This window comes from Lathyrus oleraceus, chromosome 3 (assembly GCF_024323335.1).
Source record: "Lathyrus oleraceus cultivar Zhongwan6 chromosome 3, CAAS_Psat_ZW6_1.0, whole genome shotgun sequence".
Lineage (NCBI taxonomy): Eukaryota > Viridiplantae > Streptophyta > Magnoliopsida > Fabales > Fabaceae > Lathyrus > Lathyrus oleraceus.
In genome coordinates this window covers 256,916,893-256,988,981 of record NC_066581.1, presented here as the reverse complement: position 1 = coordinate 256,988,981, position 72,089 = coordinate 256,916,893, and the positions used below count along the sequence as shown (strand labels likewise).

At 39.1% G+C, this 72,089-nt stretch overlaps 1 protein-coding gene across 1 annotated transcript; it reads left to right on the top strand.

Annotated features, from left to right (window-relative positions):
• The first annotated feature begins 35,827 nt into the window (after window positions 1-35,827).
• LOC127130720 (zinc finger BED domain-containing protein RICESLEEPER 2) lies at window positions 35,828-47,607 on the top strand. The gene is made up of 8 exons (XM_051059688.1): window positions 35,828-35,928; window positions 36,092-36,104; window positions 36,226-36,262; window positions 36,425-36,480; window positions 36,572-37,937; window positions 46,360-46,605; window positions 46,660-47,049; window positions 47,133-47,607. The coding sequence occupies exons 1-8, from the start codon at window positions 35,828-35,830 to the stop codon at window positions 47,186-47,188; spliced, it is 2,265 nt and encodes a 754-aa protein (XP_050915645.1). The 3' UTR covers window positions 47,189-47,607.
• The last annotated feature ends 24,482 nt before the right edge of the window (window positions 47,608-72,089 follow it).

The window sequence follows — 72,089 nt, the reverse complement described above, 5'->3', positions numbered from 1 at the left end:
TCACTAAGGAAATGCGCACTCAACTCAACTAAGGAGAAATAAACTCCAACGCAGGAGGAGCAGAAATCTACCATTTACTACCTGTTACTGGGTGAGGAGATAATAAAGATCTGACAGAGAGAACATCAGTCACCGATTAGGATGAACATATCAAGGATGACTCGCTGGGAAACAACATAAGGAGATTCATCACCGGTTATTGGGTAAGAATAACCTTGCTGGGGAAAACTGCAGAAAATAGGATTTACAACTACCAGTTACTGGGCAGAAGACCAAGGGTGAGAATATCCGTCACCGGTTAGGATGAACATATCAAGGATAAACTCAACAGGGAAGAAAACCTGTCATCGTTTAAGATGAACATATCAAGGATAAACTTGCCTGGGGTTGTCAAGGAGGATACCCGTCATCGGTTAAGATGAACATATCAAGGATAAACCAACTGAACAAAAAGTAGGAATTACATCTATCGAATGCTGGGTAGAAGACCAATCAAAGAGAAAATTTGTCACCAGTTAGGATGAACATATCAAGGATAGACTCAGGGAGGAGAGAAAATAGGAATTACATCTATCAGTTACTGGATAGAATACCAAGAGAGAGAATTCGTCACTGGTTAAAGTGAACATATCAAGGATCAACTCTGCGGGGGGACAAAAAACAGGATTTACAACCACCGATTAATGGGTAGAAGACCACAAAGAGAAGGAAACCCGTCATCGGTTAGGATGAACATATCAAGGATTAACTCTCTGGGAAACAAGAATAAGGATTACAACTACCTTTTTACTGGGTAGAATACCAAAAAAGAGAATAGCCCTCATCGGTTAGGATGAACATATCAAGGATAGACTCAAGCAAGGGAGGGAAAGATATCCGTCACCGGTTAGGGTGATCATATCAAGGATATACTTCCTGGGGAATCAGATCCAATGGGGACCTTACTGTTGGGACACTTTTGCCGGATATTGGGCAAGAAATAACAAACTGCAAACTAAGAAGAATATTACCAGTTACTGGGTAATATACTTTTAGGGAACTCAAAGTATCTATCTAGGTAGGAGCTAGAAAGAAACAGTCAATCAAGACTCAACCCAATGAGGACATAACTCAAGAGGAGTGGTTCCATCCAGATAAACAACCAGGGAGGAAACTGAAGTAATAATCATCCACGAGGAAACAAACTCAGTAGGGAAGAGGAGAAAGGTTAAAGTATTTCTTCCTAAGGGGCTGACGCTCTATAATTGAGGGAGGACAGACACCGGAATTTGTATGGGGATAAAGTACCGTCATACAGGGAATGGGAATCTCAAACTAACAATTTAATCAGATATGCGAATATGCAAATATGAAATTATATGAATGTATATGTCTATGATGATTATGCTAACAAGGACGATCACAAAGGATACAAAGGTGTCACAAAGAAATTGAATCATCGGTACAATCTCTGGTCAATCCATAAAATATGGAGACAACTGATGGAGAACAGAGAGATCAACAATCCAAAAAGGCTCAACCCTAACTGGGGGAGGAAGAGATCTGCTGAGGAAAGAGAATTATCACCGGACCTGTGGGGAATTTTAGGTCAACACCATAAAAATGGGAGACAACCCTACAGGGAAAACAAACTCCTCAGGAACCAGTGCGATCTACTAGGGAGATCAACCATTTTTTGCTGAAGGAAACCAAACTCCACTGGGGAAGGCAGAAACTCTGTCGAGGGAGACAAGTCGCAGGGTACCTGAATCAACCAATCTCAGTTCAGAAAAAGGAACGAAGCTCTACTGGGGAATCCAAAACTCCGCCGCGAAACTGAATCAACACAATTGTCTAGGGATACCCGAAGGGTTAATTGCTTGGGGGACCTCTGATGTTTCGCACTCAAGGACTTGTTATCCATCGGAATGCTATTGATATTTCTTTAAATTGCCTTGGAAAATTCTTGCTTTTTATATGTTTTAAGAAAAAGAGCTTTAAAAATTTTAAACTTTCGAAAAATGATCATAATAAAATTTAAACTATTGGCTGAAATAAATAAGAGTAGAAACAATTGGATAAAAGCTCAACTTTATTTGATAGAATGGTAGTCTGTAAATGACAAGACCCCATAGATTTTTACAAAGTTAAAAATGGTAATTTACATGGAAAAGGGTTACATTGAATACAAATGATCCTTAATCCTTCTACCAACTCTTGATATCCACTGTGCTCTCGACCGCTGTCGGGGTGATGAATTGATGTCAACCCTTGTGCTCCATCAAATTTTCAAAACACTTAAGATCAGTAGAATGCAGTTACTTGCCATAATCCCTAATTTTTGCATAAGTTTCCCCAGGGTGGGGTACTCAACTTATCGGGAAACTCTTTCTGTTTTTATGTCTCTAATTTTTGCCTGGATCGCCCTTTCGGGTTTTCAATCCACCGAGACGCTCCTTTTTTGCCTAAGCCGCCCTTTCGGGTTTTCAACTTAGCGAGCTATTATTTTTCTTTTTAGGCGAAGTATTTCTTGACTGCATCTGCGTTCACAGGACGAGTGAACTTTTCACCATCCATAGTTGTAAGTATTAAGGCACCGCTTGAAAAGGCTCTCTTAACAACATACGAGCCTTCATAATTAGGAGTCCACTTTCCTCTAGAATCTGGTTTGGACGATAAAATCTTCTTAAGAACAAGGTCACCTTCTCTGAATACACGAGGTCTGACCTTCTTATCAAAAGCTTTCTTCATCCTTTGCTGATACAACTGGCCATGACACATGGTAGTTAATCTCATCTCTTCAATCAAAGTCAACTGGTCAAACCTAGCCTGACACCATTCAGCCTCAGTCAACTTGGCTTCCATGAGCACTCGTAATGAAGGAATCTCAACCTCTACGGGGAGCACTGCTTCCATACCATACACAAGAGAGAAAGGGGTTGCCCCTGTTGAAGTGCGGACAGATGTTCGATACTCATGCAAAGCAAACGGGAGCATCTCATGCCAATCCTTGTATGTGACAACCATCTTCTGGATAATCTTCTTAATGTTCTTGTTCGCAGCTTCCACAACCCCATTCATCTTGGGTCTATAGGGAGAAGAATTATGATGTGCAATCTTGAAGTCTTTGCAAAGAGCTTCCACCATATTATTATTCAAGTTCGATCCATTATCAGTAATGATCTTACTTTGCACACCATAACGGCATATAATATGATTCTTGATAAACCTTACAACAACTTGCTTGGTTACATTTGCATACGATGCCGCTTCAACCCATTTTGTGAAGTAGTCAATTGCCACCAAAATGAAATGATGTCCATTCGAAGCTTTGGGCTCAATCATCCCAATCATATCAATTCCCCACATGGAGAAAGGCCATGGGGAAGAGATAACATTCAATAGTGTCGGAGGAACATGAATCTTATCAGCATAAATTTGACACTTTTGGCACTTCTTCACAAACTTGCAACAGTCAGATTCCATTATCAGCCAATAGTAACCTGCTCGCAACATCTTCGTCATTGCATGCCCATTGGAATGAGTACCAAAGGAACCTTCGTGCACTTCGGTCATCAACAAGACTGCTTCGTGTCTATCCATGCATCTAAGCAAAACCATGTCGAAGTTTCTCTTGTACAGTATATCACCATTCAAGTAGAAATTGTCGGCTAATCTTCTCAAAGTCTTCTTATCTTTCAAAGATGCCCCAGACGGGTAAATCTGACTTTGGAGGAAACATTTGATGTCATAATACCATGTCTTCTCATCTTTAATCTCTTCAACAGCAAACACATGAGTTGGCCTATCAAGACGCATCATAGACAAATTGGGAACTTCATTCCAATACTTTACCATAATCATTGATGCCAATGTTGCAAGAGCATCTGCCATCCGGTTTTCATCTTGAGGGATATGATGAAACTCAACCTTTGTAAAGAAAGTTGAAATCCTCCTCGCATAATCTCTATATGGTATTAAACCGGGTTGATTTGTCTCCCAATCACCTTTGATTTGATTCACAACCAAAGCTGAATCACCGAAGACATCCAAATACTTGATTCTGAGATTCATGGCCTCTTCAAGCCCCATAATGCAAGCCTCATGTTCTGCCATGTTGTTTGTACATTTGAAATTCAACCTAGCTATAAATGGTAGATGCGTGTCTTGAGGAGTAATAATCACTGCCCCAATGCCATTTCCATACTGATTAACAGCTCCATCAAATACCATGCCCCAACGGGAACCAGGTTCTGGCCATTCTTCAAGCAATGGTTCCTCACAATATTTCATTTTTAAGTACAAAATCTCTTCATCAGGAAAATCATACTGCACTGACTAATAATCTTCAATCGGTTGGTGAGCCAAATGGTCAGCCAAGATACTACCCTTGATTGCTTTCTAAGATCGGTATTCGATATCATACTCTGATAACAACATCTGCCAACGGGCAATCCTTCCAATTAAAGCAGGCTTCTCAAATATACACTTGATTGGATCCATTTTGGATATCAACCAAGTGGTATGATTCAACATATATTGGCGCAGACGCTTAGCAGCCCAAGCCAATGCGCAATAAGTTTTTTCAAGCATAGAATACCGAGTCTCAAAGTCGGTGAACTTCTTACTGAGGTAGTAGATTGCAAATTGTTTCTTTCTAGTCTCATCTTGTTGAACAAGAACACAACCCATACTATCTTCGAGCACAATCAAATACATGATCAATGGTCTTCTTTCAACAGGTGGAGACAAAATCAGAGGTTCAAGCAAATATTCCTTGATACTGTCAAAAGCTTTCTGGCAATCTTCGGTCCAATCACAAGACTAATCTTTCCGAAGAAGCTTGAATATAGGCGCACATGTGGCAGTCATGTGGGAAATGAATATGGAAATATAATCCAAGCGGCCGAGAAAACCTCTGACTTGCTTCTCAGTTTTGGGAGCAGGCATCTCTTGTATTGCTTTGACCTTGGCAGGATCAACTTCAATACCCTTCTCGCTGACAATAAAGCCCAACAACTTACCAGAACGAACACCAAAAGTACACTTATTCGGATTCAAGAGGAGTTTATATTTCCTCAAATGCTGGAATAGTTTCAACAAATGCTCAACACGTTCCTCTTCATCAATTGATTTAGCAATCATGTCATCGACATAAACTTCGATCTCTTTGTTCATCATATCATGAAAAAGAGTAGTCATTGCTCTCTGGTAAGTTGCACCAGTATTCTTTAGACCGAAAGGCATCACTCTATAACAGAATGTTCCCCAAGGTGTAATGAATATGGTCTTCTCCATATCTTCGGGTGCCATCTTGATCTGATTATACTCGGAAAATCCATCCATAAACGGAAAGACTTTGAATTTAGTAGTATTGTCTACCAACATATCAATGTGTGGCAGAGGGAAATCATCTTTCAGACTGGCTTTATTCAAATCTCTATAGTCAACACACATGCGGACTTTTCCATCTTTCTTCGACACAGACACAATATTGGCCACCCATTACGGATACTCAGCGGTTACAAGGAAACCTACATCAATCTGCTTCTGCACTTCCTCTTTGATCTTTACAGCCATATCAGGATGCATTCTTCTCAACTTCTGCTTGACTGGTGGGCATTATGGCTTCAACGATAATCTATGCTCCATAATCTCATAATCCAACCCAGGCATGTCTTGATAAGACCAAGCAAACACATCTGAATACTCTCGAAGAAGATCAATCAACCCCTTCTTGACTTTTGGACACAATCGAGACCCAATCTTGACTTTCTTCACATCATTCTCGGAACCCAAATTGACTAACTCGACCTACTCTTCGAACGGCTGAATGGTCTTTTCATCTTGCTCAAAAAGACGAGATAATTCATCACTCTCCTCCTCGGTCTCAAACACAGGGAATTCAAAATTTGAAGAAGGAGAATCATTGTATTCAATGGGGTTAGGAACCAACCTGCATAATGATTTGATATTTCGATTTTAGAGAAGTGAATTTGTGACCAAATATTATACAGATGGATAATTATATTGTTTATTTATGTTTTTTGAGATTACCATTTTCAGAATAAAGCAAAAAGTAAAAAACAAACATCATAGATGTGGATGAATATAATTAATTTTTTTAATGATCAATTTGAAAATGCCCAAACAATATTCACTTCTCCCTTAGGCATTGGAGAAGGATTTAAAAACATATAAAAGTAATTACTTAGATCGATGCAAAATAACAGGAATATCAACAGCAGTCCAATTGTTTCAAGCCTTTCCATGCGTCACAAAATTGGTGCAGTCTTCCTCTTCGTTATCCTCTAGCACAACAGCTAAGTGTTGTTCATTGCCATGAATGAACCCTCCGCTACGGAAACTAAGTTGCACATCTTCAGACCTTGCAGTTGATGAACCTTTCTGGAACCCCAAACCGGTTCTGCCTCTATTGTCGGAGACCTCTACCATGCGTCCCCACTGATCGACATTGCCTTCTTCCACAATCTTTTGAGCATCCTTCAACGAGGACATAGGTGCCCCAACCCTCTTTTCAGCAGCAGTTCATGATATTTGTACCTTCAAATTCACTTTCCAAAATTGGCAATTGATGATGCATGGGTTCATGGGCATGTACAGGCCCATGAGATCATTGCTTAAGGTCCACAAATGAGTTTGAGAGGGTCTGAAATCAACTTGGATTGCAAGGCAAGTGTGTGTGAAGATTTGAAGTTTGATCTTTGCCAAATGATGATACCATGTTCATGCCATGCTCAGCCCTAGCAATTCTTGTCCAAAATGGATGAACTTGGACTTTTTGGAAAGGTTAGATCAAGAGGAACAACTTTCATGTTCAAAACTTTTCCATTTGGAGATTGTATCATGATGAATTAGGAGGTGGAAGTTTGGAAATTTCAACATGTTGAAATTTTTTCTAAGTGTCAAGCCATATATCTCAATATTCCACCTTTCTTAACTTTTTATGTGAGCTTCAAATGAGAAATGTGTCTTCATCAAATTTGTATATATTTCAAATAACTTCAAAATGGTCACAAATTTCATGTCATTTGGATTTGAAATGATAGAGTTATGCACTTTTGAAGTTTGGAAAAATCACTTGTTCAATGGTATAGGTCAAAAGTGACCTATAATGTAGCCTCATATCACATGCTCATAAAAGTTGAATTATCTCTCACTCTAAACATCAAATTTGAAGTAGACATCTTGAATTTGATTGTGTAACTTGGAAATATTTCATCTCATAAAAATTGAGAAAGTTATGGTCTTGGGAAGTTGACTTTCAAATTAGGGTTTATACAAAATGACCTATAATGTTTCAACATAGAAAATGATATTACAAGCAAAAATTGCTCTAGGTCTCAACTTGAAAGTTGTTTGTAATGTCATTTAGAGTAAGGTTTCTCTTGGAATCATTTTCATATGGTGAAAATTGTAGGAGATAGGGTGTAGGGAGACCCAGTTTTGATCAGATGAATTCATCTGGCCAACCACCATCAAGCAACTTGCCAATCTTCAATTCTCTTGACTTTCTAGGCTCATGGTATATCATATATGCATAAGATGATGAAATTTTAAGGGCTCCTTGAGAAATTTGATCAATTGGTGAGATAGCTTGTTGGAGAAGTTACTCAAGATACTTAGTCAAACTAGGGTTTCCAAGGCAAATCACCCTCAAACTCTTGAAGAAAACTTGATCAATATAATATGTAGTAATCAATGGAACTTATATATGATGCTCATAACCATTCTTGTATCAATTCATGGTTATTTTCTTTGTCATGAGGGTCTCAAACCCTAGACGTGAACTTGATAAATTAATGGAGATCATGCCCTACCTACAAAAGAGTTAGGCAAATGCAAAGACATATTTTTGGTATTTTGGTTAGTAAAGTGATAATATACAAGTATGATACAATCAGAAAGTACTTGGTGATCTCTCCCAAAACAAATCCAATGAAGGAGGGGTAAGAAGGATGCCAAGGTATGATCCCAATGCTAATGCTTATGATGAAATTGCATGAGGGATCTTAGGGTCAAAATTGGGGTCTTACAGAAAGAATTAAGTTAGGAGACAAACATATAGTATTAGAACTAGCAGTCACAAATATTGTTGGAATTGGGGGCATGACCCGGAGCGGGAGAGTGTTTTCTCCTGAAACAAAATCAAAAGGAAAGACACCTATAAGTTCAAAAGAAGTTGAATCTTCCAATAAGACTATACCTCAAGGAAAAGCCATGGAATTCTTAAGGTTGATCAGAAAGAGAAACTACAAGGTGGTAGACCAATTGAGCCAGACAACATCCAAATATCCATACTATCTATATTATTAAGCTCTAAAGCCCATAGATAATCCTTGTTGAAAATATTAAATGAAGCCCATGTCACACAGGAGATAATGGTAAATTAATTTGATGATGTGGTGGCTAATATCACCACTAGCAGTTGTTTGGGATTTAGTAATGATGAATTACCATCAGAGGGACATGCTCATAACAAAGCTTTACACATATCTGTCAAATGCCAAGATAGTCTCCTATTAAGGGTATTGGTGGACACAAGTGATCGATCACCATTTCCATTGAATTCCCACCTTTGATCCGACATATTTTCATCACTTTGGTAAAATTTGTGGTTGTTTTTAGTTGTTTTATAGTCATTTAACATGTTTTGTTAGTTTATTATCGCATTGCATTTTGTTACATGTTTGTGTCAAAAAGTCTCTTTTATGCTTCGATTTGGTAGTGTTATTGTTGCAGGTTGTTGCATAGGTTCAAAAGGACTAATAGCTGATTGTTGGATGCTCAGAAAGGCAAAAATATGAAGATACAGAAGGTCAACACGGGCCCCCGTGTACATCAACACGACCCGTGTTGTTTGCCAGGAAAATAGCACTCAAAGAGGTAAAATAGAGGGTTAACACGGGCACCCGTGTGAATCCACACGGCCCGTGTTGATGCCCATGTACCTTGCTCTAAAAGCACACCTTTTGAAGATCAACACGGGCACCCGTGTGAATCAACACGGCCCGTGTTGATGGGCGCGGTTGGGAAACTCTACTTCATGTTGTGTGGATCTGCCCTATTCATTAAAGGTATTTCAGACTTTTTGCTGGGAGAAAATCCATCTGAGGCTATTAGAATACTTGGGAGAGAAAGAGAAAGACACTTTTTTGACGTACGAAAGAAAAGATTGCACTGGAGAAGATAGCTACTACGGAGGATTTGAAGACGGCGAGATTCAAGGGCATCAACCATTGAAGATCAAAATCTCCTAATTCTTTGTAATGTTTAATTTCCATACTATGATTTCTTTGAATATTATGAGAGGCTAAACCCCCAATGCTAGGGGGGTGGTCCTGATTTGATCTTATGTTATGAATTCTAACTATGGATTTCTTTATTACTATGTTACGAATTTCATTTCAATTGTGTGATGTGCTTATGCTTTTGTATCGGAAAAATACAATTAGATCTATGACTATCAATAACAGGATTGTGATTGTTAGGGTTTTCACACAATTGGGTTTATAATTGCATCACCTAGGACTAGGAACTTTTGTAAATCACCATAAACCTTGATATTGTTTATGATTAAAACCAATGATTAATTGAATGGACATTTGAGTAAGAATTGGTGTTTTAATAGTTTCTTCATTAAGGACTTAAGGAAGAACACTCTGAGGTTAGGTAATTGAATGTTTCATGTGTATTGAGGAAATCTTGACTTGAATTCATAACTTGTTAAATCAACCACTCACCCTAGCATGTTTCATCTTAATCAGTTATTTTTACTATCTTTTTTTGTTCATTGTTATAAATTCCCAAAACCAACCAAACCATTATCTTTTTGTTCAAATAGAATCAGAAGTAAAATAAGTATTTCCTATGCAATCCCTGAGATCGATACTTGGGAATAAAACTCCTTATTACTACATCGGTAAAAATAGTACACTTGCTATTTTTCCGATCAAGTTTTTGGCGCTGTTGCCGGGGATTACCAAAATACCTATTTTGATTTTTATTCTATTGAAATTTTGTTGCTCGTCAACCAAAATTTTATCTGTGACGATCTTGTGATTCAATTCTAATATTTGTCTAACTTGTTTATGCGATGTAAGGCCTCAGCGGATTTTTCTTTTGACGTAGATCCAGAAAGAACTCTTCGCGCTAGACTGAGACAAGCTAAGCGAGAAAAACTGGAAACAGAAGAAAAAGCGGAGGAGGAAGTTGTTTCAGTGCACTCAGAGAATTCAGATTCAGACGCAGAAACAGTTCCTGAAGTCATGGCTACATAACCACCACCACCAGAGAGACTTCTCGATGACTATGGTGGAAACAACACTCCGGGTGGTCGTAGGACAATTGTAAACCAACCGGTAAATGTAGAACAATTTCAGCTACATCCCAACATAATTAATCAACTCGAAAGGCAGTCCTTTTCTGGAAGAGTGAATGAAGATGCCAACAAGCATCTCTAAAGGTTTTTAACTATGAGCACAACGCTGAAAATGCCTGGACATAACGAAGAAGCAATAAGGCTTCGTATGTTCCCATTCACTTTAGCAGATGAAGCCGAAGAGTGGTTATATTCCTTACCTGCTAGCAGTATCACTACATGGGAAGAGATGGAAACAGCATTCTTGCATGAATATTTCCCTGCATCATTGTCGCTGAGAAAAAGATACGAGATCCTAAATTTCAAGCAGAAGGAGGGTGAGTCACTAGGAGATGCCTATAAAAGATTCAAGAGAATTCTAGTGGCTTGTCCTACTCACAACATGGATGAAACTGAGCAGATACAAATGTTTGTTAATGGTCTTCGAATTCAAACGAGACAAATCCTTGACTTAGCAGCTGGTGGCTTAGCTAACTTTGCAACAGCCACCAGTATGAAGAAGATAATTGAAGCAATTGCCTCAAATGAGCATCTGGAGTTGTATGATAGGGTGTCAAGCAAATCTGCAGTAATTGATTTGAAGCTTGAAACAAACAAACAGGTTAAAATTGAAGAAGCAGTTGCTGCCGAGGTGGAGAAATGGTTGAAGGCACTAAACATAGGTGCTCAGAAAGTGGCTTAAGTAGAACAGGCACCAAACGATGTGTGTGGCATTTGTAATGGACCATATAATACTGTTCATTGCTTTGCAACACCACAACATATAGAAGATTTCAAGTTTTTAAAGCAAAACAGTCCGTACTCCAACACGTACAATCCGGGGTGGAAGAATCATCCCAACTTTGCATGGAAAGATCAGAAAGGGAAAGTTCAACAGCAAGTACAAGGTCAATACCAAAACCAATATCAGCAACAGCAACAACAAGTCCCAAAGAAGGCAGATTGGGAGATTGTAATCGAAAAGATGGCAGCTCACAACATCCAGTTCCAAGAGGAGACTCGAAATAATCAGAAGAACACTACAGCATCCATAAAAAATCTTGAAATTCAGATGGGTCAAATAGCTCAACAGTTAGCTTCTAGTTCCCAGGTACCTGGCACGCTTCCGAGTGGAACAGTTGTGAATCCACGTGATCAAAGTCACATTAAAGCAGTGGTCACAAGAAAAGGAAAAGTTAATGAAAAACAAATTGACGAACAGGTCGAAGAAGATGGGTTGTTGGAAGTTGATTTAGAGATTAGAGAAGAGCCAAAATGAGCTGAAGAAGTGGTGGTGAAATCGGCAAGCCAGCAAGAGAAACAAAAACCAAAGATCATTCTTCCTTTCCCTACGAGAACAAAGAAGAAATATCTCAATGATTTTTTTTTGAGAAGTTCTTAGAATTATTCAAGAAGCTCGAGATCAACATACCTTTTGCTGAAGCTTTAGAACAAATGTCGATCTATGCCAAATTCATGAAAGACATCATATCGAAGAAGAGGTCGATTGAGGGCGAGCCGGTTATGCTAACTGAAACTTGTAGTGCTATTTTGCAGGGCCTAAAAATTCCGGTGAAGAAAAAAGATAGAGGTGTCGTCACTATTCCTTGCACCATTGGAGATAGATCATTCAAGAAAGCACTAATCGATTTGGGAGCAAGTGTTAGTCTAATGCCCCTTCGATTTACAAAAAACTGGAGTTAGGAGAAGTGCAAGACACTCGCATGACACTGCAGTTTGCTGATCATTCTATGAAGAGACCCTATGGTATAGCAACAGATGTTCTGGTGAAGATTGATAAGTTTGTTTTCCCGGTGGATTTTGTGATACTCGAGATTCCGGAAGACGAGGAAACCCCTCTCATTTTGGGAAGACCTTTTCTTGAAACTGGAAGATGCATGATAGATATTGAGGAAGGAACTATGACCCTCAAAGTCTATGATGAAAAGCTCAAAATTGATGTGAGAGATACTATGAAATTCAAGGATGACGAAGGTGCAAGTAAAAGTATTGAAGTTCTGGATACAGTGTTTGCTCAATCTATGCGGATTACAACACGAAAGCTTCCTTTAGAAAGAGTTTTAAGCTTATCTATCATTGAGGATACTGATGGAATAGATGATAAAGAATCTGAAGTGATGTCTATGTTAAAGGCACAACCTCCTTAGATTTATTCTCGACCACAATGGTGGGAAGAGCTTCGACCTAAAGTATCTCCAGAAGAAAAGCAAGATATAAAAAAGGGGATTGAGTTGAAACAATTACCAGAACATCTCAAATATGTCTTTTTAGACAATGAAGTGAAATATCCAACAATCATCAATTCGGGTATGAGAGAGATTCAAGAAGAAGAGCTGATCAAAGTACTCAAGAAATACAAGAGTGCTATTGGTTGGGCGATGGAAGATTTGAAAGGAATCAACCCAACACTATGTATGCATAAGATTTTGATGGAGGATGATCAGAAACCTGTTGTTCAACCTCAACGGAGACTGAACCCAGCTATGAAAGAAGTCGTTCGCAAGGAGGTTGTTAAACTTTTAGATACGGGATTGATTTACCCATTATCTAATAGTTCGTGGGTGAGCCCAGTTCATGTGTGTCGTACCCCAATTTTGTCCGGGCTTACTTTAATTTTTTTAAAATTAATTTCAGTTTCATTTTTGCATCATACGCATAGCATGACATACATTTGCATCATGAATAAACACCTAAAATGTCAGTCGGAAGGAATTTATTTGAGAATACCAAAAAATCGGTTGAATTGTCAGAATTTGAGGAAGCAGTGTATTTTTCAAATAATGTGTTTTGTGCTGACAATTTTAGTGTGACTGGTTTAAATTTTCCGAATAATTTGTACTCAATTTCTATTTTTAATTGGTCATCTTCTTTTTGTTTAGATATTTAATTAAAATAATTAGAGTGTATTTAATTGAATATTAGTTAGATTTCTTAAAATATTAGCTAGTTTTTTAACATTAGTTAGTTGTTTTTTAAAAAAATATTAGTTAGATTTTTTTAATATTAATTAGTTTTTTAAATATTAATTAGTTTTTTTTAGGATTTGTTATTTAAGTAAATAATACATTTCTTACATTGAATCCCCCAATCCACTAAAAACAAAAAAATTCACTCAGTACCAGCTTGTACATAAATCACACTCACAAATTTCTCTCTTTTCTTGCCACGTCTCCCTCATTTCACTATCCACAAAATCTCTCTCTTCCCACTCACTCTCCACTACTAACAACCTGACCACATGTCCTTCACACTCAGCAGAAAAATCCAAAGAATCTCTCTCTCACTCACGCTCGTCACTCTCCTTTCTCCGCTACCTCACGCCTTCATAACATTCACAATCCACACAGGTCTCACTCACGTTTTTCCTCACTCAAAATTCACTCTCAAAACCTCACCAGCTCCCCACCAACAACAAACCCTTCACCATTCCATCACCGTCGCCATCTCATCTTCTTCACTCGACTCCTTCCTCCCAATGGCGCCTCAACCATGGCTCACCTTCAATCTTCATCGCCTCCGCCGTTAATCCCATTTCTCGCTCACCTCCACCAGCCTTACCCTCCGCCGCTAGCATCCACCTTAAACCCAAAACCATCGTCCTCTCCATCTCCGCAACCACCATCACCGAAACCCTCTTCTCCTTCGTCACACTCCCCTCAAACCCTAAATCGCCTCCACAATCGCTTACCTTTATCGTCACCCTTCAAAAACCCTACCGTCGCCGTCACACTCTCAACAAACCCTTTCCAAAAAAAAACCCTCATATCACCACCGTCCGAAACCCTCACCTTCAAAACCTTAAACCTCCGTCATAACCCGCGACACCTCACAAATCTCAGCACCGCCACCTATTCAACGACCACTAATCTAACATCACGTTGATGGCTGTTTTGGGCATATGATAGGTTATAAACCATCTCTGTTTTGCAGGTTGAAACTTTTCGGCGACTTCGGTCTCGCAGAAGCCAAAGGCAGATTTATGTTTATTGTGGTTAAAGCGTCGGAATCAAAACAAGGATGTACAAGTTCGGCTTTGGGTTAAGGATTGGTTTGTGAAATCATTATCTGCTTCAACCGTAGGGGACCAACCATCACCAACAGTTCATCGTCGCGACCACTCCTGCTAAGGTTCAGGGTTGATAGCCACGAACTCTACCATCCAGCCCGTCAACAAACGATTCTGGGTGATAAAATGTCGAAGCTGCAACATTAAGCGGACTCAATTGGTAACCTTTTAGTTTATGTTCTGTTAAATTTGAGGTTATTGTATTTCAATTTCAAAAATCATTACGGTTTAGAGTTTGTTTTTTGTCTTGTGAAGTTTACATAAAAGCATTCCTGGGAATTACTGCACGTTATAATCTTTGTTTCTAGTCCCAATTTCCATATGTTTATGTTAATATTGGTTAAGATTTGCATTGGAAATATTGTGCTGTTTGCCTTTAAAGGTGCTTTGTGATGTATGATTTCCACCGTTATACATGTTTGTTTTTGGCTTCATTATACAGTGCGAAGATTCTTTTCGTAGGCAATCGAAAATCGTGTGTTTTGTCTATTGCTGCAGATGCAGTTTTCCTTCTCATTGCCTGTGGCCATGTATGGTATTGTAGGAGATCGTGTGTGTTAATGTATTTTCACTTATAATCTTGATTGTTCCTAAAATCATTATTAAGGTTAGAAAATATGGTTTCTCCTTTTAGTGAATGTTCTTATAAGATGTAGTGAGAGGATAGCTTGCTATTGGGCCTAATATTCTTGTTCAAGCCCACCCAGATTTTTGATTTATTAGTACAAACTTTGCAAATTTGTTTGTCCCTTTGGTAAATAATGGTATAAACAAATCTTGCTTTATAATGATACATTACATTTTCTTTTCTATCCAATGGACTCGACAATTCCATGTCTTTGTACCATCCAAAGTTTCAATAAATTAATGTACAATTTCACCGTGTTATGAATTCGCGAATGACATCAATTTTATTGTCATTTCGTCCAAACCGGTTTGTGAAGCACATTATGGCCATTTTCATTTAACCCATTAAACTAACATTGTTAGTCATTTTCTATCACCTTTTAATTAAATTAAATTGAATTTTTTTTTTGTTAATGAACTAATTCCGATTAATTAAAATTAATTAACTTAATTACTATGATTCAATCAAATCTTAAGAATAGTAATTTGGATAATTAAGAATTTATCGATTTAATTCAATTTCAATTCATCAACAACACAAACCAATTTCAAAAAGCACAAACAACAATTCTCGATTTAAATATCGAGCCCACTTTCAAATACCCTTGTAAGTCGATTGCTCTTCGCATCGCCATCAACCTCACATAGCTTACTCTTGGGCTTCCTTACAGTGAAACCTACTTGTTTATTGGATAATCGAGTAGATGAAATAATACACTAAATAAACTCATTTCATTCATAAACATGAACTCAAACCATTTTCCAAACCAACTCAATTTCAAAAGAATTTTATCTTAAACATAAACTTGGGATGAAAAGGAGATAGGGAGCGTGCGCTCCACTATTTCTCAATTACTCGAATAATTGGCGTACGCCATATTGCGCGAGTTCTTGTCGCCCGATTAAATCTTAAATCATAATATTTCAAAACACTTCTACAAAATTCCAAATCCTTTTTATTCTATATTTCAGATGAAAAGAGGATAGGAGGCGTACGCCTCACTATCTTTCGATTATTTGAATAATTGGCGTACGCCACATTGCTCGAATCTTCGTCATCAAATTAAAACCTTAATCATGTACATTCAAATCATATTTTCTAAATCAACTACAAATTCCAAATCCTTTTAATTCCATATTTTAGATGAAAAGAGGATAGGAGGCGTACGCCTCACTATCTTTCGATTATTCGAATAATTGGCGTACGCCATATTGCTCGAATCTTCGTCATCAAATTAAAACCTTAATCATACAAGTTCAAATCACATCTTCTAAATCAACTATAAATCCTAAATCCTGTTTAATTCCATATTTCAGATGAAAAGAGGATAGGAGGCGTACGCCTCCCTATCTTTCGATTATTCGAATAATTGGCGAACGCCACATTGCTCGAATCTTTGTCATCAATTCAAAACCACAATCGAATAAACTCAAATCATCTTTCGATCAAAACCTACCAATCCGATATCCAAACATATCTTTTACAATTTAAACTTCGGATGATAAAAGATGAGAGGCGTACGCCTCGCCATCTTTCGATTATTTGGATAATTGGCGAACGCCATATTGCACAAATCATCGACTTTCGACTAAAACACGCTAAATAAACTCGGATAAGGGAATAGGTGGCGTACGCCTCATTATTCCTTGAATAAGCAAGTAGGGGGGGTACGCCTCACTACCGTGCGCATTCAACATCCACAAACAAACTTTCAAAATAATTCGAACGAAAAAGGAATAGAAGGCGTACGCCTTATTATTCCTCGAAAGAATTGGATAATTGGTGAACACCACATTGCTCAACCTTTCGTCGTTCTCCAAAAAACACCTTAACAAATCAACCTAATTTCTCGCCCCCGTGCGATCGAAACCAATCAAACCCAAACACATCAATTCAACTTGTCACCCCCGCGTGACCAAAACCCTTTCAAAAAGAACACTGTCAATCCTTTCTAATGCGCACAACAAACCAGTGCTAGAGCCTCCCCCGAGAGTAGACAAGCCAGCGTTTAGCCGTTAGAACGCGGACCTACACAGTCGTTCATCAAAACAAAACACACCAAAATATTCGTAGTAGCCCGAACTACGAATGCTCTGATTTCCTTATTGCACCATAAGGATACGTAGGCAGGAGATTACTGTATCTTCGCGAGCACACTAATAAAAAACCTCCCATTTCCCCCTCCTGAGGTCTTCATCCATATCTATCATCAAATTCTAATCACTCGAAGCAAGCAGATAAACAGTCAATTAACAGTCAAATAGCAAAATCAGACTAAGAGGTTCCCGTTGAGTACAACGGACGTGAGGGGTGCTAATACCTTCCCCTTGCGTAATCGACTCCCGAACCCGAATATGGTTGCGACGACCATTATTCTTATTTTTAAAGGTTTTCTCGATATTTTCCTATTCCTTCATTGGAATAAATAAAGTTCGGTGGCGACTCTGTTTCGAACATTTTTTCCACGTCCTATCGCGAGGGATCGCATTATCATCATTTTTGAGGTGCGACAATGTGGTACCGAAGAAGGGAGGAACAACTGTGATAAAAAATGAGAAAAATAAGTTGATCCCCACTCGGACAGTAATAGGTTGGAGAGTCTGCATTGACTACAGGAGACTGAACACCGCAACCAGGAAGGACCACTTTCCCTTACCTTTTATTGATCAGGTGTTGGAAAGATTGGCAGGTCATGATTTCTATTGTTTTCTGGATGGGTATTCAGGGTACAACCAAATTGCGGTGGCATCTGAAGATCAAGAGAAAACGGCATTCACATGTCCGTATGGAATCTTTGCTTATAGAAGGATGCAGTTTGGATTGTGTAATGCACCAGCAACATTTCAGAGGTGCATGACATCAATATTTTCCGATATGCTTGAGAAACATATGGAGGTATTTATGGATGATTTTTCTGTATTCGGATCTTCTTTTGAAAATTGTCTGTATAATCTGTCACTTGTGCTGGAAAGATGTCAACAAACCAATCTTATCCTGAATTGGGAGAAGTGTCATTTCATGGTGAGAGAAGGGATAGTGCTAGGCCATAAAATCTCCCATAAAGGAATTGAAGTTGACAAGGGAAAAGTGGAGGTGATAGCCAATATCCCTCATCCAGTTAATGAGAAAGGTATACGGAGTTTCTTGGGACATGCGGGATTCTACCGTAGGTTCATCAAAGATTTCTCCAAGATCGCAAAATCGTTAACTAGTCTGCTTGTGAAGGATACTCCGTTTTTGTTTGACAAAAAGTGCAACGAGGCCTTCGATACTCTGAAGCATAAATTGGTGTCTGCTCCTACAGTGATCTCGGCTGACTAGTCTCTACCCTTTGAGATAATGTGTGATGCGAGTGATATAGCAGTAGGAGCAGTCTTGGGGAAAAGAAGAGACAAACTCCTCCACGTGATCTATTATGCCAACCATGTGTTGAATCCAACTCAGATGAATATGCAACCACAGAGAAGGAGCTACTGGCTGTGGTGTATGCCTTTGACAAATTCCGGTCATACTTGTTGGGAACAAAGGTAATTGTTTATACTGACCATGCTGCTTTGAAATATCTTTTTTCTAAACAAGACTCGAAGCCAAGGCTGCTCAGGTGGATTTTGCTGTTGCAAGAATTTGATCTAGAAATTCGAGACAAAAAGGGGTGTGAAATCACCGTTGCTGACCACCTATCTCGAATGCCCCCGATAGAAGAGACTGAAGAAGAACACCCAATCAAGGACGAGTTTATTGATGAACGAATCCTCGCGGTGGTGGGTGTTCCATGGTTTTCCGATTACGCAAAATATCTGGTAGGTGGCATAATTCCTGAAGACTTTGATTATAACAAAAAGAAAAAGTTTCTTCATGATTGCAGGTTCTATTTGTGGGACGAACCATTCTTGTATAAGAAAGGGGTAGACGGACTGATTCGTCGATGTGTCCCGGAAGAAGAACAAAATGAAGTCTTAAAAGCTTGTCATGATTCAGATTATGGGGGACATTTTAGTGGAGATAGGACAGCCGCAAAAGTCCTCCAATCAAGGTTGTACTGGCCTACTTTGTTTAAAGATGCCCAAGTCATTGTGAAGGAATGTGACAGATGCCAAAGGACAGGGAATATTTCTATGAGGAATCAGATGCCCCAAAAGGGCATGCTTGAAGTGGAATTATTTGATGTTTGGGGGATTGACTTTATGGGGCCGTTTCCACCCTCATTCGGGAATAATTATATTCTGGTAGCTGTGGACTACGTCTCAAAATGGTTGGAAGTTGTTGTCCTCCCTACTAATGATGCGAGAGTAGTGGTAAACTTTCTCAAGCAAAACATCTTCTCAAGGTTTGGTGTGCCAAGGGCACTTATCAGTGATGAAGGGACACATTTCTTAAATAATGAAATTCTAGTTATCAGACTTTCGATGTCACACGGATTGTTATGACATCCAAATCTGCACAGACAAGAATTATGCAGAACTTAAAAGTAAGTGCAGTAAATAACACAAGTAATTGTTTACCCAGTTCAGTCCAACATGACCTACGTCTGGGGGCTACCAAGCCAGGGAGGAAATCCACTATTAGTAGTATTAATTCAAAGCTAAACTCACCCGTTTACAACTCTTCACTTAATCCCTACCCAATGCAATTTCAATCTTACACTAAGATCAGAGTTCCTACTCACTCCCCCTCAATCACCTCAGTGATTACTACCTTTAATCAATATTAAAGACAATTTTGAAGTCACACTTCAAACAACTATTGATTGTGCTTAACAACTCTAATTAAGATACACATCACTCACGCTTAAAAGCTTAGAGTGACACAACACTTACAACTCAATGAACACCCTATACCAAAGCAATCATCTACGTGATAATAGCTTGGTTTACAAGATATGTCTAATACAAGACTCACAAAAATACAGCAGTGAAGTATGATGGACACACTAAATCTTCACGCCTCAAAATCCCCAGTTCTGAATGAAGGAACGACTTCCTTTTATATTGCAGTACTTGGGCTTTGCACTTGTATTCTCCTAAATTTAAGGTCACGCGAGTTCCCTTAAATTCCACATCTAGGTTACTAACAAATAGGTTATTTGTTAGGTTCATTAATTGTAGCTTGGTTGTTGATTTCCTGGATTTTCTCTCAGCTGTTGAATCCCTGAAGAATAGCCTGAGAAAAAGCTGAAACAGAAAAACTAAACAACCTACAATCTAGCATATGCTGTCAGGAATGAATGTCACAACATTCAGCTTGACATCAAGGACCATATGCTAAGTCTGTTTTTCCTGAAAACAGACTGTACAAGTTTGCTGAACTGTACAGGACCAAACTGTCCATTCTACAGTAGCAGCTTACATTAATACATGTCAAAGTATCCAATTTGACATTTACACATTTAGCCTTAAGTTAGTTCTGTTATCCTTTTGAAGAACAGACTGAGAAACATACTGAAGTGTAGCAGAACACCACTCTGTCTATTGTTCAGTATATGCTGTCCATGATAAATGTCATAACATCCAGTTTGACATTCAGATAGTAGGCCTTATGCCAGGTCTGGTATTTCCTTGATAACCAGACTGGAAATGAATACTGAGCTCTAACAGAACACCAACTATTCTATTTCTCAGTATCTGCTGACAGGGATGAATGTCACCACATCCAATTTGACATTCAATAAATCCTGTATTAGCTAATCCTGCAGTAAGTTACTCAAGTATGTCATGACATTAGTCAAGACATCAGAGTACAGTTAGATACTCTAACCTCCAATGCAGTTACACAAACGCCTTCACAACATGTCATGACATCAGTCAAGACATTAGAATCCAGCTAGTGTTTTACCATACAATGCAGCCAATTAAACACCTACAAATAAGCTCATAGAGAACTTATTGAAGAAGTATAATGTGAAGCACAAGATTGCCACTCCGTATCATCCTCAAACGAGTGGGCAAGTTGAAGTGTCCAATAGACAAATAAAACAGATTTTGGAAAAGACAGTGAGTGCTTCAAGAAAAGATTGGGCGATCAAATTAGATGACGCACTATGGGCGTACCGAACCGCCTTCAAAACCCCAATCGGTATGTCTCCTTATCAACTGATTTCTGGTAAGGCTTGTCATCTCCCTCTGGAATTAGAGCACAGAGCCTTTTGGGCATCCAAGTTCTTGAATTGTGATCTTGCAAAAGCCGGTGAATCCCGAATTCTTCAACTTCACGAGTTAGAAGAATTTCGTAATCAGGCCTATGAGAATGCGAAGATGTACAAGGAGCAAACACGGAAGTGGCATGATCAACGAATCATCAAGAAAGACTTCTGGGAAGGACAACTGGTGTTGTTGTTCAATTCGAGGCTCAAGTTGTTTCCTGGCAAATTGAAATCAAGATGGTCTGGGCCATTTGTTGTGAATAAGGTATCTCCCCACGGAGCGATAGAAATCAAGAATCAAACCAATGGGGATATATTCAAGGTGAATGGACAGAGGTTAAAGCCCTATTACATAGGCCAAGAGTCTAGATTGATTGACCATGTGCGCCTCACCTAATGAGGTGGACGACCGTCGAGCCACGCGACGTTAAACAAAGCGCTTCATGGGAGGCAACTCACGCGTTTAATTTCTAACTTATTTCGTTTTTCTTTTTTTTTGTATGTGCTAAAATTTTGTTGTAGGTGAGGAGGAGAACTAGAAGGGCAAAGTCACAAACACCTCCAAATGGAAGGGAACCACACAAATGCAGTAAAACAACAAAACAATGTTCAAATGTTGAAGGAGCCAGATCATCAACACGGGCGCCCGTGTTGATCAACACGGCCCGTGTTGATTGCCCCTAAACCAAAGAAGTGGGCGTGTGCAAGAGAGCAAAACAGATCATTAACACGGGCACCCGTGTGAATGCACACGACCCGTGTTGTTGGCCTTGAACCAAAGAAGAAAAAAACAAAAACAGATCATTAACACGGGCGCCCGTGTGGATGCACACGGCCCGTGTTGTTTCGTACGGGTTTGATTTTGAATTTTTTGAATTTTTGTTGTTTTTAATGGTGGGACCCACTTGGCTTATATCTCATCTCCACCACTTATTCTTCATTATTCTGGTTTTTCAAGCATCTCACTCTCTCTTCCTCCATTGTTAACCTAGCCTCCACCACCTAAAGCTTCACTTTTCACCACTATCCACTCCATAAAACCTCATCTCCCTTTCACAAAAATTGTTCTACTCTTCGTCATGTACGTAGTGACGGTGACCGTTTTCACTAATTTGTTATTTGGGTTTTGATATTTTTTTGTAGGTACCCATTATGCCCCCGAAGAGAGCAAGCAAAGGAAAGGATGTGGCCACATCTTCCAGGCCAAAGCAATGTGCGAGACGCACCCCGAATGCACATGGCATCCTGTTTGAGGAACCGAATCACCATGATAGGTATGTGATACTTGCTCAACGAAAACTCATTCCTATAAGATATATGTGTGATGCAACACATGATGAGCTAGGATTAAAGGAAGAAGTGCATCGAATGTTTCACAACATATGTATGCTAGAATTTATGCAATTTGAGGCACCGGCCTTTGCACGCATCACCCTTGAATTTTTTAGCACTGTTGAGTTTAAAATGAGACGCAGGTGGATTGGTTCCGAGATGGAGTTTTATGGTCAGTTGACTTTTAGATTGTTTGATGAGGATCATGAGTTGTCTGTGGAGGAACTTGGGGGGATTCTGAGACTTCCAGTATCCGGACCCGGAGCACCCCCAGACACTTTTTCAGCGGTTGATTTCTGGAGGGCCATTACTGGTAAAAATGGTTACAACCCTAGTTCTGGCAAGGCTTTTGGGATTCATAACCCTTGTTTTAGGTATGCACCGAAGGGGTTAGCCTACACCTTATTTGGACGGGGTGATAGCACCAGGGTGGCCGCAAAGAGAGAGTTGTTTTTCTTACATTGCATGGCCAACAATGAGAGAGTCAATGCAACCGCTTTTGCTGCTAACCACTTGAAACAAGTTGGCTATGCAAGTACAGGTGATATTTCTGTGGGTGGCATGATCACTCAGATTGCGGACCACTTTGGTTATGGTCAGCTCTTGATGGAAGAATCAGCAGTTGCAGGAAAGACAAAGATCGACATGAACACTCTTGTAAATCAACAAATGATTGCAATCATGTCGAATTATTATTCTCTGGTAATTCATAATGTGGAAGTACTTGCATTACCAACACCTGGTTCTATTAGTATTGCAAATGTTGCTAATTGGCTGTATGCAGCTTCTGCCCCACCTGTAGGGGACAATGTTTAGTATGACCAAGATTTTTCAGGTGATGAGATGGAGGAAGATGATAGACCAGAGGAGCAATTTGTGCCACCCCCACAAGATTCAAATCTACATGGTGAAGGGTCCTCTTCTATGTCTCAGGACCAATAGGGTTGGATCCAAACTGAGATGGGTATCCTCCGCACCGAGCAAACCAAACAAGGTGTGGAATTGTCCAGACAAGGTGTGGAATTGTTCCAACAAGGGACAGTTATGGATGACATGCAAACTATGATGCAACGTCTGATGTTGCATTTCCCGCATGATCCTCCACCTCCTCCACAACAGTAGTCGCTGTGAGTCCCCGTTGTATCTGGATTTAAACATTGAGGTCAATGTTTAGTTCAGGTGTGGGGGGTTTCCTTTCATGTTTTATTTCGTTTTCATTTTGTTCATGTTGTTGGCTTTTGTTTTTGCTTCTGTTGTCGTAGTATTTTGTTTTTGTTGTTTACCTATGTGTACAGAGTGATGAGAAATTGTTGGACGAATCCGGGATCGATGGTAGTGGATGAAAGACACCCCTCATACTTGTTCTGATAAGGTACCCCAGAAGTTGATAAAACCATGAGAAAGTAAAAGTTGGACACAATTTGGTGACACTGGACCAAGAGAGCGGTATGGTAGAACCGAATCGGAAAAGAAACCACATGACACTAGGAGGCTTCAGAGCTTGTAAGTTTAACCAACATGGTGAGAATACAAAGGCCAAACACTAAATATCAGCATGAGAGTTCATCCAGGTAGGACTCTATCACTCTGATTTTGCGTTTGTTCTGTTGACACTTCACAGCATGACAACACACACTGAGGCAAGTTGTTTGTTTAGCCCAGAACCTTTCTAGCCATCCCTATTTGTATGTTTACCCTTCGTGAACCCCATTGAGTCTTAGCCTTTTTGTTCGATAAACCCCATATTAACCATTAATCATTCATTTCTTCCATTAATCGGCATGATTGTTGTGAGTTACAAAATGTGCAAAAAGCTAAGTTTTGGGTGGTAATCTTGAAAGAAAGGGCAAGTGCATAATAAGAGATCTAAAACAAAAGACGTGTGTATGTCCAAAAAGAAAAGAAAAAAAGAGAAATGCACTTGTCGAGACTTAAGACTCTAACACCTGTATAATGCTCACAGAGAATTGAGTAAAAAGAGTCAAAAGTGAATAACCCCGGAGTTACGAGTTATGCACGAGAAAAAAAGAAGAGAAAATCATACAACATGAATGCCGAGTTCAAAACCATTTGTTATCCATTTCTGTGTTTATCCCACCGTACCCAAGCCCCGTTACAACTGAAAAGACCTCATAAAGTGTGTGGAATCTGTTATTGTAGTGAAATTAGAATGTATTCAAATTTAAGAGTTTGGTATTGCATGTTGTGCTGTGAGTGTAAACACCCTAACCATGAGAGATGTTGTGAGTGTGTGAAAAAGCTTGCAGGTAACGAGGCTTCTGATATGAAAATGTGGTGAACAGTTTGAGTCGGGAAAACCGAAAACTTGATTGGAAAGGAAGAACACAAGTTGTGAAGGACAAGGTTGCATTGTGGAAAATGAATTTGTGGGTGACCTTTGTTTGGACTCAATACATCACTTGAGGACAAGCAATTAGACAAGTTTGGGGTTGTGATCGGTCACCATTTCCATTGAATCCCCACCTTTGATCCGACATATTTTCATCACTTTAGTAAGATTTGTGGTTGTTTTTAGTTGTTTTATAGTCATTTAACATGTTTTGTTAGTTTATTATCGCATTGCATTTTGTTACATGTTTGTGTCAAAAAGTCTCTTTTATGCTTCGATTTGGTAGTGTTATTGTTGCAGGTTGTTGCATAGGTTCAAAAGGACTAATAGCTGATTGTTGGATGCTCAGAAAGGCAAAAATATGAAGATACAGCAGGTCAACACGGGCCCCCGTGTACATCAACACGGCCCGTGTTGTTTGCCAGGAAAAGAGCACTCAAAGAGGTAAAACAGAGGGTTAACACGGGCACCCGTGTAAATCCACACGGCCCGTGTTGATGCCCCTGTAGCTTGCTCTAAAAATACACCTTTTGAAGATCAACACGGGCACCCGTGTGAATCAACACGGCCCGTGTTGATGGGCGCGGCTGGGAAATTCTACTTCATGTTGTGTGGATTTGCCCTGTTCATTAAGGGTATTTTGGACTTTTTGCTAGGAGAAAATCCATCTGAGGCTATTAGAAGACTTGGGAGAGAAAGAGAAAGACACTTTTTTGACGTACGAAAGAAAAGATTGCACTGGAGAAGATAGCTACTACGGAGGATTTGAAGACGGCGAGATTCAAGGGCATCAACCATTGAAGATCAAAATCTCCTAATTCTTTGTAATGTTTAATTTTCATACTATGATTTCTTTGAATACTATGAGAGGCTAAACCCCCAATGCTAGGGGGGTGGTCCTGATTTGATCTTATGTTATGAATTCTAACTATGGATTTCCTTATTACTATGTTACGAATTTCATTTCAATTGTGTGATGTGCTTATGCTTTTGTATCGGACAAATACAATTAGATCTATGACTATCAATAACAGGATTGTGATTGTTAGGGTTTTCACACAATTGGGTTTATAATTGCATCACCTAGGACTAGGAACTTTTGTAAATCACCATAAACCTTGATATTGTTTATGATTAAAACCAATGATTAATTGAATGGACATTTGAGTAAGAATTGGTATTTTAATAGTTTCTTCATTAAGGACTTAAGGAAGAACACTCTGAGGTTAGGTAATTGAATGTTTCATGTGTATTGAGGAAATCTTGACTTGAATTCGTAACTTGTTAAATCAACCACTCACCCTAGCATGTTTCATCTTAATCAGTTATTTTTCCTATCTTTTTGTGTTCTTTGTTATAAATTCCCAAAACCAACCAAACCGTTATCTTTTTGTTCAAATAGAATCAGAAGTAAAATAAGTATTTCCTACGCAATCCCTGAGATCGATACTTGGGAATAAAACTCCTTATTACTACATCGGTAAAAATAGTACACTTGCTATTTTTCCGATCAACAAGATCGTCTCTAAATGTCATGCCTCAAAATACTCTGGGAAAGCTGAACAATGTAAGAACTTCCATGAAATTTAGTACTTTGGTGGTCAAGGCTTTTGATGGTTCGAAGAGGATGGTAATTGGAGAATTTGATTTACCAATAACAATGGGACCTCATACCTTTATGGTCACTTTTAAAGTAATGGACATCAATCCATCTTATAGTTGTCTCATAGGACGACCTTGGATCCATGCCGCGGGAGATGTAACTTCAACGTTACACCAGAGGTTGAAATTCATAATTGATGATAAGCTAATAATCATGGAAGGGGAGGAGGACATGTTCGTTAGCCACCTTTCATCCTTCAGATACATAGAAGCGGATGGAGAAACATTATAAATACCTTTTCAATCCTTGGAGATTGTAGGAGTTAGTTGAAGAAGAGAAAAACTAGTATCCCCGTGGGAGAAGATGTCAAAATTGATAAAGGGTAGAGATACCCAGGGATGGGGCAAGCTGTTGGAGATACCGGAGGAAAAGGATCGGCTCGGGTTGGGTTATAAACTAGCTTATGAAAGAGTTCTGAAGACAGGCCAGAAGAAGCTCTGTACACTTCAAAAAACCTTCCACATTGCGGGATATATGGGTGAAGATCAAGTGGTTATGGTTGAAGAAGAAGAAAAAGCGATACCCAACTTGGTGTGCCACTACTCACCAAATATAACTCTCAGCAATTGGAAGGCCATCGAGATCCTGGAGATTATTTCCAGTTCGAAGTAATTTACTATTTTAAAAAATAATAATAAGTCATTTGTTATACCCAAGGCAAATGGACAAGCTTTGTAGGGCCCCCTTCGTTTCAATTACTTATTTATGAATAAAATTGCATTTTTGTTTTTAACTAAGATCCTTCTCTTTAGTTTTAAATTTTCTTTTCAAAAAATGGCAATACCCTTTCATACTCTTTGATTTCTATCAAATCATCCAAAAGATAATAATAAATAAAAGTCTTCCTTATGCAGATTAATGAATGAACCCATTGAAAATTACATTGCTATAATCCCTTATAACTTTGAATTCCCAATTAACCAAACGGAAGAAGGTGATGAGGACAATAGTGAACTTCCAGAAGAGTTAGCAAGGCTGCTGAAGCAGGAGGACAAAGAAATACAACCTCATCAGGAACTAGTGGATGTGATCAATTTGGGGGACTAAGGAAAACAAGAAGGAGGTTAAGGTTGGTGCTTCCTTAAAAGATGAAGTCAAGAAAAGGTTGGTCGAGCTCTTACATGAATACTCCGATGTGTCTGCTTGGTCATACCAGGATATTCTAGGGTTAGACACGGACATTGTCGTACAAAAATTACCACTCAAACCAGAGTGTCCACCAGTTAAGCAAAAATTAAGAAGAACTAGGTTATACATGTCTCTCAAGATAAAGGATGAGGTCAAGAAACAACTCGATGTTGGATTCTTAGTTGTTGCAAAATATCCAGAGTGGATGGCTAACTGTTCTCGTTCCAAAGAAAGACGGCTAGATTAGAATGTGTATAGATTATCAGAATTTGAATAGGGCAGGCCCTAAGGACGACTTTCCACTACCGCACATTGATGTACTAGTAGATAATACCGCTCAATTCTCACTCTTCTCCTTCATGGATGGATTCTCAGGTTATAACCAGATAAAAATGGATCCTGCAGACATGGAAAAAACCATGTTTATCACTCCTTAGGGCACCTTCTGTTATAAGGTAATGCCTTTCGGATTTAAAAATGTCAGGGAAACATATCTAAGGGCAATGGTGACCCTGCTCCCTGATATGATCCACAAAGAAATAGAGGTCTACATTGACGATATGATTGTCAAATCACAAACCGAAGAGGATCACATAATCAACCTACAAAAACTATTTGATCATCTAAGAAAGTTCAAGTTACGTCTGAATCCAGCGGAATGTACTTTTTGGGGCAAATCAGGAAAGTTATTAGGGTTCATAGTCAGCCAAAGGGGAATTAAAGTCAATCCCGATAAAGTGAAAGCTATCCAAGAGATGCCAACTCCGAGGATGGAAAAGGAGGTTCGAGGATTTTTGGGGAGATTGAATTACATTGCTAGGTTCATCTCACATCTTACAACTACGTGTGAACCAATCTTCAAGTTACTCAGGAAAAATCAAGCCATTGAGTGGAATGAAAGTTGTCAAAAGGCCTTCGACAAAATCAAGGAATACTTGCAAGAGCCACCTATCTTGGTACCACCAGTCCCGGGGAGACCACTTACAAAGTACCTAATAGTACTTGACAACTCTATGGGATGTGTGCTAGGGAAACAAGATGATACCGGAAAAAAGAGCATGCAATCTATTACCTAAGCAAGAAGTTCACCGATTGTGAATCCCGATATTCACTCTTGGAGAAGACTTGATGTGCTCTAGTTTGGGCTACTCGTCGGCTCAGACAATATATGGTGTGTCATACTACTCTATTAATATCTCGAATGGATCCTATCAAATATATCTTCGATAAGCCTACAGTAACTGGGAGAATAGCCCGATGGAAAATGTTGCTAACATAATACGACATCCAGAATGTCACACAAAAAGCTATAAAAGGGAGTCTGCTAGAAGATTATCTCGCACATCAGCCAACAGGAGATTATCACCCTATACATTTTGACTTTCCTGACGAAGATATTATGGTAATAAGGGATTGTGAGACCCCAGGTCTCGATGAAGGACCCGAACTGGGATCACAATGGAAATTGGTATTTGATGGTGCCTCAAACACAATCGTACATGGAATCGGAGTCGTCGTAACCTCCCTAACAGGGTACCATATTCCCTTCATGGCTAGGTTATGCTTTACTTATACAAACAACACGGCAGAATATGAGGCGTGTATCCTAGGGATTGACGGATACATTGACCTAAGAATCAAGATCCTAGAAGTATATGGAGACTCGGGTCTTGTCATCAATCAAATCAAGGGAGAGTGGGGAACCCATAATGCTAAGCTAATTTGGTACTAAGATCACGTCCGGAAGATGATCACTTACTTTGACGAGGTTACCTTCCACTATATTCCTCAGGAGGAGAATCAACTAGCAGACGCCCTGACCACTCTATCATCCATATTCAAGGTCAAGTGGTACAACGAAGTGCCAACAATAAGGATTCACCATTTGGATGAGCCTGCCTATTGTGTAGCCATAGAGGTAGATGGGGATGATAAACCATGGTTCCATGACATCAAATAATTTCTTCAAAAATAGGAATATCCTACAAATGCCTCAAGTGGGGATAAGAAGACACTCAGAAGATTGGCTTCCCAATTTCTCCTTAATGGGGAAGTACTTTACAAGAGGAATCATGACATGGTCTTACTCAGATGCTTGGAAGGGTATGAGAAAGACATGCTTATCAAAGAAATTCACGAAGGGTGCTTTGAAACTCACACCAATGGGCCTTCTAGGGAAAATAAAATTCTCTGAGCAGGATATTACTTGTTGACTATGGAAACTGATTGGTTCAAATATGTTAAGAAGTGTCACAAGTGCTAGATCTACTACTGATAAGGTACATGTTTTGCCCACTCCCTTAAACGTTTTAACATCTCCATGGTCGTTCTCGATGTGGGGTATAGACATAATCGGGATGATCGATCCCAAAGCTTCGAATGGACACCGGTTCATTATGGTTGTTATCGATTACTTCACCAAGTGGGTAGAAGTTGACTCTTACACCAATGTGACAAGACAAGTGATTGCACGATTCATCAATAAGAAGATCATTTGTCGATACGGGGTTCCTAACAAGATTATTACGGACAACGGGTTGAATATAAATAATAAAGTGATGGATGAGTTATACGAGAGTTTCAAAATTGAACACCATAACTCGTCACCCTATCGGCCAAAGATGAACGACGCAGTAGAAACGGCCAACAAGAATATGAAAAAGACCATCCAGGAGATGGTGAGAACCTTTTAAAGACTGGCATGAGATGCTCCCTTTTTCTATGCACGGCTACATAACTTCCATCTGCACCTCAATAGGAGCAACTCCTTTTTCTCTGATATCGTACTAAAGTCATACTCCCTAGCAAAGTCGAAATCCCCTCATTAAGGGTCTTGATGGAGACCAAATTAGACGAAGTGGAATAAGTACAAACCAGATTCGATCAATTAAACCTTATAGAAGAGAAACGCATGGTTGCGGTATGTCACAGGCAACTATATCAGCGAAGGCTCAAGAAGGCATTCGATAAGAAAGTTCGTCCTCAGCATTTCGAAGAAGGTGATCTAGTGCTCAGGAAAATCCTACCTATCCATAAAGATCCCCACGGCAAATTGACCCCGAACCACGAGGGACCATATGTCATGAAGAAGGCCTTCTCCGACGGAGATTTGATCCTCACAACCATGGATGGAGCAGAGTCACCATGATCTATAAACTCTGATGTAGTTAAGAAGTAATATGCCTAGAAAATAAGGATAAAAATCCCGCTAAGTCGAAAACCCTAAAGGGAGACTTAGGAAAAAATTAGGGTGTCCCAGTGGATTGAAAACTTGAAAGAGCAATCCAGGCAAAAATTAGGGACTAGTCTAAAAAAATAGAACCCGATAAGTCGAAAACCCAAAAGAGCAGATTAGACAAAATAGGGTATATCATCCTGGTGGACTAAGACTCGAAAAGAGTGATCCAGAAAAAAATTAGGGATATCCAAAAGGCATGTGACCGCATCACTTATTTCATCCTACAACAGGAATTCATATGGGAGCAATCAATCTAATCATCATCGTCAGAAGCAAAGTATTGTGACCTCGAAGACATAGGGATAATAGCATGTGTCGGGTTCAATAGGGACATGAATAAATCTATTTTTTATTGCCATTTTCACATCTTCTTAGATTTTCGATAATCTCCCCTTACGGGAATTACTTCCTTATGTAATATTTCCCATTTACGGGCCAAATATCAATTAATAAAATTTGTTTTTCAAATCTCTTCCTTTGCTTTTCAATTTTTTTCGATTGATCATAGAATGGAAATTATTCATGAATAATGCATTGAAATTTGGGCATAATAAAAAGGCTTTCAAGAGAAAACATATTCTACTTCGATTTTGAAAATGTCAAAGGGATCATATTCTTCCAACATTGCCTCTCAAGTAAAACACGGGGCCCATAAATCAACACTCATGATCTAACCAGGAAGAGAGTTTCTCTCTTTTCAAAATCACATTGCGTACTCCCGGATATCAAGAGCCTCATGGCCTGATCCATGGACATATCAAATCTCAAAGGTCGGAGAGTTGGAACTTCACGAAAACACCATACCTCGCAAAGATATTTCATACGTGCATCATAAAAGAGGGTTAGCCCAAACACCGCATCATGCATACATCAATTCAAAATATGCATATACATAATACATGGCATAGGATTTGTGACCACTCTTAGAGGTCAATCCCCAGTTATACCAATACATTTCCCCAAGAGGGACACTTATTGACTTTTCCCAATAAGTAACACTCCCGTAAACACCTTTTCAATAAGGAACTTCCCCAGCAAGCTCATTCACCGTGAGTTTTTTGGAATTTATCCAATTGTAGATCCTTCCAAAGGATCGTTATTAATTAGGGAGTAGGTCTTTACCTCTCGTGTACCTAGCTTATCCCACACGTGGGATACGTTCCCTCAGGAACACGAGGGATAATATCAAGGGACCTTATCAACAGTTTTGTATCAAGGGAATTCATCATATAGGTCCATTAAGGTTATCACGGGGTTCTATAAAGCATTTTTATCAAGGGGTTTCTCCTCGGGTTCGTCAAAAGAATTTCACGGGATTATATCAAGATTTTTGACACCAATATAAGGAATTATATCAAAAAAAATATAATCCTATCAATGAGGTCCTACCATAATGGTTATCAAGGGGTTCCACCGTAATTAATGGGTTTCGCCGGAGTTTTAAGAGGGTTGCCGCGGGGTTTCATCAAGGGTTTTTCCATCAGGAGTTCCCTCATGATACGACTCAAAGGCCAATGGAGTGTCACGGATTATCCAATCCTCGTTCATTCTCAGGTTTCACTAACTTCGTGGTCAAAATTAGGATTTCCTCTCTATATTTAACCATCTCCGCTTGGAGAAGATGAAGGCTCATCGTCATCATCATCTCAGTCGAGAGCTGATTAAATAGGGACAGTTGTCGTACCCCAATTTTTTACCATTATTTTCGTCTTTAATACTAACTTAGAATGCAGACTAACATATTCAGATTACCATATAGGTCATCTGGTCAACTCCAATGACCTAAAAAGTCAAAGGAGAATCATATTGACTTATCTAAACCCTAATCCTATCCTAATCAATTACTAATTGTTGTTAGCTATTAGATTATTTAGATCAACATTGTAGGGTGAATTAGATAGTGATGAATAAAATTAGCTGGTTTTTAATTAAGTTATGATATTATGTTGAGATTATTAGTAATAGGGTTGATTAAATTGATTAAAACATAAATTAGTATTAATGATAAAGTTAATTGTATTTTTACTAATTTAGGGTTGATTATTAAGCTAATTAGTTTTAAGTGATTCCTAATTAATTTATTAATAGGTCAATTAAAATTATTTTTAGTTTATATTATTAAGCTAATTAGATATAAGTTAAATTAGTTTTTTTTAAATATAATAAATAAGTAATTAACTTATTTTAAGGATTAACTTACTTTTAATTTAGTTTTTTTTCGGTATTGGGCTTTTGTTTAAGTATGAGAACAAGGCTAGCTCAATCCAGTACCCCATTTTAATTGGGTTAAACGGATGACCCAAGATTCAACTGGGTCAGGTTAGACCCAGGATCCATCCCCTAGACCGGGTCAAACCCATGACCCGAACCCTGTTCATCTTCTTCCCCAATCAAACCCTAAAAGTGCACAAACAACAATTTGAAATGGATTAAGATCATTCAATCAAATACTTCCATTTTTATTATAACATACATTGCAAAATGATGATTACAAGTAATTTCAGACTAAGTACATCAAATCTCAAAATCCTAATTCTAAATCAGGATCAAATCACGAATTACAAATCAAATCTGATTCAACCTAATACAAAATTACCTAAAATAAATCTATAAAATTAAATTATAAAACTAAAATTCACTCTATAAAAACCTAAGTCTAAAATTAAAAAATTAAAAAAAAGAGAAGAAATACCCTAAAAAAGAATCCTCAAATTCTTGTTTCCGCAATCCACCAAACCTCATTAAGAGCTCCAAACTCTGAAGGGATTAGGTTTTTCACATTAAAACCCTAATCTGCTTGAGTTTGACCATCACCACTCGAAGGACCTCACATCCAAAGAAGAAGAATTAGACGAATAGGGAGATAAGTAACACAGAAGGGAAAGCAGAATTCAAAGAATTTACCTCTTACCAGAGAACTCCTTCTCTCCGAAGGTTGGCCGTACAAATCTCTTTGTATATTTGCTTGTGTTGACTGCTTGATTGGGTATAATGTATGCCTGATGTTGTTTGCATTGAGTTTATGTTTGATCTAAAGGGTTTTTGGTGTTAGACTATGGCACGGATCTAGAAGGGGGGGTTGAATAGATCCCAATTAAAAATTGAGTCGGCGCTACCAATTAAAATTGGTTTTGAAAATTTGTTTTAAGTGCGGAAGCGGCCGAGGAAAATATAGTCTAAAACGAACGTTATTGGAAAACCGGATTTGCGTCAAGCCTATGAATTATTGATAATGTAGAATACGAATCACTACACTCGTCACACTATCAATGATTTGTTTTACTAGCTAGGATTCCTAGTTCCAAATGATTCAAAGAGCAAACCAAACTAGATACACAACTAAGATACTTTTGGTTTAGGAAAATTATCAAACACTTGGTGTGCAAAAACACTCCAAGTGATATTTATGTTGAGTAAGTGCTTTCAATTAATCTAGTACAATATTCTATTGTACTTTGAATTCAAAAACAAAGTTTTAACCTCTTACTCAATTAATACCAAAGTTTGACAAAACTGCTTATACCAGAATCACTTAATTTTTTAAGCTAAAACAATTATGCAGAAAATTAGAGAAGACAAAGATTTGATGAGGCAGTTCCCCCGCCGTCCTCGCTTCGGGGTACGTCTGCCCTCAATTCTAAAACTAGAATTGAGATGATTTAATAGATATCACCTGTTGAATTTAACCGTTTATACAAGGATTACAAAGCAAATATACAACAGAACTCTCAAGATGTTGAATGTTGCTTCCACTCCTTGTTCCTTGATTCAAGATGAATCAAGCCCTTCGATTGTTGTTGATAGACCTCCGATTCCAGCCCCTTTGTTGAATAACCCTCAGTTCTTCAAACCCTCGACCCGGCTGATCTCAACTACAACAAATCGAACCTGAATTCTTCCCTTCAATATCACTGAATCCGCTACTAGATTGACGAAGACTTCCTCTTCTCAATCACCTTCGCTCAGCTGAAAAATGATGAAGAAATTCGTCCAAAAACCCCCAAACACAAACCAGTCTTGGAGGACAAAACCCCGACGGTTTTATTCAAGAAAAAATCTGTCACAAGCTTCAACCCGAACCGGATTCCCCAATCACGACTTCGAACCTTATCACCTTTAACCAATCACAAGGCACTTCAAAAATGGTTGTGTGTAGTTGATGTGTTGTGAGATGTTAAAGATGAAGATGATGAATCTTGGACACCTATTTCACTTTTTCTTGTTTCTTTGAACACTTGAATCAATTTGACAAATGTTAGTTGATACAAGTAACTAAACTTCTATATATAATAACCAACTTACCAACCAAAAATAACAGCTTTTCAAACAGAGTGGAAAATAATCAAAAACTAAATTTGCGCACGAGCGGTCGACCATAGCAGGTCTATGCGTCGATGCATGGCCTGCAATTTTGGACAGGCTGAAGAATGCTTCGGTATGCGTCGACCATAGGTCGGCGTGCGCTGACCCGTGGGAAAATGAAAGTTTCATGCGCCGACCCTGTGGTCGACTCAAGTATTCCATGCGCTGACCCGTGGCCAACTGCACTATGCCATGCGCCGACCTGTGGTCGACTCAATCCACCATGCGCTGACCAGTCACCAACTGGTCTATGTTATGCGCTGACTAGGGGTGTTCAGATCCAATCCAATCCAAAAACCGAACCGAAAACCGAAATCCAAAAAAACCGATTTTTTTTGGATGTATTTGGATCACCATGTTGCATAACCGATCGGTTCGGTTCGGTTTACGGTTGGCTTCATGAAAACCGAACCGGTATTACTTCCATTTACTCATCCTATTAAATTAATTATGTTAGCCACCACTAATTTCTCTAGAGAATCTCAATCACTTCTGTAGTTTCCCTATTCAGATTTTGAATTATACGCAAAATTAAATACAATGAATGCTATTCATTGTTATTATAACCGCAAGAAATTCAATTTCGGCTCAACGTTAAAGTTGAATCATGGCCTTTCTTCTTCTTCAGTTCTCTATTTAAGGTCTGTATCTCCTCTTTCAATTTCAATCACTTTTCATCAAAAGAAAAAAAAAGTCTAAATCAACATTCATCTCAATTAGTTTTCTGAATTATACTATCAGTAAGCAAGTTTCTTAATTTTTTTGATTTTGTCTTTTTTGTACTTTATACTTTTGTTCGATCAGATTTTCTAAAGTTGTACTAATTTTTATCCTTTTGTAAAGTTGTTCTAATTTGTGTTGTTGAAATCTTATTTAAAATTAACTTACTTATGTTCTAAATTTTATAACACTAGTTTACTAAAAATTATTTTCATTAGTTTTCTGATGTGAAATCGTTTCATGTTGGTTATAACAGTAACAAATTTTATTTAGTTTTTCATAATTTCTTCAAGGTCTATTCTTTGTTAGTTTTTCATATTTTGTTTCATAACTTTTTCATAATATATTCTTATTAGCTTTTTTTACAACTAGCTGTTTATACTTTGTTCTAATTTTAAGTTTGATCTATTTTTACAGGAATGAGCCAAACTGATCCTGTAACTCAATCTGATATTGTCAACAACCTTATTCAGGTATCAAAAATTAATTTTAAGTGGATTATTTTACCTTTGAAAATGTTGGTTAATGTTACAATGGTGTAATATTGTGTTTCCTATTTTATAGGCTGAAACAACTGAAGCTCCACCTCCATCGGTACAAAGTAGTGAAACAAACAATGATGAAGAAAATGCTAACAAGAAAAGAAAGGTTGGAGAAGCTTCCAATGATTCTAATGTTATAGCTGGAGATTCAGGTAACAGAAAACCTATTAAATCTAGATCTTGGACTTGGGAACATTTTACAAAAATAGGATCAAGAGCTAAGTGTAATTGGTGTGATGTAACATATGCTGCTGATTCACAAAGAAATGGCACTAGTAATTTAAAACACCATTTGCTGCATCAGTGTAAGAAGTTTCCAAAAGAGTCTCTTGATCCCACTCAACAGACTCTTGTTCTTCAACAATTGGAAAAAGAAGATGGGAATGGATCTGGTAGTGTTTTCACTGGTGTTCATTTTGATGCCGAGGCATGTAGGAAAGCTTTAGCTAGGATGATTATTGTTGATGAGTTGCCTTTTAAGTTTGTTGAGGGAGAGGGGTTTCTTCATTTTATGAGTGTTGTGCAACCTAAACTCTCAATTCCTAAAAGGATTACAATTGCTAGAGATTGTTGGGATTTGTACACGAGTGAGAAACATAAGTTAAAAAGTGTGCTAAATAAATCAAATCAATGTGTCTGTCTTACAACTGATTGTTGGACATCTGTTCAAAATTTGAGTTATCTTTGTCTCACTGCACATTTCATTGATCATGATTGGAAAATCCATAAAAGGATTCTGAATTTTTGTCCAATTGTGAATCACAAAGGAGTAACCATCGGCAAAAAAATTGAAAAATGTTTGGAGGAATGGCTAATAGGTAATGTTTTCACCATTACGGTTGATAATGCTAGTTCTAACGATGTTGCTATAACTTACTTGAAAAATACAATTAACGATTGGAATTCTCATCCATTGAAAGGGGGACATATGCATGTTCGCTGTTGTGCACATATTCTGAATCTTGTGGTCCAAGATGGGCTGGAAGACTATCATTCTTCAATTAGTAAGATTAGGAATGCTGTTAGATATGTTCGTGCATCTCCGGGTCGTATGGATAGGTTTAAAACTTGCATTAAGGAAGTTAGGTTACAAGAAAAATCAATTGTTCAGTTGGATGTTTCCACTAGGTGGAATTCCACATATATTATGCTTGAAAGTGCATTGAAGTTTCAAAAGGCATTTAAGAGATTGAGTGAGAAGTGTGCTGATTTTGTGCTGATGAAAGATGGTATTCCTAATAAAGAGGATTGGGATAATGCAAAATGCTTTGTTAATTTTTTGAAAATATTTTTTGATATCACAAAGAAGGTTTTAGGTAGTACTTTTGTGACCTCTTCTCAATATTTTAATGAGCATATTAAGATATTGACTACCTTGAACGGGTGGATAGAATTAAAAAGTTCAGACAACTTGTGTAACACCCTTCTAAAATACCCCAATTATTTAATTAAAATAATAAACATATATCAGAGTAATTATGCAGTTAAGGGTGTCACACAATCATTCACACCATGTTCCAAAATAATTGTCATGCTCTTTATTTAATCAATTAAACATTTGCATAAATCGCAGCGGATATAAATCAAATTAATCAAAACATGTAACATACTACATGTAAACTGGTTCAACAATCTTTAACAACATAATTAAAAAGGTTCCCTCCCGATGTTACATCTATCAGAGCATGACCCACTAAGGAGACTACACTAGACTCCAAGCATTCGCTTCTACTCAACTCATTTCTCGTTACCTGAAAAATAGTTGTAAGGGTGAGTTCCTCAATCAATATAATAAGCATTATAAAACAACATGTAATGCCAAGTAATTAACACATCAATCACCCTAATTGCAATACACATTCAGTAATAGCTCATTGGCTTAAACATCATTCTCAACATCAATATACAATACCAGTATAATCTCAAATCATACTTAACAACAACACAACACACGTATAATATTGGAACACATCCATTCATATTATACGCCATACATATTTTTATGCAATGAGACTCTACACATGCGGTACCGACTATTCTCGAACATATAGTTCAAGCTCACCGATCCCTCCAGATACGGCTACTAAGCTCACTAGTCCCACTCATTGAGACCTAATGACTCACTCACTAATTCCTCACCATGGGAATTAGCTACAGCCCCAAAGGCTAGACTATGCAAGCTAATCATCTAGCATGCAAACATCAACAACAATTCACAACGATTCACTCACCAATTCCTCACAATGGGAATTAGCTACAGCCCCACAGGCTATGCCATGCACACTAATCATCTAGCAATGCAGCATCAACAACAACTCACAATGGACATATGCTCACACTCTAAGCCATACAACAGTCCATTCACAAATACATGCGTAATATATACATTCACAACATTTTGCATATCATCATACATCATCAATACATGTATCAACACATCATCAACACATGTATAAAACACTTCCTCAACACATGTATGAAACACCTCAGTAACACATGTATAAACACTTCTTCTGCCTTGCTCGCTAGGCGAGGCAGTGGCGAGGCTCTGGTTCGCTAGGCGAGCTCAAGGCGAACAGCTCCAGGAAATTGGTAAATTAATTCGCTAGGCGAGCTCAAGGCGAAGGTAATAGCGAACTCATTTTGTTTTGGTGAAAAACACAGCTAGCACTCACTCGCTAGGCGAAGCTCCAGCGAGTCCACAGCGAACATTACAGTAGCAAAACCTCTCAATCTCGCTGGGGCGAGGTTGAGGCGCGTTCCTTCGCTAGGCGAAGGTTATGTTCGCTAGGCGAACATGACAGTTCACCAGACGCGTTCTCTTTGGGCAGGGATCTCATGTGCCCATTCCAGACCCTTCCCACTCAAACTTACCCGTCGCCATTCATCACCAATTTATCGGTTTGATTACACACACAATTATCAATTTGATTACGGTTTTCACTCAACCTATTCATCACAAATTTTTCAGCATTCTAAATCCCAATTAGGGTCGATTCAACGGTTTCTCACTACCCATTACATATTATCCCATAATACCCATTAATCGACGATAAACCCCCCTTACCTTAACAATCCGGCGAATCTTTGAGCTTCAAGCCTTTCCGTTCTTCAACCTTTGCTCTTCAGCTCCTTTCTCCTCTTCTCTGCCCTTTCCCTTTTCACGATTTTCTCTGTTTTTCACGTAGAAACCTTTTTACTCCAAAATGGGACTTTTTCCTTAATTCCAACTTATATATTTTCCAATTTATTTTATTCCAATAATAAAATAATCCAATTATTAAATTAAATTAATAATATACTATTAACTTAAATTTAAATAATTATTTTATTTTATTGGGGTGTTACAACTCTCCCCCACTAAAAGAGTTTTCGTCCTCGAAAACGTACCTCAAGTGAACAACTCTGGATAAGACTCCCTCATCTTACTCTCCAGTTCCCAAGTCACATTGCCACCTGCTGGTCCTCCCCAAGCTACCTTCACCAAGGCAATCTCTTTACCCCGCAACTGCTTCAACTCTCGATCCTCGATCCTCATAGGTGATGTCTCAACAGTCAGGTTATCTCTCACCTGTACATCATCTACTTGGACTACATGCGACGGATCATGAATGTACCTCCTCAACTGAGACACATGAAAAACCTCATGCAAATTTGCAAGCGACGGCGGTAAAGCGACACGATAGGCTACCTCCCCTATCCTCTCCAAAATCTGATAAGGACCAATAAATCGCGGTGTCAACTTCTTCGACTTCAAAGCTCGACCAACACCAGTTACCGGAGTAACACGAAGAAACACATGATCTCCCTCTTGGAACTCAAGTGACTTCCTCCTCTTATCATGATAACTCTTCTGACGACTCTGAGCAATTCTCATCTTCTCCTGAATCATCTTAATCTTTTCCGTAGTTTGTTGAACAATCTCCGGTCCAACCACAGCGCCCTCACCGGACTCATACCAACATAAAGGTGTCCGACATCTCCTACCATACAAAGCTTCAAACGGTGCCATACCAATGCTCGAATGAAAACTATTGTTGTAGGTAAACTCAATCAAAGGTAAATAACAATCCCAAGCACCTCCCTTTTCCAAAACACAAGCTCTCAAAAGATCTTCTAATGACTGAATCGTCCTCTCAGTCTGACCATCAGTCTGCGGATGATATGCAGAACTCAATCTCAGCTTAGTTCCCAAAGCCTTCTGCAAACCTTCCCAGAACTTCGATGTAAATCTAGGATCTCTGTCTGAAACAATACTCGACGGAATACCATGCAAACTTACAATCTTCTCAATATACAACTCGGCTAATCTCTCTAACGGATAATCCATTCTGATCGGAATGAAATGAGCCGATTTTGTCAACCTGTCAACAATCACCCAAATGGCTTCAAAATTCTTATTTGTCCTCGGCAAACCAGAAACAAAATCCATACTGATACTATCCCACTTCCACTCTGGAATAGCCAACGGTTGCATTAGCCCAGACGGCTTCTGATGCTCAATCTTTGACTTCTGACAAGTCAAACAGGAATAAACAAAACTCGCAATTTCTTTCTTCATTCCCGGCCACCAAAATAACTTTTTCAAATCATGATACATCTTCGTAGCTCCAGGATGAATACTCAAGCCACTACGATGTCCCTCCTCAAGAATACTCTTCTTAAGCTCAATAACATTCGGAATACACACCCGACTACCAAATTTCAAAACACCATTCTCATCAACTCTGAATTCACCACCTCGACCTTGATTCGCTAAAGTCAACTTATCAACCAAATGCATATCGGATTTCTGACCCTCTCTGATCTCCTCCAGAATACCACTCGTTAACTTCAACATTCCCAATTTAACACTGTTGTGAGTACTCTCACACACCAAACTCAAGTCTCTAAACTGCTCAATTAAATCCAATTCCTTAACCATTAACATAGACATATGTAATGATTTCCGACTCAATGCATCAGCCACTACATTTGCTTTACCCGGATGGTAATTCAACCCAAAATCATAATCCTTCAGAAACTCTAACCATCTCCTCTGTCTCATATTCAGCTCTTTCTGATCAAACAAATACTTTAAACTCTTATGGTCACTGAAAACCTCAAATCTTGATCCATACAAGTAATGCCTCCACAACTTCAAAACAAACACTACAACTGCCAACTCTAAATCGTGCGTCGGATAGTTCCTTTCATGAACCCTCAGCTGTCTCGAAGCATAAGCTATAACCTGCTTATTCTGCATCAACACACCACCCAAACCCAACAATGAAGCATCACAGTAAACTTCAAATGGTTCCGACGAACTCGGTAACGTCAAAATAGGAGCAGTAGTCAACCTTCTCTTTAACTCTTGGAAACCTTCTTCACATTTTGAGTCCCAAACAAACGCTTGCCCCTTTCTAGTCAACATCGTCAACGGTAACGCCAACTTAGAAAATCCCTCAATGAACTTCCTATAATAACCAGCCAAACCAAGGAAACTTCGAATCTCCGCAACAGACTTCGGAGCTTCCCACTTAGATACCGCTTCTATCTTAGAAGGATCAACAGCAACACCACCTCTTGAAATCACATGACCAAGAAAACTAACTTCTTCTAACCAAAATTCACACTTAGACAGTTTAGCAAATAACTGCTTTTCTCGCAGCACTCCTAAAACCACTCTCAAATGCTCAGCATGCTCTTCTTCAGATTTCGAATACACCAAAATGTCATCGATAAACACCACAACAAACTGATCCAAGTACGGATGGAAGATCCTATTCATGTACTCCATAAATACTCCAGGCGCATTAGTCACACCAAAAGGCATTACAGAATACTCATAATGTCCATACCTCGTTCTGAAAGCAGTCTTCTGAATATCCTCAGTTTTCACACGTATCTGATGATACCCAGATCTCAAATCTATCTTGCTGAACACACTCGCACCAACCAACTGATCCATCAAATCATCAATCCTCGGCAAAGGATACCGATTCTTGATCGTCACTTTATTCAGTTGCATGTAGTCCACACACAACCTCATAGTACCTTCCTTCTTCTTAGCCAACAACACTGGTGCACCCCACGGTGACACACTTGGACGAATAAACTTCTTATCCAACAAATCTTCCAACTGACTTTTCAATTCAGCTAACTCAACAGCAGACATACGGTACGGAGCCATCGATATCGGTCTAGTACCAGGTACCAATTCAATCGAGAACTCAACTTCACGCTCTGGCGGTAACTCATTCACTTCTTCCGGAAACACATCAGGAAAATCACACACCACTGCTAGATCACGAATCACTAGTTTATCTTTAGCCTCTAAAGTTGCCAACAGCATAAACAACTCTGCCCCATCTGCCACTTCCTCATTCACCTGCCTGGCTGATAGAAACAGACTCTGCCCTTCCTCAGTCTCAGGAAATATCACCGTCTTATCAAAACAGTTGATATAAACTCGGTTAAACACCAACCAGTTCATACCCAAGATAACGTCAATCTGCACTAATGGAAGACACACAAGGTCTATCCCAAAATCTCTACCAAAAATATTCAAAGGACAACTCAAACAAACCGAAGTAGTAGTCACTGAACCCTTTGCAGGAGTATCAATCACCATACTTCCACGCATCTCAGATATCTCTAATTTAAGCTTCACAGCACAATCCACAGATATAAAAGAATGAGTAGCACCTGTGTCAATAATAGCTATAAGAGGAAAGCCATTAATATAACACGTACCTCTGATCAAACGATCATCTGCAGAAGTCTCAGAACCTGATAGAGCAAAAACCTTGCCTCCTGACTGATTCTCCTTCTTCGGCTTAGGACACTGGGGACTGATATGACCCAACTCTCCACAGTTGAAACAAGTTACAGTCTTCAATCGGCACTCTGCAGCCAAGTGACCACCTTTCCCACACTTGAAACACTTCATCTCAGCACTGGTACACTCATGAACACGATGTCCAGCCCGACCACATCTATAACACTTAGCAGGAGCACTAGAGTCTCCCCCACTAGGCCTCTTCATGCCACTCTGCTTCTGAAAACCTTTGCCAGCTGCATACGGTTTTCCACGATCCATCTGATTCTTACCCTTCCTATCAACCCTCTGCTGATAGCTCTCTGCTCTAGCCTTGGAATCCTGTTCAAAAATTCTGCAACAGTCAACCAAGTCAGAAAACACCCTGATCCTCTGATATCCAATAGCTTGTTTGATCTCAGGACGCAACCCGTTCTCAAACTTCACACATTTCGAAAATTCTCCAGCAGCCTCATTATAGGGAGTATAGTACTTTGACAGCTCGGTGAACTTCGCAGCATACTCAGTAACCGACCTGTTACCCTGCTTCAATTCCAAAAACTCTATCTCTTTCTTTCCTCTGACATCTTCTGGAAAATACTTTCTCAGGAACCTTTCCCTGAACACAGCCCAAGTGATCTCAGTATTCCCAGCAGATTCCAACTCAGTGCGGGTAGCAACCCACCAATCATCAGCTTCCTCTGACAGCATATGTGTACCGAACCTGACCTTCTGGTTATCAGCACACTCAGTTACCCTGAAGATCCTCTCGATCTCCTTCAACCACTTCTGAGCGCCATCTGGATCGTATGCTCCCTTGAACATTGGAGGATTGTTCTTCTGGAACTCACTCAGTTGACGAGCAGCTCCCATCCCCACAACATTCGGATTCCCTCCAAGTACTCCAGCTAGCATACCCAGAGCCTCAGCAATCGCAGCATCATCTCTACCTCTTCCAGCCATCTCTATTCTGAAAACCCAGCAAGCTAAAACAATAAGTACTGATAGGGTTACACAACTCCTATCCCGTACAGGGAAAACAGAATAATTACGACTCGACACGACCGACTATGCTCTGATACCACTAATGTAACACCCTTCTAAAATACCCCAATTATTTAATTAAAATAATAAACATATATCAGAGTAATTATGCAGTTAAGGGTGTCACACAATCATTCACACCATGTTCCAAAATAACTGTCATGCTCTTTATTTAATCAATTAAACATTTGCATAAATCGCAGCGGATATAAATCAAATTAATCAAAACATGTAACATACTACATGTAAACTGGTTCAACAATCTTTAACAACATAATTAAAAAGGTTCCCTCCCGATGTTACATCTATCAGAGCATGACCCACTAAGGAGACTACACTAGACTCCAAGCATTCGCTTCTACTCAACTCATTTCTCGTTACCTGAAAAATAGTTGTAAGGGTGAGTTCCTCAATCAATATAATAAGCATTATAAAACAACATGTAATGCCAAGTAATTAACACATCAATCACCCTAATTGCAATACACATTCAGTAATAGCTCATTGGCTTAAACATCATTCTCAACATCAATATACAATACCAGTATAATCTCAAATCATACTTAACAACAACACAACACACGTATAATATTGGAACACATCCATTCATATTATACGCCATACATATTTTTATGCAATGAGACTCTACACATGCGGTACCGACTATTCTCGAACATATAGTTCAAGCTCACCGATCCCTCCAGATACGGCTACTAAGCTCACTAGTCCCACTCATTGAGACCTAATGACTCACTCACTAATTCCTCACCATGGGAATTAGCTACAGCCCCAAAGGCTAGACTATGCAAGCTAATCATCTAGCATGCAAACATCAACAACAATTCACAACGATTCACTCACCAATTCCTCACAATGGGAATTAGCTACAGCCCCACAGGCTATGCCATGCACACTAATCATCTAGCAATGCAGCATCAACAACAACTCACAATGGACATATGCTCACACTCTAAGCCATACAACAGTCCATTCACAAATACATGCGTAATATATACATTCACAACATTTTGCATATCATCATACATCATCAATACATGTATCAACACATCATCAACACATGTATAAAACACTTCCTCAACACATGTATGAAACACCTCAGCAACACATGTATAAACACTTCTTCTGCCTTGCTCGCTAGGCGAGGCAGTGGCGAGGCTCTGGTTCGCTAGGCGAGCTCAAGGCGAACAGCTCCAGGAAATTGGTAAATTAATTCGCTAGGCGAGCTCAAGGCGAAGGTAATAGCGAACTCATTTTGTTTTGGTGAAAAACACAGCTAGCACTCACTCGCTAGGCGAAGCTCCAGCGAGTCCACAGCGAACATTACAGTAGCAAAACCTCTCAATCTCGCTGGGGCGAGGTTGAGGCGCGTTCCTTCGCTAGGCGAAGGTTATGTTCGCTAGGCGAACATGACAGTTCACCAGACGCGTTCTCTTTGGGCAGGGATCTCATGTGCCCATTCCAGACCCTTCCCACTCAAACTTACCCGTCGCCATTCATCACCAATTTATCGGTTTGATTACACACACAATTATCAATTTGATTACGGTTTTCACTCAACCTATTCATCACAAATTTTTCAGCATTCTAAATCCCAATTAGGGTCGATTCAACGGTTTCTCACTACCCATTACATATTATCCCATAATACCCATTAATCGACGATAAACCCCCCTTACCTTAACAATCCGGCGAATCTTTGAGCTTCAAGCCTTTCCGTTCTTCAACCTTTGCTCTTCAGCTCCTTTCTCCTCTTCTCTGCCCTTTCCCTTTTCACGATTTTCTCTGTTTTTCACGTAGAAACCTTTTTACTCCAAAATGGGACTTTTTCCTTAATTCCAACTTATATATTTTCCAATTTATTTTATTCCAATAATAAAATAATCCAATTATTAAATTAAATTAATAATATACTATTAACTTAAATTTAAATAATTATTTTATTTTATTGGGGTGTTACAACTTGCTTGGAATTATGGCTGAAAATATGAAAGTTAAGTATGATAAATATTGGGGTAAGGTTGAAAAAATGAATATGTTGATCTTTGTTGCTGTTGTGCTTGATCCTCGACATAAGATGCAGTTTGTTAGGTGGGGATTGAACAGGGCATATCCAAATGATGTTGCTGTATCTTTGTATAAAAAAACGGAGGATACATTAAATAAAATATTTGAGAGTTATAGGCTTTTCCTTGGTAACGGTCAAACTGAAAATGTTACACATTCCACTCAAGAAGTAGAGTTGGTAGAACTTAAAGCACCAGAGGATGCATTTGCTTTAGAGGTTGAGATGGACATGAATCTTAATGAGAGCATGCAGAAAAATGAATTGGATTTGTATCTCATGGAGAATTTGGAGAAGAAAGGTCCTGGTTTTGATATCTTGAATTGGTGGAAGGTGAATTCCAACAAGTATCCTATTCTTGGTCAAATGGCTAGAGATATATTGGCCATTCCTGTATCTACTGTAGCTTCAGAGTCTGCCTTCTCTACCGGAGGTAGAGTGCTTACTTGCTATAGAAGTTCTCTTACGCCAAAAACAGTTGAAGCTTTAATTTGTACACAAAATTGGTGTAAATCTTCCCCGGTGTCGGTGGATATTGAAGAGCTTGTGGATGAGTTAGAAAATCTGGAATTAGGTAATTTACTTATAACTTATATTATTTTTTGTTGAGCATTGTTTATCTTTTATATTGAGTAATATTTATCTTTATTTTTGTAGAACTTGCTCCAATCCCACAATTGAATGAAGGTGTATCTGATATAGACTCTGATTAGCTTTTGATATCTGAAAGAATTGGGTAGATTGTGAAGCTGGAGCAATTGCAGGATAATTATTGTGAAGCTGGAGCAATTTCAGGATAATTAGAAAATTTTAGATTTGTCTATCAATGTTGCAGGCTGTGATTTTGAAACTATCAATTATGCTGTCATTGATATTTTTCTTGAAGTTTTATTATTATATTCACTTTAATGCAGCTTTGGTATGTTACTGTCATATATATTTGTCATATATTTAATTTATATTACAAGTCTCCCTATAAGCACTAAGTAAGCAGGTCTCCATATAAAATATTTATTACAGCAATGTCTATTTCGTTGGGATAGATATTGTCCATATATTATAATGAATCTTTGCAACAATGACATCAAATAGCCATATAATATGAAAATTAGATATTGTCTTAGTAGACGTTGGTGGCATAATTGTAACTGGTATTGATTTATATTCGTTTTAAATTTCACAGTGTTGATTTAAAAACCGAATAAAACCGATTCAACCGAACCGAAGTAAACCGTATAAATTGGATTGGATTGGATTGGATTTTTCTTGTTGTCATCCAAAAACCGAACCAAACCGTATGCTTTATATATTTTGGATCGGATGATATTTTGTCTCAAAACCGATCCAAACCGGACCGTGAACACCCCTAGCGCTGACCCTTGCGGTCGACTCAAACCCTGCAAATCTGCAAAAATTCATAGTTTTGTGGTTTTCATGCATTTTGTCATGACCATATTTTATCCACATATGTTGTATGAAATATAGCAGTTTTAGATGAGCATAGAAAAGGATATCATAGGTGATATGTTGCATTTGTTTTGTAGAAGTGGAATCGACAATGGCGATTCATCCATGGTAGTCATTTGTCATCATCGAAACCTATGATTATATGTTGTATGACAATTTGTCTTTACATACTCCCCCTTTTTGATGATGACAACTTGTGTAAAGCCAAAGAGAAAAACAACATGCAATATTTACACACATTATGCATACTCCCCCTTTCTTTTGTAATCTAAGGCTATCTGCAAAACCGACTGTTAATTGTTGTGAATATTTTGGCTGCTTGTATCTCTTCTCCCCCTTTGACAACATCAAAAAGAGAAAAGGAATGATTGTCATACGGTGAACTGACTTGGGGTGTTTTGCTTTTTATCGCAATGTCGCGGATAGCAAGAGTCGCCACCGACTTTTCTTTTATCCAATAAGGAAAGGTGGAAAAGAACAGGAAAGACCTCAATAGATTTTGGGTTCGGGAGGTACATTATACAAAGGGAAGGTGTTAGCACCCTTTGTATCCATGGTTATCCATGGGCTCTTAATTGCTGGATCACTTATATTTTTGTCTGAAAAGTGTTCGTGAATTGTTTAAAAAATGTTTCGAAAAGAGAGTTTAACTTTGTAATGATTCTCGTATGAATGTATACAAAGTATTTATCTCGTTTGATTTTGAAAACGGTTTAGAAAAATGTGACTTGGTAATGATTCTAGTATGAATGTATACCAAGTGGTGATTTTCTAGGATTTGCAAAGTGTGAGGGGTGGGAAATGTTTTAGGTTATGATCCAGCAATTGAGAGTTATACCTTCCTAAGGTCGTTATGAACGTTTCCTATCCTTATGAGGGTAAAACTGTCCTTACTATTGAGAAGTAAGTAATTTTACCCTTTGGATGTTTAAGGGTCACCGTAGGGTCATCGATAGGTCATTGAAGGCAACAGTTGTAAGGATACCTTAGCATTCAAAGGGACGATCATCATTTAACCGTAGGCTATACCGAAGGGTCATCGAGGGACAAAATCATATATTCGAAGGCAACATCCGAGGGACTATGATTTATTTTAAAGGGACATGATGATTTAATCGGAGGGTCTTTGCTAAGTGTATCCCTACATTCGCGGGACATGACCGTTATACCGTAATACCGTAAGGCAGCAAAGAGAGGTCCAAGATCACTTATTTAAAGGTCATATTTTAAAGTCAATTAAGTAATTAAGTCCATACTAAAATCAATACATTAAAATTAATACATTAAAATTAATACATTAAAATTAACACATTAAAATTAAGTAAGCAATTTAGGGTGAGTCTCCCCAAGGGTATCCCACAAATAAAGTGGAAGACCTAAACGGCGATCTTTTTTCTGGGACATATGAACCTTTGCAAAATTCAACAAACGGGTTAGCATACCAAATCCGGGTGCAATCGAGGATTACACCGTAAAAGAAAAACAGCAGCAAGAAAACAGTGTATAATTATCATAGAATCGACCAGATACGCATAAGACATAACAAACAAAATATTGGTGGCTGCCCTTGTTCGCCTCTGCTTCGCCTAGCGAAGGTCTAGCGAACACTCGCTGCGTGCTCGCTTAGCGATGTGCTAGCGAGCGGCTGCGGGTTTTGAATTTCAGAACAGTATGACTTCAACCTGCGGCATGGCTTATGGCATTCAACACATAATTACATGGTTCAGCATTCACAATATTCAGGCACACTTAAATTCACATGCAAAACCTCAAATATGTTTATGAATTCAATTATAATATCACATGCAAGTTAAGAACATAAAGCGGTATCACATGCAAATTAAGAAAATAAAGCGATAATAGTAATGCAAACCTGTTTGCAATCGAATTGTAACCTTGAGTTGGCCGATCGGATCGAATTGAGCGGAAGTGACCTTGCTGCCGCCGGCTTTTCCTTCAGGGTTTCCTTTAGGGTTTTCCGTCTGTGAGCGCTAGGGTTTGCTTGCTAGGGTTCTCCTTTCCTCCCTTTTTCGTCCTCTTTTTATTACTGAAGTGCTGGTATTTATAATGCCCTTTTTCATGACCTAATGGGCTCAGAACGAAGCCCGAAATTTTTGTTGTCTGTCAGCCTCGCTAGGCGAGCTGGTAGCGAACGTTTGCTTCGCTAGGCGAGCGTGTAGTGAACGTTCGCTAGGCGAGCGTGTAGCGAACGTAACGTTCGCTAGGCGAGCGTGTAGCGAACAGGCCAGTTTGGGCCATTTTCTGGATTGGGCCATTCGTGAGCTGGGCCTTTGTCCCTTTAAGATCAGTGCCATAAAATGAGTCGGAATGCCCCTGAAAAATGTCTTGAACTATTGATGGGCAAATTTTGGGGTATGACAGCTGCCCCTGTTCAATATTCTTGAACCGAGAGAGTCAGAATGGTATGTGCCGTTCGTGGTCTGGAGGTGAAAGATTATTGAACACTAGAATGCCCCAACAATTTGCGCTTGTCCATCAGTCTTGACGGAGATGGGCTTAAAGATGCCATCCAGGAAGTTTGACGAGGAGATTTCCAGATTCTGTCGTACGTTAGACGATATCTGGAGACATGGGTGTCACACCGGGTCGTACATCAGACCGTATAGTGAGTCATCCATTATGCTGTCGACTTCGCCGGGGAGTCGGAGTATGCTATATACTGCTGGGGATAAGGGATCCGAATGGATCACACACTGGACCGTATCTGAATACCAGAGTGAGCTGTTCGTTAGGCAGATGACTTTGCCGAGGATGAAAAATCAGAATGGATCGTACGCTAGATCGTCTCTGAGTTGAAGATCCAAATGGGTCTTATGATAGACTGTATTGGAGTTGCAGGATGAGCCGTCCATTAGGCTGAATCTGATGATAAAAGGGGGTAGTCGTACACTAGACTACACTTCAGAAATGTACCGTACACTAGGTAGCATCTGAGGAGACGAAGGTCAAATTGGGTCGTACATTATACCGTATCTGAGCAGACTGAGCCGTCCATTAGGCTGAATCTGATGATAAAAAGGGGGTAGTCGTACACTAGACTACACTTCAGAAATGTACCGTACACTAGGTAGCATCTGAGGAGACGAAGGTCAAATTGGGTCGTACATTAGACCGTATCTGAGCAGAATGAGCCGTCCATTAGGCTGAATCTGATGATAAAAAAGGGGGTAGTCGTACACTAGACTACACTTCAGAAATGTACCGTACACTAGGTAGCATCTGAGGAGACGAAGGTCTAATTGGGTCGTACATTAGACCGTATCTGAGCAGAATGAGCCGTCCATTAGGCTGAATCTGCTGAAAAGGGAGTAGTCGTACACTAGACTACCATTCAGAAATGTACCTGTCCGAAGGTAGCATCTGAGAAGATGAAGGTTTAACTTGGTCGTACATTAAACCATATTTGAGCAGAATGAGCCGTCCATTAGGCTGAATCTGCTGAAAAGGGAGTAGTCGTACACTAGACTACCATTCAGAAATGTACCTGTCCGAAGGTAGCATCTGAGTAGGTGAAGGTTTAACTTGGTCGTACATTAAACCATGTCTGAGCAGGATGAGCCGTCCATTAGGCTGAATCTGCTGAAAAGGGAGTAGTCGTACACTAGACTACCATTCAGAAATGTACCTGTCCGAAGGTAGCATCTGAGTAAGGGAGTAGCCGTATACTAGACTACCATTCAGAAATGTACCTGTCCGAAGGTAGCATCTGAGTAAGGGAGTAGCCGTATACTAGACTACCATTCAGAAATGTACCTGTCCGAAGGTAGCATCTGAGTAAGGGAGTAGTCGTATACTAGACTACCATTCAGAAATGTACCTGTCCGAAGGTAGCATCTGAGTAAGGGAGTAGCCGTATACTAGACTACCATTCAGAAATGTACCTGTCCGAAGGTAGCATCTGAGTAAGGGAGTAGCCGTATACTAGACTACCATTCAGAAATGTACCTGTCCGAAGGTAGCATCTGAGGAGATAAAGGTCTAACTTGGTCGTACATTAGACAGTATTTGAGTGGCCTCTGAGGACTTGAAGGTCTAACTTGGTCGTACATTAGACTGTCACTGAGCAGAATCTGGTCTAACTTGATCGTACATTAGACTGTATCTGAGTGGTATTTAAAGATTTGAAGGTCTAACTTGGTCGTACATTAGACTGTATCTGAGTTATTGAAGGTCAGAATGGATCGTACGCTAGATCGTATCTGAGTTGAAGGAGTCATGTGTTGAGATGAATCAGGGTGGACCGTACGCTAGGCTATATCTGATAGTATTTGTATATGTTGTATTGGCAATGAATGTCTGGGGTGAGCTCGGAATGTACCGTACGCTAGGCAGTATCTGAGGGATATAGTTGAATCTTGAATGTAATCGATAAGGATGTCCGTCTGAATGGACCTTTGTTTTGACTGTATCAGGAGGATAATTAACCTGAAAAATAAAGTTAGCTTCATGCCATGTCATGATGCATGAGATGCAAATGTTGTATGCATGCGTGTGCCGTGAAATGATGTAATGAGTGAATTATGCGTCTGGAATAAATGAGAGCATTGTATACATGTATATGTTATGAAATGATGTAATGTATATGATGCGGAACGAAAATTGTATGTAGGTATGTGATTTGAAATGATGTAATGAATGAATTATGTGTCTGAAACGTTCTTCCAGGGGACTCTACTGGGGAAATAAATCTCAGTCTTCTGGTCGGAGCTATTTGTATTGATGACCCTTTCTTAGCTGAGGATACTTGATTTCTGTCTGATGGTGGAAATATCCAACAGAGCCTGACTGGGGGTGGAAGAGATGACCAGTCTAGTGATGCCACTTTCTTCCGGGGAATAACCGGTTTTGCCGGGGAATCGAATTAGCAACGGATTCATTGGGAAGCGTGATTAGACCTTCTCCTCGATCCTGAAGTCGTGTAGTAATTGCTATTACTATTCTAGGCATGCATTTTTGGTAAACATTGATCATATTCAAATGCATAAACCAATTCAAAGTAAATCAATGGACGTTTACGCAAACAAAATAGAAAAGGTAAAACAAAAGCATCTTTTTGGAAATGAAATTGTATTGATTTTTGAAAGAGGGCCTATAAACAGGCAATTTGTGTACAAGGAGACAGAAATCCTAGTAAGAGGAAATTGTCAAGCAAACAAAGAGAAAGCTATGCAGAAAAAGTCCTATCGATTCTAATTCCACCACTGTCATTATGTCTTCAAGCGTCTCATCCCCTGTTGTCGGATAGAAGTGATTGGCTTGTTCAGTCCTTGGAACTTGGGTGAAGCTGACAGAGAACGGGACATAGTCATACGCTTTAATCCCTAATTTTTGCCTGGACCGCCTTTTCAGGTTTTCAGTCCACCAGGATACCCTTTTTTGCCCAAGCCGCCTTTTCAGGTTTTCGACTTGCCGGGTGTACGTCTTTATATGTTTATCCCTAACTTTTGCCCGAACCCTTTTGGTTCGCCGGGATGCCCTTACTTGCCTAGGTACGTCGACCCAGCGGGTCTCTTTTATGCGTAGTATTTTTTTAACTATGCCCGCGTTCACAGGAGGAGGGAAGTCTTCGCCATCCATTGTAGCAAGCATCATGGCTCCACCAGAGAATACCTTCTTAACTACAAATGGCCCTTCGTATGTGGGAGTCCATTTGCCCCTGGGATCACCTTGTGGTAGAATGATACGCTTGATAACTAAGTCGCCGATTTGGTACACTCGTCTCTTGACCTTTTTGTTGAATGCCTGGGTCATGCGCTTCTGATATATCTGCCCATGACAAACAGCCGCAAGTCTCTTTTCATCAATCAGATTTATCTGATCGAGTCGAGTTTGAATCCATTCATCCTCATCTAAGCCTGCATCTTTCACAATTCTTAGAGAGGGAATCTGAACTTCCACTGGTAAAACGGCTTCCATTCCATAGACTAAAGAGAAAGGGGTTGCCCCTGTCGAAGTGCGGTAACCATGAAGAGCAAAAGGTAACATCTCATGCCAGTCTTTGTATGTTACTGTTATATTCTTGATATTGTTAGCAGCCTCCACGGCGCCGTTCGTCTTTGGCCGGTACGAAGAAGAGTTATGGTGTTTTATTTTGAACTGCATGCAGAGTTCAGTTTAGTACCATTATCAGTGATAACTCTTTCAGGAGACAGCAGGTTTCTCGAATGTATATTTGATAAGATCCATCTTAGAAATCAATAAAGTGGTATGATTCAACATATACTGTCTTAGTCGGCGAGCAACCTAAGCCAAAGCACAACAAGCTTTCTCGAGCTGTGAGTATCTTGTTTCACATTCGGTACCTTTTGCTAAGGCAGTGTATGACATGCTCTTTTCGACCAGACTCGTCATGTTGCCCCAGCACACCCTATTGAATTTTCTAACACGGTCAAATACATGATTAGAGGTCTTCCTTCAACTGGTGGCATCGGAATTGGGGGTTCTCGGAGATATTTCCTGATTTTGTCATTCATCATTCCATACCATCTCTTGATTTTTCTTTTTTAGTAATTTGAAGATGGGTTTGCAGGTAGCAGTCAAGTGCGGGATGAATCGGGCAATGTAATTCGAGTGCCCCCAAGAAACCTCCGACTTCTTTCTTGTCTATTTCAGTACCCATTGCAATTTCAATTGATTCCTCCTTCGGCTGTATGGTCTTTTCTTCTTGTAGTAACAGTCTGGCAAGTTCTCCAGGGACTTTACAACCTTCCTCACTTCCATCCTCGGCTTGGTAGATCGGATTTTCAAAGTCATAATGAACAGTAGTAGAACTATTATCAACAGGATCCAGAGTGGATATGGATCGACAAATTGTTACGTGGGTGTGTGCAAGAAAACATAGCTTGTTTGAAAAATGACAGGAAAGATAAAGAGCGCAATATTTGAATGCAAAAAGTCCATTGATTTATTGAATATGAATATGCTTATGAAAATGACAAAACCCTTGAAAAATTAGCTATTATGCCCCGGGCCTAGACACAATGCTTTGAAACACTAAAATAGCAATAACAATTACTCCTGACTAAAGGAAATCGGGATAGTGTCTTCAGCCTTCCAATTATTGAGTCCATCATCAATTATTGGGAGAATTCAGCTATCCAAGTCACAACCGCTATCAGTATCCTCCACAGCATTGACAGTCTTGTCATGATTAGGCAGAGGGGCAGTGATGACATTAGGAGTCTCCGGAGGCTCGAACTCAATTTCCCCAACGTCGATCATGTCCTGAATTTTATTCTTTAACAGCCAACAATCGTTTGTATCGTGCCCGGGGCTATCGGAGTGATATGCACACCTGGCATTGGGATTATAACGAGGCGAAGCAGTGTTGACATTTGCAGGAGGACCTCTGAGAGTGATTAAGTTTACCTTTAGCATACTTTGCAGTGCTTGTGCTAAAGTCATATTGAGCTTGGTAAACTGCCTTCTTGGTCTGTCTGGTCTTTGCTGGAAGTTTTGAGCTGGCGGGGCGGCGATTGTCACTGCTCCAACGGCATGGTCACCATTTTTCTTGTTATGATTCTTTTGACCATACACAGCATTCGATTCATTCTTCCCATGGTAGGACTTTTTACTGCTTGTAGAAGTAGCTGCCTGTAACTTTCCACTTCGAATGCCGCTCTCTACCCGTTCACCTGTCAGTATAAGTTCAGTGAAACCTGATGAAGAACTCCCCAGTAGGTGGCTGTAGAATGGGCCAGTCAGGGTACCCATGAACAGGTCTACTAATTCTCGGTCAGTCATAGGGGGTTTGACCCTGCCGGCCAAATCTCTCCATTTCTGAGCATACTCCTTGAAGCTTTCTTTAGATCCCATGGCCATATTCTGCAATTGTAGCCGAGTAGGCGCTAGCTCAGAATTGTACTGGTACTGCTTATAGAAAGCCGTTGCTAAATCAGTCCAGGTGCAGATGTCAGAGCTCTCGAGCTGATAATACCATTCCAACTGAGTGCCAGACAGACTTTCTTGGAAGAAATGGATCCATAGTTTCTTATCAGTGGTATGCGGCTGGATCTTTCTCACATAAGCCCTTAAATGCATCTGAGGACAGGATGCACCATCGTACTTAGTGAAAGTGGGGATTTTGAATTTGCGGGGAATGGTCACATCGGAAACCAGGCCCAAACTTTCGAAATCCAGACCAGGCGCCTTCTGACCCTCCATGGCTAGCATGCGTTCTTCCAGCAATTTGTACTTATCATCTCTTGGAGAGTACTGTTCATTTTCATAGTTCTCATCATCATCCTCAGGGTTGGAGAAATCAGCGTTCTCTTCCTCTGAGTCATTCTCCGCCCCCTCCTCTGGACCATTCGGGATTCCAAATTTGATTCCCGTAGCCTGTCCTTTACGCCTTCTTCCTGGGTTAATGAAACTCACAGCTTTCTTGTCTTTCTTCTTTTCGACCAGAAGAGCCTTCAGTTCCTCCTGCCCCTTGGATAAGCTTAGCATCATCTCCTTGAATTGAGCATTCTGAGTCTGGAGATCTTTGACAGTTTGTTCGAGCTCCATTTTTCTATTTGGAGGAAAACCGTGAGAACACTGATCCCTTTAGAGTACCTGTTATGTTATGTTATGCTATGCAATGCATGAAATGTTTTCAAGGCCTTTTGGAATTTAACTTTGCATAAACTACCGAAAAGGGAAACTTTTTTTTTTTGTTTTTTTTTTTGTTTTTTTTTTGTTTTTTCATACAAAACAGAGCAAAGTTAAATCCCTAAGTCCTTGAAATGGTTAGTACAATGTTATGATGTCATGATGTTATGATGTTAAGATGTTAAACAAGCATAACCAAGTCCCACAACAATCATCTCTAGGTTTTAAGGCTTGCATGAGTTCCATAGGTAAGTACCCTCCCCACTGAAGTTTAGTTGGTTCAACCTGTCCTAGAATAGTAACCGGGTTCTAGAAGGATCTCAGATCATCGACCTTCCTTTAAGTCCACTTCAGTGCAACACCAAGTGGTTGACCAAAGCTTCCCTAAAGTCCAATCTCAAAGAGTGTAGTATCGAGTCTCAACCAACCCCAGTCGGAACCGAAGTCAGTTATCTCACTACTTTCTAATGGCCAGGATGAGTCAATTAGGGTTCTAAAAGTCTGGTTAATGCTTTAATGACACCACGCAGATGCCAAATTTTTCCTCAAGTAAACATGAGGAACATCAGGACATCCAAAGTGTCACATTAACCGTAGCCATCATTTTAACCATTCCAGTATACGCCGGATAGTCGCGATGATCTATTGCTACTTACCTAAGGTACACTAGATCCGGGTGTAGGATCTTTCACTCAAGAATACCCAAGCAATCCCTTAAAAGTAAATCAGACAATTTTAAATAAGTGATCTTATTTTTTTAAGGTAACCTCTCTTGTAAGTATTCCCCAGCAGAGTCGCCAGTTCTGTCATACGGTGAACTGACTTGGGGTGTTTTGCTTTTTATCGCAATGTCGCGGATAGCAAGAGTCGCCACCGACTTTTCTTTTATCCAATAAGGAAAGGTGGAAAAGAACAGGAAAGACCTCAATAGATTTTGGGTTCGGGAGGTACATTATACAAAGGGAAGGTGTTAGCACCCTTTGTATCCATGGTTATCCATGGGCTCTTAATTGCTGGATCACTTATATTTTTGTCTGAAAAGTGTTCGTGAATTGTTTAAAAAATGTTTCGAAAAGAGAGTTTAACTTTGTAATGATTCTCGTATGAATGTATACAAAGTATTTATCTCGTTTGATTTTGAAAACGGTTTAGAAAAATGTGACTTGGTAATGATTCTAGTATGAATGTATACCAAGTGGTGATTTTCTAGGATTTGCAAAGTGTGAGGGGTGGGAAATGTTTTAGGTTATGATCCAGCAATTGAGAGTTATACCTTCCTAAGGTCGTTATGAATGTTTCCTATCCTTATGAGGGTAAAACTGTCCTTACTATTGAGAAGTAAGTAATTTTACCCTTTGGATGTTTAAGGGTCACCGTAGGGTCATCGATAGGTCATTGAAGGCAACAGTTGTAAGGATACCTTAGCATTCGAAGGGACGATCATCATTTAACCGTAGGCTATACCGAAGGGTCATCGAGGGACAAAATCATATATTCGAAGGCAACATCCGAGGGACTATGATTTATTTTAAAGGGACATGATGATTTAATCGGAGGGTCTTTGCTAAGTGTATCCCTACATTCGCGGGACATGACCGTTATACCGTAATACCGTAAGGCAGCAAAGAAAGGTCCAAGATCACTTATTTAAAGGTCATATTTTAAAGTCAATTAAGTAATTAAGTCCATACTAAAATCAATACATTAAAATTAATACATTAAAATTAATACATTAAAATTAACACATTAAAATTAAGTAAGCAATTTAGGGTGAGTCTCCCCAAGGGTATCCCACAAATAAAGTGGAAGACCTAAACGGCGATCTTTTTTCTGGGACATATGAACCTTTGCAAAATTCAACAAACGGGTTAGCATACCAAATCCGGGTGCAATCGAGGATTACACCGTAAAAGAAAAACAGCAGCAAGAAAACAGTGTATAATTATCATAGAATCGACCAGATACGCATAAGACATAACAAACAAAATATTGGTGGCTGCCCTTGTTCGCCTCTGCTTCGCCTAGCGAAGGTCTAGCGAACACTCGCTGCGTGCTCGCTTAGCGATGTGCTAGCGAGCGGCTGCGGGTTTTGAATTTCAGAACAGTATGACTTCAACCTGCGGCATGGCTTATGGCATTCAACACATAATTACATGGTTCAGCATTCACAATATTCAGGCACACTTAAATTCACATGCAAAACCTCAAATATGTTTATGAATTCAATTATAATATCACATGCAAGTTAAGAACATAAAGCGGTATCACATGCAAATTAAGAAAATAAAGCGATAATAGTAATGCAAACCTGTTTGCAATCGAATTGTAACCTTGAGTTGGCCGATCGGATCGAATTGAGCGGAAGTGACCTTGCTGCCGCCGGCTTTTCCTTCAGGGTTTCCTTTAGGGTTTTCCGTCTGTGAGCGCTAGGGTTTGCTTGCTAGGGTTCTCCTTTCCTCCCTTTTTCGTCCTCTTTTTATTACTGAAGTGCTGGTATTTATAATGCCCTTTTTCATGACCTAATGGGCTCAGAACGAAGCCCGAAATTTTTTGTTGTCTGTCAGCCTCGCTAGGCGAGCTGGTAGCGAACGTTTGCTTCGCTAGGCGAGCGTGTAGAGAACGTTCGCTAGGCGAGCGTGTAGCGAACGTAACGTTCGCTAGGCGAGCGTGTAGCGAACAGGCCAGTTTGGGCCATTTTCTGGATTGGGCCATTCGTGAGCTGGGCCTTTGTCCCTTTAAGATCAGTGCCATAAAATGAGTCGGAATGCCCCTGAAAAATGTCTTGAACTATTGATGGGCAAATTTTGGGGTATGACAATGATTATTCAACGTAACATAAAATTCAACAGGAGATAGGGAATCAGATAACAATATCACACCAAATATCATTACTGAACAAATAAAAAAGAAGATAACATTAAATTTGATTTACACAAACAAGCACAACAGAAAATTAATTCAGTCAAACAACAAAAAAGTTCAGATGCATATGCAGTCCTATGTCCTAATGGTGTCGTCCTCGATGGTAACATATATCCGGGTTTCTGTAGGGGTCATCCAGAGACGATATTTGTTCAGCAATACCGCCTAGATACTTGATACCCCCGTCGACCGACCGTTCCTGGCGTTCAAACATTTCGGTAAATGCTGCATACCGTTCATTCATGCTTGTAGAGAGGTTATCGAGCCTCTCATTTTGTGCTTGAATTTGGCTGCTAATATGAGCATAGCGCTCATCCTGAGTTTGCATGAAGGATTGTTGAGCCAGCTGCATATTTCGTATCATATCCAACAGTTCGGAAGAGTTTGCGTGCTGTGGAGGAGACGGAGGAGATTCTTCATCATCATAGTGATACGGCTGGTAGAATTGACGTTGTGTTGACCAGCCCGTATGTTGCCATTCACCCCAGCCACCCTGGTTGGGGGCATCTTCTTCAGTTGAATGTGAATGCTAAACCCAAGTGGAGTTTGAGTAGTCGTGAGTGTCAACTTGTGGAGGACTATCATCTCCACCATGCTGATCAAAGGCTTGTCCTGCTCCCTCTTCTTCATTTTCCTCTTCATCTTCTTCTTCACTTTCATCATTTTCATCATCTTCTTCAACAATCGCAGGAACATACCCTCTTCGAACAAACTTGTAGATACTCCGCTCATCACACCAAAAATATCCCATCGTAGACAGAGTTTTTGGGCTGAACTCTTTGTCTGATGAAATGGAGGTATACGGGAAGGACGGATGATCAACGTCGGCTGCAGTAAGGACCTCTTGAATAAAAGATCCGTAGGCAAGAGTCGTTCCTCGTCCGGAGTCGTGTAGACTGAACATCCTACTGGCAATGTAGTAGGGCCAGTTGATTTTCCGCTTATTTTTCAGAATGTATATGAGATGAACCTCAGCCTGTTCAACTCTGGAGAGACCACCCTTCTTAGGTCGCAGGATGCGTGAGACAATCCACTGGAGAATCCGCTCTCCTGTTTTCAGCTTCCCGGCAGTGACAGTTCGTGGGAACGCATCACTGTTCACAATCTGATCAGGGTAGGGTCATTTCAGCATGTCGTTCAACGCGCTCTTAAACTCGTAACCTTCTATTGGGTGAGAGTCAGTTACCCCAGCTAGAGGATTTTCAGCAGCATCCAGTGACATATCAAAATATTTGTTCCAAACATTTGACTTAAACGATACCTTTCTCGTGTCGATCCTGGAGTGAAACTTGTGCCCACGAAATTTGTCATGAAGGCAGGCGTAGAACACTCGGACCAGGTCTTCGCTATATTTGGCATTGCATTCCAGGAATTTGACAATGCCGTGGTACTGTAGCAGAGACATGATTTCCACGAGATGCATGCGTTCTGCAGTGAGTTTGCAGAATGCATGTTGCCACACAACTCCTCTTTTACCAATATCTTTGTTGAAGGATTCGACGAGAGCCGGTGGAACTAGCGATACAGCGGAGATGGGTAGAGATGCGGCGGATGATTCCCGTGATCTCTTACCGGTAGGTCTGCGGGATGAGGAAGCCATTGGAAATGATTTTTGAAGCTTTGTGTGTGGGTAGAGAGTGAAGCTTGGTGAAGGATTTTGAGAATGATTTTGCAAGAAAGAGGTTTCCCCTTTTTGTAGATGAGGATTTAGGGTTTTGGGAAGAGGAAAGACCAAGGGACAATAGACACTAGGTAGATGCAACTCACAATGTAGTGGGAAGTTTGAAATGTAGATGCACACTTAATGAGAATTTTGAATGTAGATGCATGAGAAGTTTGAAGGTTTTCTGCAGAAAAACTGAATTTTTGAGCGATGCGTCGACCATACCTCTGCATGCGTCGGCGCATACTGTTTAATTTTTGAAAAAGAAGAAAATTTTAAAGCGTGCGTCGACCGTTGCCCTGTTATGGTCGACTCATACAGGCAAAATTTGCAATTTTCACTATTATGCACATATGCTCACATGTTTGATGCATAAATAGAATGCCACACAACATTTAAACATCCAAACAGATATGGCATCAGAAACGATACATATATGTACAATATTTTCATGTAGTACAACCATTTAACTATGAAGTTTGGGAGAGAGAGAAGGATATGGAACAATATCACCTTGATGCCATGTCGGAATAACTTGATGAACTATATAATTGTGCTTGCAACAACATTTACTTGTTAGAAGTACAAGATTATAGTGTTAAAAGAAATAAGATAAAGCAAGCAGTTTATAACGCCCGTTCAGAAATGTCGAGAATACCAAGTTCTCGGCGAATATGAAAGAAAGGTTCAGTAGCTAGCGGCTTTGTGAAAATGTCCGCTAGTTGATTTTCAGTATTAACATGTTCAAATACAACATCACCTTTATCTACATGATCCCGAAGAAAGTGGTGTCGAATTTCGATATGTTTGGTGCGAGAATGCAACACAGGATTTTTGGTAAGATTGATGGCACTTGTATTGTCACAGAAAATGGGAATATGTTCAAGTTTGAGGTTAAAATCCAATAGTTGTTGCTTAATCCATAGGATTTGAGCACAACAACTACCGGCGGCAACGTATTCCGCTTCGGTGGTTGACAAAGCAACTGAAACTTGTTTCTTGCTATGCCAACTGACCAAAGAATTTGAAAATAAGTGACAAGTGCCACTGGTGCTTTTCCTATCCGATTTGCAACCGGAAAAATCGGAATCGGAGAAACCTACCAATGAGCAATCATTACCTTTGGAATACCATAGTCCATACTTCAGAGTACCGGATAGGTATCGAAGTATTCGTTTGACAGCTTTTAGATGGGATTCCTTGGGACATGATTGATATCTTGCGCACATGCACACGCTAAACATAATGTCGGGACGAGAAGCAGTGAGATAGAGAAGTGATCCAATCATACCTCTATACCGTTTTACCTCTACGTTCTTACCGTTTTCATCTTTATTCAAGTTTGTACATGTTGGCATGGGGGTGTCAATGGCCTTAGCTTTTGCCATGTCAAATCTCTTGATAAGGTCCAAACAGTACTTTGTTTGACTCACGAATGTTCCTTCTTTGAGTTGTTTAATTTGCAAACCGAGAAAGTATGTGAGCTCCCCCATCATACTCATCTCGAATTCACCCTGCATAAGATCTGAAAACTCTCTCACAAGATTCATGTTAGTAGACCCAAATATAATATCGTCTACATAAATTTGTACTAATATCAAGTGCTTTCCTTGACGTTTAATGAAGAGAGTTGTGTCAACCTTTCCTCTTGAGTAACCTTGATCGAGTAAAAATTTACTTAGTCGCTCATACCAAGCTCTAGGAGCTTGTTTGAGACCATATAAAGCCCTTTTTAGTTTATAAACATGATCAGGATACTCATGAGATTCAAAACCCGGAGGTTGTGCGACGTAGACCTCTTCATTTATGTGGCCGTTAAGGAACGCACTCTTAACATCCATTTGGAATAGTTTAAAGTCTTTCGCACAAGCAATGGCAAGGAGAAGGCGTATAGCCTCGAGTCGGGCAACCGGCGCATAAGTTTCCTCATAGTCGATGCCTTCCTCTTGGTTATACCCTTGCGCGACTAAACGCGCCTTGTTACGGGTTATTACCTTGTTTTCGTCCAGCTTGTTCCTAAACACCCATCGGGTGCCGATTACTTGATGATCTCGCAGAGGAGGGACAAGGTCCCAAACCTCATTTCTAGTGAACTGATTTAGTTCCTCCTGCATTGACAAAAACCAGTGTTCATCGAGTAGGGCTTCTTTAGGGTTTTTAGGTTCCATTTGCGAACCGAAAGCGAAGTGATAACAGAAATTACTTACCTTTGATCGAGTTGTAAGACCCTTTGAGATATCTCCGAGAATGTTGTTGATTGGATGGTCTTTGGGAGACTTCCAAGCTTGAGGGAGATCATCGTTTGAAGGCGGATGAGCTACCTCGGTTTCCTCATGGTGTACATCTTTATCCTCCTCAACTTTGACTTTGTCGGGTTGATCAATCCCCGGCTCGCCACCTTTGAGTATGTCTTTTGTAGATGTACCTGCACCATGAACAACACTACCCTTTCCGACATTTCTCGGATAGGATTCATCAAAAGTGACATGTACAGACTCTTCCACAGCAAGTAATCGTTTATTATATATTCTATATGATTTACTCGATTGAGAGTATCCGAGGAAGATACCTTCGTCGGCCTTGGAATCGAATTTGCCCAAGTTTTCCTTTCCATTATTTAATACAAAACATTTGCAACCAAAAACATGTAAGTGTGAAATATTTGGCTTTCGCCCTTTTAAAAGCTCATACGGTGTTTTGTTTAGAATGGGGCGAATGAGCACCCTATTCAAAACATAACACGCCGTACTAATGGCGTCTGCCCAAAAATATTTCGGTAAACCACTTTCGTTAATCATTGTTCTTCCCAATTCTTCCAAAATTCGATTTTTACGCTCCACAACCCCATTTTGTTGAGGAGTACGTGGAGCGGAGAAGTTATGATCGATACCATGGTTACCGCAATATTCTTCAAATAAATGGTTTTCGAACTCACCCCCATGGTCGCTTCTAATTGCAACAATGTTTGTATTTAATTTATTTTGGGAAAGCTTAGCAAATCTTTCAAAGGCGGCGAACGTATCGCTCTTACTTACTAAAAAGATAGTCCAACAAAATCTAGAAAAATCGTCCACTATTACGAAACCGTAATAATTTCCTCCTAGGCTTTTAATCCTAGACGGCCCAAATAAGTCCATATGAAGAAGTTCGAGAGGTCTCGTTGTTGAAACGATATTTTTGGATTTAAATGAGATTCTCGTTTGCTTCCCTTTTTGACAAGCATCACAAAGGTGATCCTTGGTGAACTTTATTTTGGGGAGACCTAAGACTAGATCTTTTGAGACTATTTTGTTTAGTAAGTCAAAGTTAACATGTGCTAAACGCCTATGCCACAACCATGAATCTTCACTCATTGTTACAAGGCATTTGTCACTTGTTAACGATACTTCGTTCAAGTCTAACATATAGACATTATTCACTCGCAGGCCATTAAACATACTCTTCTTATCATCATTATGTACAATTTTGCAACAATCTTTTGAAAATGATACATTGTATCCTTTGTCACATAATTGATTGATGCTAAGTAGATTGTGTTTAAGACCTTCGACAAGCAATACATCAGAAATAGTAGTGGAAGAAGGGTTACCTACACTACCTTTACCAAGTATTGCTCCACGGTTGTTGTCACCATAGGTTACATATCCTTTCTTCTTAGCCACGAAGTCAATGAAGAGTGATATGTCTCCTGACATATGCCTTGAGCATCCACTGTCGAGAACCCATCTTCTCTCGGTAGTCTCGAGGCATTGTACCTATGGAAATGCAGTTAACACGAGAAGGTACCCAATGGCTTATTGGGTCCTGAATGGTGAGGAGCGAAATGGTTGCATTTGGGCAGCCATTGATAAATGCCTTTAGGAACTAAAAATCTTCTAAATCTGCATTTAGCAATGGAGTGGCCTTTCTTGCAACAATAAAGACAAGAGAAATTTACATTTTGATTGCCTTTGCTATCTTCATCCTTTATAACATATTTATATTTTTGATATGGATTAACCATACTTTTTCGAAAGTTTGATTTATCGATAGCAAAGGTAATCTTGGGCTCAAGAGCCTTGTCAAGTTTGGCCTTTAGGTTTCTTACTTCACCTTGCCAAATGTAACAAGTATCACACCCAAAGTTCATCATTCTAATTCTAAGGTCCTCACAACCTGCTTTTGTGCTTTCTACTATAGAAGCCTTAAGTGCCTCAAGTTTCCTTTCGGATTCTCGAATTTTTTTTTCTAAATGAGTAAAAAAAATTGTTGTTTGAGGCAAGCCTTTTAAAGGCCTCTTTAGCTTCACATTGTAAAGTATCAAATGCAGTTTATAATTCATGATGAGACATACTAGAGGATTTTTCATATTTAGCATGTCGTACCTGTTTCTTTTTGTTCTTTTGATGAGCAGAGAGACATAGGTTTGCATTTTCATCTTCATCACTAGAACTTTCATCATCGGAGGAGTCGCTATCGCTTTCCCAAGCTATATATGCTCTCCTTGGCTTTGATGATTTCTTGTGTGATTTGTATGATTCCTTTTCCTTTGTCTTCTTGTTCATCGGACAGTCCGGTTTGTAATGACCGGGCTTTCCACACGTATAGCACGACCCTCTAGTCATTTTACCTTTTGAGTCATCATTTTTAGAGTACCTAGATTGTTTCCGGAAGTTTACCAAGTTCTTCTCGGAATGTTGGATGTCGTTCTTTCTCACGTAACGATTGTAACGTTTAACGAACAACCCCATATCTTCGCTCTTGTCCTCTTCTTCTTCGTCGCTCGAGGAATAATCACTTTGCTCTTTTGCTTGAGACTTTGAGGAGGAAGTCTTTAGAGCCATTGATTTCTTTTCACTCACCTTTGCTTTGTCCTTCTTTTCTTTCTTTTCATGTTGTTCTAGGCTCAAGAGTACTTGTTCGTGCTCTTGTAGTTTGCCAAATAATGTTGTCAAGTCTAATATGGTAAGATCATTCGCTTCTTTGATGGCGGTCACTTTCGGCTGCCATTCCCTGTTAAGACATCTCAAGATCTTATTAGTAGCAACATCATTGGAAACCGGCCTACCTAGTGAATATAATCGATTGATAAGATGAGTAAATCTCTTTTGCATGTCAGCAATGGTTTCCCCTTGCTCCATGAAAAAAAGATCAAACTCTTGTGTTAGTGTGTTGATTTTTGCCAACTTAACATCGTTCGTCCCCTCATGGACAATTTGTAGTGAATCCCACATGGCCTTAGCAGTAGGACAATGGGATACACGATAGTATTCATCTACACCTAATGAGGAGATTAGGATATTTTTGGCTTTCCAATCATAATTGTATTTCTTTTCATCATCATCGGTCCATTGTGCTTCGGGCTTAGGCACCAATTCATTGTACTCATTGGTCATGGTTATTTCAATTGGACCATTGAGAATAATGTTCCATATTTTTCTATCTATGGAATTTATGTGCACCCGCATACAGTTTTTCCAATAACTATAATTTTCACCATTGAAAACGGGAGCTCTATTATAAGCCCCTTTAGGTTCGTTAGCCATTTTCTATCAAAGTTATATTTTGAAGCACGGAGTGAACCGGAGCTCCTGATACCACTTGTTAGACTATGGCACGGATCTAGAAGGGGGGTTTGAATAGATCCCAATTAAAAATTGAGTCGGCGCTACCAATTAAAATTGGTTTTGAAAATTTGTTTTAAGTGCGGAAGCGGCCGAGGAAAATACAGTCTAAAACGAACCGTTATTGAAAAACCGGATATGCGTCAAGTCTATGGATTAGTGATAATGTAGAATACGAATCACTACACTCGTCACACTATCAGTGATTTGTTTTACTAGCTAGGATTCCTAGTTCCAATGATTCAAAGAGCAAACCAAACTAGATACACAACTAAGATAATTTTGGTTTAGGCAAATTATCAAACACTTGGTGTGCAAAAACACTCCAAGTGATATTTATGTTGAGTAAGTGCTTTCAATTAATCTAGTACAATATTCTATTGTACTTTGGATTCAAAAACAGAGTTTTAACCTCTTACTCAATTAATACCAAAGTTTGACAAAAGTGCTTATACCAGAATCACTTAATTTTTTAAGCTAAAACAATTATGCAGAAAATTAGAGAAGACAAAGATTTGATGAGGCAGTTCCCCCGCCGTCCTCGCTTCGGGGTACGTCTGCCCTCAATTCTAAAACTAGAATTGAGATGATTTAATAGATATCACCTGTTGAATTTAACCGTTTATACAAGGATTGCAAAGCAAATATACAACAGAACTCTCAAGATGTTGAATGTTGCTTCCACTCCTTGTTCCTTGATTCAAGATGAATCAAGCCCTTCGATTGTTGTTGATAGACCTCCGATTCCAGCCCCTTTGTTGAATAACCCTCAGTTCTTCAAACCCTCGGCCCGACTGATCTCAACTACAACAAATCGAATCCGAATTCTTCCCTTCAATATCACTGAATCCGCTACTAGATTGACGAAGACTTCCTCTTCTCAATCACCTTCGCTCAGCTGAAAAATGATGAAGAAATTCGTCCAAAAACCCACAAACACAAATCAGTCTTGGAGGACAAAACCCCGACGGTTTTATTCAAGAAAAAGCCTGTCACAAGCTTCAACCCGAACCGGATTCCCCAATCACGGCTTCGAACCTTATCACCTTTAACCAATCACAAGGCACTTCAAAAATGGTTGTGTGTAGTTGATGTGTTGTGAGATGTTGAAGATGAAGATGATGAATCTTGGACACCTATTTCACTTTTTCTTGTTTCTTTGAACACTTGAATCAATTTGACAAATGTTAGTTGATACAAGTAACTAAACTTCTATATATACTAACCAACTTACCAACCAAAAATAACAGCTTTTCAAATAGAGTGGAAAATAATCAAAAACTGAATTTGCGCACGAGCGGTCGACCATAGCAGGTCTATGCGTCGATGCATGGCCTGCAATTTTGGACAGGCTGAAGAATGCTTCGGTATGCGTCGACCATAGGTCGGCGTGCGCTGACCCGTGGGAAAATGAAAGTTTCATGCGGCGACCCTGTGGTCGACTCAAGTCTTCCATGCGCTGACCCGTGGCCAACTGCACTATGCCATGCGCCGACCTGTGGTCGACTCAAGCCACCATGCGCTGACCAGTCACCAACTGGTCTATGTTATGCGTTGACCCGTGGCTCATGCGCTGATCCTTGCGGTCGACTCAAACCCTGCAAATCTGCAAAAATTCATAGTTTTGTGGTTTTCATGCATTTTGTCATGACCACATTTTATCCACATATCTTGTATGAAATATAGCAGTTTTAGATTAGCATAGAAAAGGATATGATAGGTGATATGTTGCATTTGTTTTGTAGAAGTGGAATCGATAATTCCGATTCATCCATGGTGGTCATTTGTCATCATCGAAACCTATGATTGTATGTTGTATGACAATTTGCCTTTACATCTGGGAAACTAGGGTTAGGGTTCTTCATTTTAGGGTTAGGGTGCATCCCATATATGGTTAGGGTTCATCTGGGAAAGGGGTTAGGGTTCGTGATTCATTAGGGTTCTGGGTTTCTGGGTTGACGTCCATCACCCAGATGAACATCGGTTGAAGATCCCGGTTGAGCTTCAACTAGAGACCTAGGGTTCATGGCGGTTTCAAGGAAAAGGGACGATTCTGGGTTGGGTGTTCTTCATGTTCATGATGAACATGAAGATCCCGGTTAAAGATGGTGTTTTGGGTGGTGGTGGAAGGCTAAGAGGGGAGGCAGGAATGGGTTTGGTTTTAGAGAGAGGTCAGAGAGCGGAGAGAAGTAGAGAGAGAATGAAAGAGAGAAAATGAGAACGAACTGAAGGGAAATGGATTTAAATACGTCCCTCCATCCCGCTGGATTCCCCCCACGTGGCCTTCCATAGGGCCTTTAGATGAGTTGACCCTTAACTCATCTGACGCAGACAGATCCACCGTGGTCCACCGTTTGACTTCGCGTACTATCCCTTCAATCAACATACTTACATGGTCATCTCATTCTACGTTTGAAGTTTGATCTTGTTGACTCTCCAATCAACAGATCAGACGCTCCTAGTGGATAGTCCATCATTGACTCTCACAGGAGGACCTTGTGGCACAGTGGGCTCGAAGAGGCCAATGAGCCTCTCTCTATTTCTTTTAACACCCCCTCACAATGTCCTATTTTCCAAACCAGTGCAAAACACACACACACACTCGTTTTATTAATTTTTAGTTAATTAATTACTTAATTAACTATTAATTAAAATTTATCCATTTAATATGTAGGGTTAATTCAATTAAAATAAAAATTAGATTTTTTGTCATTTATTTATTCACGATATTTATTTAATTCATTAATTATAATAATAATAATAGTTTAATTAATAAGAGATTTATATTATTTATATTAGGATAAATTAAATCAGGAGTTATGGGATAGAATCGGGAATAACTATTAGGATTTTAAGGGATGTAAAAAAAGGACAAGATAGCGATATGGGATATATCTTATGACATCTAATTTAATTTATGTGTATTACCTTTAATTGGATTTATTTTATAATATATCATTATATCACATTTAATATTTTTTTATTAATAATTGAATTAAATGAATTTTTTCAAAGAAAATAAAAAGGGGATTAAGACATGGGATACGATTTGGGATAAAACTAATGGGTTATCAAAGGATAAATCGGGATTAAAATTGGGATAAATGGGTTATGTGTAATATATAACTGACTCCTAATTTATTTGAATGAATTAAAGCAATATTTTCGCAAGGGATAAAGGGATAAAATCAATTCAAACTCACTTCAAATTGTAAGACCTCTACCCTAGTGTATGGAGACATTTTCTACAATCGAGTATTTCTCCGTCCCCGATACGTGAGAATTTTTCAAGGGATAAAAACAATCAACCAACTAACATTTTCAAGACGAATTACGGTACTCTGATCCTTCGCCTAATGCGAAGGTACATAGGCATAGAGTTGTAAACTCTAGCGAGTACAGTTATAACAATCATTTTTTGGGTCTCTCATCCATTTAAATAGAATACCTGATGTAAATAAATAAATAATTAAATAATCAACCAGTAATCAAGAAAATACATTAGGAACACACACTAACCCTAGAATTGAAGGAGGATCCAATTGAATACAATTGAGGAAAGGGGTGCCTAGTACCTTCCCCTTACTTAACCGACTCCCGAATCCATACTCACACCTTTAACTATTAGATTTTATCATTATTTCCCTGTTCCTTAGGAACGAATAAAGGATGGTAGTGACTCTGTCATTTTTCCAACCGCGACAACTCTAATAAACATATTTCGAAAAAGTAAAGTAACGGCAATAAACATGTTTATAAAAAGTAAAATAACTCTAATAAACATGTTTCTAAAGAGTAAAATAACTTTAATAAATATATTTCTAAAAAAGAAAACACTCATATTAAAATTAACCATCAACCATACATATTAAAAGTTACAAAAAATTTAGTACTATCATTTTAAAGAGGCTACTTAGTAGAGTCCTCGAATAATTGAAAGATCATTTAAAGCTTCAAAATAATTCACAACATCTTCAAAGGTTCTAAAAATCAACAAAAGAATCAATCCAACATTTTGAACTAAAGATTCTAAATCATCAAAACAAAAAAGTTCCAAATAAACAACAATTTTTCTAATAATCATCATCCTTCGAGACGGGAGTTGAAAATAGAAGTAACATCATTGATCAACAATTCACCTATATTAAAAAATAAAAGTTAGAATATAAAAATTTAATTTAACAAATTTAATAAAAATAGTATGAATAATACCTTCATCATCGTACTTAATTTCAATGAGTAAAATAGCATATTCATTTCCCACATTACAATTCAAATTATCTACCGATATAGTACAATATAGTCAACGATAATATTAAAATACATAAAACTATGAATATATAAGTTAATAAATTTCATCATTTGGCACTTAAAAACTAACGAAAAAACAAGAAAGGTCTTACCAGTATTCTTAGCACTTCATAACCAACTTCTTACCTACATCAAATTTTCAAAATTGGTCCAATGAAGTTGATTTCGATGAGGGCTTACGATATGACCGCCGGTAATAAATACAAATTCATAAGATATAGTAGAAACATGAATTGCTAATACACCCCTTTCAATTGCTTAAAGTGTTTGATACTTAATGTCATTCAACTTCCACCATAATAAAATATTAAAATCTGGACTTCTTGTTAAAACTTCCTCATCCAAATAAACATCCAACTCCATTTTAAAAGATGAAATTCTAGCTCTTTTTTCTTATGACATACAAATCATAGTCTTTTAAACCATCATTGACAACATTACCAACATTAGCATCCAGAATGCAACATTATCTCGAATCCTCTTTATCCCATCTTTCACAACTTCTAACTCTTCTTTTACTATCAAAATTAGTATATACACACAACACATATGAAGTAAGGCCTCATCCCTTTAATAATGTCTCTGATTTTAACTTAACCTTAATTTTTTCAATCATTGCATCATCTATGCTACAAAAAGTGATAGTAGATAATTTTATATCAATGTTCCAATCCATCAAACATTCAACCAATGCACCACAAATTTTTCACTTGTATGAGTGCAGGAACATAAATAAACGTATGAGTGCATGAACATAAATAAACGTAACATAATAATATGAATCACATTCAATGACTAGTATAAACAATATGAAACAAAACTAGTATAAATAATATACAATCAAACTAATATATATAATATTATTAAAAGAAATTATATTTTTTTCTCAAAATGTGACTTTGTAAATTTCAATTTTCATCAATGTAATGAGCAGTGACAGCCATATACCATTTTATTGATTGCTCGAGGTCTAGAGATGAGAAGTAATTGTCACTCTTAAATTTTATAACAACTTCAAAGTTTATGATCTCTCAA

What these genes read in the sequence shown, in the direction of transcription:
- LOC127130720 (XM_051059688.1), top strand. Translation starts at nt 35,828, where the DNA reads ATGAATGCTATTCATTGTTATTATAACCGCAAGAAATTCAATTTCGGC. An exon ending in GTTTCATGTTGGTTATAACA is followed by an intron (nt 36,263 to 36,424) that starts GTAACAAATTTT and finishes CTATTTTTACAG; the next exon opens with GAATGAGCCAAACTGATCCT. An exon ending in GACTACCTTGAACGGGTGGA is followed by an intron (nt 37,938 to 46,359) that starts TAGAATTAAAAA and finishes ATTTTATTTTAT; the next exon opens with TGGGGTGTTACAACTTGCTT.